Genomic DNA, 59,169 nt, shown 5'->3' on the forward strand with positions numbered 1-59,169 from the left:
CTTTCACCGCAACCTTGGACTCATCCCCAAAAGATACATTGCCTCTCACGTATTCATCAAGCTCCACAAACATGCCTCTTCTTCCGTACATGTGATTGCTTGCACTGTGTCCAAATACCATGTATTATCTTCACTTCTTTCATTATCTTTGTAAGCCAACAGTAAGGTACCATCTTCTTGACTTCTTTCTTCAACATAGTTGGCCTTCTCTTCAATCTTATTGTAGCCAGAAGTTCCACATTCGGAAGCATAATAACCGAATTTTCCACATTTGTAACACTTTACATAGGACTTGTCATACCTAGGTTATGAATTTCCTCTCTCACAGCCTCTTATAGATCCTTTTCCTCATTGAGAGTTGCTGTTGTAATCATCACCAAATTTTCAGCCCTGTCTAGGTCCTTGCCCATGGCCATGTCCTTGCGCATGGCTTCCTCCTTGATGGCTTTGATCATTGTGACTGTTGCTACTTTCTTCTTTAGCTCCATCAATCTGGGTCTTGAATAATTGTGTAACACCCCGTCCTGAAGTACATCGGAATTTCTAAAATTTAACCAAGGTTGACCGGATTTGACCGTCGTCGACAAAAAAGGGATCAAATGTTGACTTTTTGTTCCTGATGGAATTTCACATTGGCCGAGGTACCATTAAAAAGTACACGTTAGCACGAGTTCATAGACTAGCAGCACGTTGAAAACGGAGCTACGATTTGAAAGTTATGAGCGAAACAAGTTGAGGTCCAAACTATCCAAGGGGTGCCAGAGTTGACTTTTTGTTCATGCAAAGTTAAGCTTTGACTTATGCATGGTTGTGAAGTACTCATCGATACGAGTTCACAGACTAGCGGTACGTCCGATTTGGACATGTGGTTTGAAAGTTATGGACCTATAGAATTTTTCAAATACAGTATTATTTTAATATTATTTTTTAAAATGTGAACAGTGTGCCACATGTGACTTAATAAAGGGTGCCATGTGTCACAATGGTGAGATACCACATGTCAACCATGATTAAATACCATAATATTTTATTATTATTCTATACAATAATATTATTTTAATATTATTTAATTATTTCTTTTATTTTCTTTTTAGTTCTTTTTCTTTTTCTTTTTTTTTCTTTCTTTTCTTTTTTTCCCTTCCCCCATGTGGGAAAAACACCCCAGCCCCCCCGAGCCTTTCTTCTTCTTCCTTCTTCTTCTTTCTTTTCCTTTCCTTTTTTCTCCTCTTGGGTCCTTGCCGTTTCTCAAATTTCGGCCACCGGACGGCCACAAGCACCGGCCAGGGAAGGAGCCCATTCCCCAGCGACGCCACCCTCCAAATTTCCCGGCCAAACGCCGCCGGATGCGCCCAGATTGGGCCGGTGAAGTCGACAGCGGTGGGTTAAGTTTTCCGACGATTCTCTCCATTTTCGGCCAACCCAGTCCAATCTTACACCCCTTTCCCCCTATTTGGGTCTTCTGAGTTCAAATATGGTCTCCAATTGTTTAAATCCGAAGTGGTTCGTGAGCACACGTGTGTCGTGGAATTGATCCCATGGAGGATCTTGGGTTAATTGCGTACTCGAGGTGAGTGACCCACCTTCAAAATTATTTTTAAGTGTTAAATTATATTTATTTTGTGATAATTAAATGTTTTGATTTAATAATTATGTGTTAAATATTTAGCAAAATTATATTTGAAATTTTGATGGCACAATTTGAATAAATTGAAATGTATATGTGCATTAAATCATATTTTGATTTTGATAAATTATGAAAATTCATTTTATGAAAATTTGATATTTAAAAAAATTATGATTTTTAGCATTATCGATTTATTGTTGAAATTATTATAAGTTTATTTCAAGCAATAAAAATGCATTTATATGGATTTATGAATTTTGGAAATTTTATGGGATTTTAATGAAATTATACCTATCTTGAATTTTAAGGATTCAAGGATACTATTTTAAAAATTATGCTTACGCATTTGAATATTGTGGATTGGAAAATTGATGCATTTGAATGTTGATGGGTTTGAAATTGATGGAAATTGTGCGATGGATTATGACGATGATTTATAAAGGAATTGTGGAAAATTTACAGGTTTAATTGGATGGAATAAACCCGGTAGTATTTATAAGATTTTGAGATTTGAAAATAAATATATTCATTTTATGGTTTTTAGATGCACCATACATGTACTGGTGTTCTTTATATATGAATATGATTAGCGTGCAGGTGGATGTGATGAGTGCGCAGGTAGGTGTGAGTAGCGCACAGGTGATTATGGGGTTATCCTGTGGTTGCCATCGGATGAGGGTCGGCCGCCCCTCAATGGCCGGGACACCTGTTTACAATGGCACGGTGGGACGCCATGCGACCGTATGTCGGTTTCTCTCTTTAACCTCCTGTTTGGCGGTACCTTGGGACGCTGGGTACCGTTGGCACCACTGGTATATAGTGGGTGCATCAAGTGGTTTTCGGAACATGATTTTCAAAATAAATATTTTGAAATTGTATTTAAATTAAAAATATATTTAATGTTGTTTTTATTATTTATTTCAAATGGAGATCTTAATTTGATTTTAATTTTCCTTTACTTAATTATTCAATAAATTGATTTATTTTAATTATTTAATTATTTCATGAATTGTTTTAATGTGAGTTTTATTAATATTGCAGTATTAATTGTTATGACATACATTAATTATTTAATAATTGTTATAAGTTATTTTATTTCAATTTATTTCATTATAAATTTGGATTATTTAATTATTTATTAAATTAATTATTTCTTGATTTTTTGGGGCATAAAATATTGGGTTTTTCGAAAATGTTTTAAAAGGGGAACGTTTCCAACGGAGTGAATGGTGAGGGTTTTGAGAGAAAATATTATTTCCAATTAATTATTAATTATTTATTTATTTATTCTTAATTAATCAAGTGTACTATAATTATTATTACTATTATAATTGTATATTAGACTGGGTTACTCATTGAGATGATTAGCATCTCATATTTTTAAATTCTGTTCCCTTAGATCCAGGTTAGTCGACTTTAATTATCCGGGGGCGAACTCGACGTCTCAGTTCATTGCTGAAAATCCAAGAAGTATTTCTTCCCTTTTTCCTCTCCATCTTGTATTGCTTCTTTATCTGTCATTGTATTAATTTTATAATTATTTGTATAATGCTCTGTATACTGTATTGGACACATTTTATTAAATACTGCATTAATTCCCTGTTATTATTTTGGAGTGCTGTAAATTTGTGGAATTAAATTGTAGTAATGTAGGAGGAATAAGGGGATGTATCTGGAAGTATATTTTCAGTGCAGAAAAATTTTGGTAAGTCCAACCCTTAGGGGAGGTTCTGTCGGATTTTCCATTGGAGGGTCCGGTAGGGTTTTCCTAGGATTAGGGCTTGTCTAGGGTTCCGGTAAGGAATTTTGGACGGGTCTTGACAATTGTTCCACTGTTCCTTCCTTCTTCCTTTTCTTTTCTTCATAGGCTTGCAACGAACCCAAGAGCTGCTCCAATGTCAAAGCTTCTATGTCTTTTGTTTCTTCGACTGCAACAGTATGATCAAACTTTGAATCTAATGATCTAAGAATTTTCTCCATAATTTTAACATCATCTAACTTTTCACCATTCCTCTTTAATTGATTGGTCACCATCAAAACTCTAGAAAAATAATCAGATATGATTTCTCCTTCCTTCATATGCAGCGGTTCAAACTCGACTCTTAAGGTTTGAAGCCCTACCTTCTTGACTGGATTGGCTCCATTGTAGGAGATTTGAAGCTTATCCCATGCTTCTTTAGCCGACTTGGCTTCTGAGACCTTATCAAATGCATCATCATCTAATCCTTAATAGATTAGGTAGAGAGCTTTCTTGTCTCTCTTTCTTGAGTCTCTCAAACTATCTCTTTGATTTTGAGATAGACTACCTTCATTCTCTGATTCGATGTAACATTTCTCCACTATCTCCAACACGTCTTGGGCGCCAAGGAAAGCCTTGATCTTGATGCTCCAGTTGTCATAGTTATTCTTGTTGAGTGTCAGAACTTGGAAGGGAACCATACCGTTATTGGCCATCTTTTGGACAAATAAACAATTTGATCAGTAGGTACTGTTCACACAGGTGCAGGACTATTCACGTAGCTGTTCACACAGATATTGTTGATGCGGTACTGTTCATACAGATACTGTTTACGCAGATACTATGCTCTGATACTATGTTGAAATACTTAAGCTCATCGAATGTGAGCTTTCATTTGATTTATATTTTTCTCTAACACTCCCCTTTAAATGTAGGCCCACATCTTTTGGGCTGTTTTCTAGGTCCTTAAATATAGGCCTACCTCTTTTAGGCTTTATTCTGTATAACAACCCAATTCACCCGCATGAGATATTGTCCGCTTTGGGCCCAGTCCACATGGTTTTGTCAAAACGCGTATTAAGGGAAAGGTATCCACACCCTCTTATAAAGCATGCTTCGTTCCCCTTTCCAACCGATGTGGGATCTCACAATCCATCCCCCTTGGGGCTTAGCGTCATCTCTGGCACACCAATCTAGGTCTGGCTCTAATACCAATTATAACAATCCAATCCATCCGCATGAGATATTGTCTGCTTTGGGCCCATTCTGCACGGTTTTGTCAAAACGTGTCTCAAGGGAAATGTGTCCACACCCTCTTATAAGGCATGCTTCGTTCCCCTTTCCAATCGATGTGGGATCTCACATTCTGGGTCCTTACATGTATTTATTTATTTTGGATGGAGTTGTTGATTTTTGAACTTAGGATCTCTTGGATTTCTGGATCTGATACCACTATGTTGAAAGAGGAAAAGATCGAAGGAAAAAAACTAAAACATCTCTATTTTATTGAATGCGATATTTCTTACGACTTACAAAACCAGCAAAAAAGACAGCAACTTATTTATACTAGCTGCTAACCCTATTTGCAAAAAGAAAACTTGGACTCTTAAAAAACTTAGACTCTAAGTAACAAAGGCCCACAAAATTAATAACCCAAAAGCAATGAAAATCAAGTTTATATTTCAACAAACATTACTCTCCGTTAATACATCTAGCATATCGCCATTATTCCTGAACCTCTTCCCGAATGCCACACGGCATAGTATATCGTTCGCTAAGCTGAAGAATGCCTTGCTCATGTTGAGCCTTGACCGGGACTGATTCCGGACCTAATCCAACATCCTGTTCACCTCCTCGTCCCTGACGAGTTGGAATGAGTTGATCCGTTTCATACTCAGCAACTTGGTGATGTAGATTTTGCGTGCTTGGCGTCAGTAGGGACCGCTTGGGGAAAAGAAGACATCGAAACAACCAAAGGATAGGTACTGAGCTGAGATCAACTACGGGGGGGTTCCAAAGACATGGTCGTGGGTTATGAGGGCTAGACAAGCCAATCGATAGGACAAGATTATGACGGTTGGGACTTGGTGTAGTTGGAGGTAGATGATGAGCCCGAGTTTTTTGAAGAGTCGACTGAAGGTTATGTGGGGCATGTCTGTGAGGAGATGAAGGTGACTGATAATGGGCAAGGCAGTTGTTGGTGGGGGCATGGTAACCGGCATGACTGTGACAATGACTGAGTTGTCCTACTACTCCATTTTCGAAAGCGAAAGATGCAAAAGAGGAAGGAGGCCAGGAGTAAGAGAGAGAGAGACTGAAAGACTGGGGGCTAAAATGGTCCATTTGTTTAAAACATTTAACTATGTGGTTCTGCTGTTATGACTTGCTAGTTTTCTTCCATGATGGTGGAATACTTATACATAACATAGCAAGCAGCTAGCTGAAGTTAGAAATGGGCAAATTTTCTTTCCATTTATTTATTCTAATAAACAAATAAATTAATTTAGTGTTAAATATAAATGTACTTTTCATATCGATTCATTATTATACAAAGTCTTTTCTCTTTTTTCTTTTTATAAATATTATACAAAGACTTAAACATCATTTTTTTAATGTGAAAAACTTAAAAGTCAATTGTTAACTGCAAACCTTCCATTCTAAAAAAACAAAAGAATGAAAACAAAACAAAACAAAAATAAATAAATAAAAAAAACCTGCAACTTAGGCAAGTATATTTCTTTTTATTAGTATTATCATCATCATCTTGTGTGCCAGTTTAGTTACGATGTCTCTGTCTCTTTTGTTTTATTATTATTATTATTATTTATTTGTTGCTTTTTATGAAGTCCCACATCGATTGGAAAGGGGAACGAAGCACGCCTTATATGGTGGTGTGGATATTGACAAAACCTTGAGGGCTAGGTTGTAAAAGAATTCCCTAGGCCCAAAGAGGACAATATCGCATGCAGGTGGTCTGGGCTGTTACAGTTGGTATCAGAGCCAGTACCCAGATCGGTGTACCAGCGAGGACGCTGGGCCCCAAGGGGGGAGGATTGTGAAGCCCCACATCGGTTGAAAAATGAAACGAAGTACGCCTTATAAGGTGGTGTGGATACCTTTCCCTTGCAACGCATTTTGACAAAACCTTGAGGGCTGGGTTGTAAGAGTATTCCTCAAGCCCAAAGAGGACAATATCGCATATGGATGGTCTGGGCCGTTACACTTTATTTATTTATTTATTTCTCTTTAACACTTATTTCTAGCTGGCATGTTTGTCTGAAATATAGGATCTTATGAAAATTTTTGCCCCAAAAAAGAAAAAAATCTTATCAGAATCTTACCTAGTTTTGAACCAAAAAGAAGTGCTAACGTATAGATTGTTAAAATATTTTGGATTTTGATCAAGGGATGAGAGCGTGGAAGTTAAATGTACCACAACGTCAGGATAAAATCATAACTTTCACTCAATATCAATTGATCACTCTTTTTTTCTTTTTCTTTTTTCACTAAAAGAAAAATAAACTTTTTGATATGATTTATCAGTCCAGAAACTATTTTAAGTTAGTACATTTCCAATCATTTTTTTACAACCCTATGAAAGTCTAAACTAAAAATTTATAACTTTCTCAGCCTCCTTTACCATTGCTGTTCGCAGAATGGATGCACCATAAAACACATATAGAGCTTGCCACATTCGAACTCATAGCCTCGTATGTATTAATTTATTACTCTAATGCACATTTATTTTGTCTCTTTCTATAACATGCCATGCATGAAAAGAAATCAGAAATAATACGAAAATAAGAATAAAAAAAGTCTATATAACAAAAAAATCATTTTAAAAAATTTAAAAGGTTTCTCAAAATCCAAATGCAATTCGCATCCTAAATTTATTAATCACCAATAAATTTATTAAGAAAAAAATACTTATTTTATTTAAAAAGTACATTTAGAAATACTTATTAGGTGTTTTTTTAGTATTCATTGCATGTGAGGTCATAAACTATATATTATGAAATTTTATATAGAAATTTTTTTAGAAATTAGCAAATTCTCCAATAAAAGTGCTGGCTGACTGCAGCCCCGATGACTTTGTCATTCACGGGGACAGCATATATAATATGACAATGGAGACCAAATATGGAAAGAAAAAAATGAATAGACAGGTTAGTATCACCAAAAAGTCTTCATGTAATCAGAATATATGGAATAAAGGTAAAAGAGGGGACAGTGTGCTTGAAAGAGGGCAAGTTGTTGGCATTATTATATGGGCAAACAGGTGGTGAAGTCATGTAGACAAGTGACAAAGCTAAAATAGACAAGTTGAAGGCTGCCATCAACATAGAATAACTACCATGCTTGAGGAAAGAGATATATTATATATATAAAGGAAAAATTAACCAAGGAACGAAGAAAAAGATCATTCTTCAGTGTCAAAACAGTTAATGTGAAAACAGACATTACATATGCCCGTGCCATATATAATGTGCATGTATATAAACACTACAAATGATTTCCATTGACAAAGCATAATTCCCCATTAACTTTGACAAAATTATAACTTTCAAACTTTTTGGATTTTCTCAAATCTCGGGGAGAAAAAAAAAAAAAAACATGGCGTTGAACGTATTCGTCAAACTCATTAGGAACCAAACATTAAAGGCGATGCCGGCATATCAAGATAAGGTGGTCATAACGGCAGTAGACAGAGCTTATGAGGCCCTGATGATGAAAGATGCAGACAACAAGGATGAGAACGCTCAGAAATTTGTTGAGGGATTGAAAATAAAAATAAAAATATGGTGCTCCGCTAATCTCAACACTTTGCTTCATCTACAACACAACTGGAAACAGATTAACATTTCTTGGGTCCCACTATTGGGAAGGGCATATTGGGGATTGTCCATACCCGTTGCTGCTCGAAAATGGTCAACGGGGTGCACTTCTTCACGTCCAGGAGTCTCGATATGCTGGATCCATTGCAGCTATCATATCTCATGGTTAGGATGAGAACGGAGATGCTTTTGACTGGATGTTGTCTTGGTACAATCCATACAATGACAACGACTGCCTTAGTAAATCTAATTTTTAAAAATCCGTATTGATTTGGTAAATATTAAAAGTTTTTTTCCAATATGAGTTTTTAGTTTTAAATCATATTGTATTTTTCTATCTTTTATATATAATTACATACCTTGATCTTTATATAATTTGTAGATTTATATTGAGATTCATGAAGGTTATAGTATCCATGACGATATGTCGAGGAAGTTGAGAAAATTTGATCTCCACTATAGCAGTGCCGAGTTGAATGGATGCTACTCAACTGTAATAACTGGCTACTCAGATGTTATAGACTCTAACAATAGGATTTTTACTATTTTTGAGAGAATAATGATTCTGAAAAATGCATTCATATAATGAACACGAGAAATGAAATATAGGCATACTCAGTTAGGATCTAAATTGATGTAAAGTGGCATCTGTATTTAAGACAATATGAACTCTGGAAAATTATTGAATAAACTATACATTCTAGATATGTATTAAAAATAAATAAATAAATAAATAAAAAACTTTGTGTATTTTAAGGAATAAGATTTTTTAGAAACCATGAATATTTTTATTTTTATTTTTATTTTTTTTGGTCAGGTAAAAAACTAAGCTTTTACTGCTTGGATCCTTTTTTCATTTATTTTCACTTACTGTTTAAATAAATATTATATTATTGGAGACAAAGAGCAGAAGATTTGGACGGTTGATAGCAAACAAGGCTTGTACGTACAGACGTATAAAGCTAAGTCACAAGCATTTGTTTGATAACATCTAAATCTGGATTATAATACTTCAACCAAAAAGGAAAATAGATAAGTTAAATGACGCAGGTGCAAAAGATATACCAACCTTCTCCAGACAAGTGGTGCATCCTTATCCAGAAGAAGTCCTAATATCGACATACACTTAACTCTGTAGCTCTCAATTGGAACCCATTTTCTTACCTACAAGAGAAGAATATTAGAATGTAGAACTCATAATTATATTCAAAACTAGCATAGCATTTTATGTATATTGTAGTGCAGAATGATACCCATGCACTCGAGCTAGTGGGACAAATATCCGAAGTAATATATGAGTTAACAGAAAAGTGAATAACCAAAAAAAATAATAATAATAACCCAATGGATACATGTTTCTTTTATTTGGAATAGAAATACAATCAGAAGTGATAGGGAATACGAAACATCTGTATTCCTGTGGTTTGGGGAGTAGGAGAGCGGAGAAGACCACCATGGCTTATATACTAGCCATTTACATCCAGAACAAACGGCTTTTAACACAGCAGACACAAAACAAAACTAATTAGAATGATGGCACTTTGGACTAAACAAAACGGTTTGTGTGGAATTAAACAACAAACAAACACTTGCTAATGATGAAACCGGAACTTGTTTTCATCATTATTTCCCAACGGATAATTTGATTCAAATGTGGACGACTGGGAAATCCTTGTTGGTTTTCGGGATGAGAACAGGAGTAGACTTCTTTCTGGAGTCAAGCCCAAAAATCTCATCGAGGTGAACATCATGAGGGCCAAATACTTCTGGATGCAATTCCTAATCGAAATGGTACAAGAGGCGAGCAAGTGCAATCTCCATGGTTGCTAATCCAAATGCAAAACCAGGGCAACCTCTTCTTCCTCCTCCAAATGGTACAAACATGAATTCTTGATCCTTGACATGATCAACATCTACAACACTACCAATCTTATTATCCTGATTATCAATAAACCTCTCAGGATTATAAACTAGAGGATCCTCCCATGACTTTGGATCCATTCCGATGGCAAAAGTATTTATCACAACCCAAGTTTTTGCAAGTATTTTGAAGCCATCGAGAATGCATTTGTCCATGGATTCTCGAGGAGCCAGTAGAGGTGCTGGTGGGTGCAATCTCATCATCTCCTTCACCATAGCTTTCATGTAATGAAGGTGTTGACGATGGGTCTCATTAACTTTTCCTATCTCCGATGTGACTTTTGTCAGGACCCATCCAGGATCCTTCTCTGGAACCCTTGATATGCCCTGATCTCAAGGGAAACCCTACCGGACCGTTCTGAGGAAAATCCGACGGCATCTTCCCTAAGGATAAAGCATGCCCAAAAAAATATCTGTACAAAAACACACTCCTATATTGTACCACCTTATCCCTCCCACCTTACTACACTTAAATTTCACAAATGATAGCATTTCGATAACAAATCATATGAAACACACACACATATATACAATAGAAATAATTTACTAAATAACCAAAATATACCTTTTAAATATTCACGTCCGCCCGCACCTGTAACACCCCGTCCCAAAGTTTGACCGTCGTTGAACCAAGAAGGGATCAAATGTTGACTTCTTGTTCCTGATGGAATTTCACATTGACCGAGGTACCGTTAAAAAGTACACATTATCACGAGTTCATAGACTAGTAGCACGTCAAAAATGGAGCTACGATTTGAAAGTTATGAGTAAAACAAATTGAGGTCCAAACTGTCCAAGGGGTGCCCAAGTTGACTTTTTGTTCATGCAAAGTTGAGCTTTGAGTCATGCATGGTTGTGAAATACTCGTCGATACGATTTCATAGACTAGCGACACGCTTAAATTGGACATCTTGTTAAAAAGTTATGGACATGCAAAGTTTTCCGAATATCGTAATATTTTAATATATTTTGACTTGAGTGAACAGTGTGTGCCACGTATCGTATTTTCAGCCAATCCCATGAGTGAACAATGTCACCCACCGGTGGCTTTTATTTTGGCAAAACACGTGAGCCGGGAGGGAGGAGAGAGAAGGAGAAGGAGGAGAGAGAGAGAGAGAGAGAGAGAGAGAGAGAAACCCAACCAGCCAACTACCATTCACCCACTTCTAGCAACCAGAACAATACACGCACCACCCTATCTTGAAGCCCACCTTAAAATCGGCCGGCCAGCCAAAAATCACAGCCAACCGACCACCGACGCACCCGGATCGAGACTTTTTCCAGCGGCGATGCCGATTACTTCAAACCCAGATTTCTCTCTATTCTGACCTCCGTTTGCCTCACCGTCAGTCCCGTTGAGTCACCCATTCCCTTATCTACCTTCCCACCAAAAATCACAACCAGTGGCCACCGGACGCGCAGCCGGCGGTGACGGGTTCCAGTGACTATAGTGGCTCGCCAGGAAATCGACTTTCCGACGAGTTTCCAGCTGCACCGCCCATCCTTTCCCACTAATTTTGACCCTATGAACCCAAATCCGAAGTCTTTTTCCTCCAATTCAAGATGGATTGAGAGAATCGAGGACTTGAATTTCGAGAGTTTTCCGGCGAGATCCCGGCCACCTCGGGTCCGATCTCCGGGAAGTAAGACCAGATTCGTAATCCTCGTTCCATAAACTTCGTTTCGGTAATTACTCACAAATTTTGGTTAACGTTTGTGTTAAACCCCCCGGGTACCGGATATTATTTATCCGAATAAAATATTAATTTATTTCAGTTGTATAATATTGTTGTTTTAGGAGCACATGTGCGTCGTGAAATTGATCCCATGGAGGATCTTGTGTTAATTGCGTGCTCGAGGTGAGTGACCCACCTTTAAAATTATTTTCGGGTGTTAAATTATATTTATTTTGTGATAATTAAATGTTTGGATTTAATATTTATGTGTTAATTATTTAGCAAAATTATATTTGAAATTTTGATGGCACAATTTGAATAAATTGAAATGTGTATGTGCATTAAATAACATATGATTTTTGACAGATTATGGAAATTTAGATTTTATGGAAATTTGATATTTAAAGGAATTGTGATTTTAATATTAATTGATTTATTGTGGAATTTATTTGTGAGTTTATTTTGATTAATAAAAATGCATTTATATGGATTTATGAATTTTGGAAATTTTATGGGATTTTAATGAAATTATGCCTATCTTGAATTTTAAGGATATTATTTTAAAAATTATGCTTACGCATCTGAATATTGTAGATTAGGAAATTGATGCATTTGAAAGTTGATGGATTTATGACGATGATTTATAAAAGAATTGTGGAAAATTTACGGGTTTAATTTGATGGAATAAACCCGGTAGTATTTATGAGATTTTGAGATTTGAAAATAAATATATTGATTTTATGATTTTTAGATGCACCATACACGTACTAGTGTTTTTATGCATGGATATGATTAGCGCGCAGGTGGACGTGGTGAGTGCAGGTAGGTGTAAGTAGCGCATAGGTGATTATGGAATTGTCCTGTGGTTGCCATCAGATGAGGGTAGGCTGCCCCTCCATGGCCGGGACGCCTGTTTACAGCGGCCCGGTGGGACGCCACACAACCGTATGCCAATTTCTCTCTTTAATCTCCTGTCTGGCGGTGCTTGGGACGCTGGGTACCGTTGGCGTCACTGGTATATAGTGGGTGCATCAAGTGGTTTTTGGAACATGATTTTCAAAATAAATTTTTTGAAATTATATTTAAATTAGAATGTATTTAATGTTGTTTTTATTATTTAATTTAATTGGAGATTTTAATACAAATTTTAAGGAATTTTATTATGTTTTAATTACCTATTTATATTAATATTTTAACAATGCATTTTATCTTGATTTTACTATTTACATTAATTTGATGAATTTAAAGAGATCTTACTATGTTCTTACCATTTATTTTAAATAGAGGTTTTAATTTGATTTAATCATTCCTTTATTTAATTGTTCAATTAATTCATTTATTCTAATAATTTTAATTATTTCCTGAATTGTCTTAATGTAAGTTTCATTAATATTCTTGTATTATTTGTTTATGACATTATCAATCATTTGGTAATTGTTACAAAATTATTTTTATTCTATTTCAATTTATTTCATTATAAATTTGGATTCCTGAATTATCGTATTTTATTGGAAAACTATTGACTAATTGTTTTCTTTAGTTTTCGGGGCATACAAATAGCGGGTTTTGTTAAACGTTTTAAAAAGAAAACTTTTCCAACTGAGTGAATCGTGAAGGTTTTGAGGAAAAATATTATTTTTAACTACCTATTATTTATTTACTTATTTCTTATTAATCAATTAACTAAGTTATTTACCCTTTTATTATTAGTATTATTGTATAGTAGATTGGGTTACTCACTGAGATGATTAGCATCTCATATTTTTAAATTTCGTTCCCTTAGGTCCAAGTTAGTTGACGTTGATTGTCCGGGGGCGAACTCGACATCTTAGTTCATTGCCGAAAGTCCAAGAAGCATTTCCTCCATTTTTTTTCTCTCCATCTTGTATTGCTTCATTTGTCATTGTATTAATTTCATATTTATTTGTATAATGCTCTGTATACTGTATTGGACACATTTTATTAAATATTGCATTAATTCCCTATTATTATTTTGGAGTATTGTAAATTTGTGGAAACAAATTGTAGTAAGATAGGAGAAATAAGATGGTGTTTATAGAAGTATGTTTTCAGTGCAGGAAATTTGTGGTAAGTCCAACCCTTAGGGGAGGTTCTGCCGGATTTTCCATTGAAAGGTCCGGTAGGGTTTTCCTGGGATCAAGGTTTGTCTAGGGTTCCGGTGAGGAATTTTAGATGGGTCCTGACAGCATCACCCACTTAGTGCCATACTTTTCCAAATACACTTCAAATATCATTTCAACAACATACCAATTCGTAATATAGAAAGAAAAGGAAAACAACATCACATTAACAATAATAAACAATAACAATCATTTTAATGATGATAGTATTACTGTAACTTGCCCGAGGGCTATCATATTACCATATATGCCCCAAGACTATCATACTCATTCGAAAGCGATCACCTGTCCAAGGGTTATCACATAACCACACCTGCCCAAGCTATCTCACCTGCCCAAAGGCTACCACTCGCCCGAGGACTATTATACTTGTCCGATGGCTATCTTTCTTGCCCGTAGGCTGTGATACTTGTCCAAAGGTACCATACGATAATAATAATAATAAATAAAGGGATCAACAAGTATAAATAATCATAATAAATAATAACAACAATCTCGATAACAATAACAATAATGATTAAATAAATAGTTAAATACAATTAATAGTAATTAGAAAATAATAATATCGATTAAGAATATTAGTAAGAAATTAAATCATAAATAGATAACATAACATAAATACATAAAATAATATCTTAAAATCCATAGCATATAACGAAATATGCACGCTCGTAACGGAGATACATACGATACCCTCTAACACGCTACGTGATCCATGATTCCAGCTGTTGCCGGTACTCTGCTGCCAATACAGACCAGAGTGGTTGCCCATTTGGCCGTCCGATCCCCTGGACTCGTAGGCAATATAGTTATGAGGCTAGCTATACATGGGCCACATTGGTTTGCCACCTCCGTATGGTATGGTATATACAATATAATATCAAATAATATAACATATAAATATATATATGTATATATAAAAAATACTTGATGCATCATACTATATACCAATGGTGTCCGAAGGTACCTAGCGTCCCGAGCACCAACTGATGGGAGATTAAAGAGAGAAACTTGCATACGGTCGCTTCGGCGTCCCGACAGCGCCGCTGCTTATAACTGTCATCCCGGCCATGGAGGGGGGTGGCTTATGGCCACTATATCAAACATGCTTGCCCTCAGGTCCATAGCAACTCACAGGAGACATTACAACTTGTAGGCTCATCACACTCCACCTGCACGCTAATCACATCCACAACTACAGAATACCGGTACGTGTATGGGTGCATCTCAAAACTATAAATTTGTAATATTATAAAATAATTAATTTTGATAAAATATAGTCGAATTAATATGCTTTATCAAATATATAAAATTTCATGCTTAAATAAATAATTAAATACATAAATAAAATTTTGATCACAATAATTTAATATAGTAAATTCCTCAAACATTCAAATCAATTTATACCAAAATTATCATCAAGGCCACATACAATTTCACATATAATTAAAGATATAGAAATACATTTTATTATATGCCATCCATAGATATCTATGCATATTCACATATCTATATGTTCATACATTTAGATATATATATATATATATATACATGTAAAACCTTTAACAAACAATTTAACAAGCGCAATGTCCACATGCGTATGTATACATACATTTTGGTATGCATAAACAAAGACTTCAACAATACATATTTAAACGGATATATATATATATAATGCATGTATTTACCAACATTCCCATACACATGTATATAGAAAAGCACACACACACACATATATATATACAATTTAATTTAAATTTCCATTTTTTTTCACATTTAATTTAATAATTTAATCAAAAATAACTTCTGAAATACATATCCACAATTTACAAATAAGATATCAATGTGAAACTAAAGATATGGAGAATATAATTCTAACCTTCGATTGGCTTGAAACTACCGGCAGTGGCCAGAAATTTCGTTGGAAGCCGCTGCCAACTTGCCCCTCCATTGTACGCCATGAAGGAGCTCGAATTGGAGCAAACGAAGGTCACCATTAGCTTCAAAGGATCCAAATTAAAGGGAAGGGACCGAGAACACAGTCGAAAATGGTGGGAATCTGGTGACCAGACGGGGTGCTGCCGCCGGCTTCCATGGCTGTTTCTCGGTGCATCAATGGCTTCCCCGGCGATCAGAGCACACTTTGATGAAGCTCACATGATGGGCTGCCAGGTGGTGTGGTCAGTGCAGCTTGGGTGCGCCGGAACACGGCGAATTCGGCCGGAGAGAGACACGGCTGCCACTTCCACCGCCCGATCTGGGAGCGTCGCCAACCGACCGACCACCAGATTTGGTAGCCAAGCTCACCGGTGACTGAGCTATGCCGACGGCCGACGCATCTGAGCAGTGGATGATCGGAAATGATGAAAGCCGATGGACCCAAAGGAGAGAAGAAAAGAGGAAGAAGGGAAGGAAAGGAAGAAGAAGGAAGAAGGCCCGTGAGCGTATTTTCCCCACGTGGGGAGAAGAAAAGAAAAAGAAAATAATAGAAAATAAATAAATAAAATAATACTAAAATAATAATATAAATAATAACAAAATAAAATAATATAATATTTAATTAATACAACACATGGCAGTTTTCCATCGTGACATGTGGTTCTCTTTAACTATGATACATGGCAAATTTCAAATGGTGACACATGGCGCAACTTTAAGGACTCCTTCAAGTATTTTGCTACCCAGTAAAACCAGTATTGGAAAATACAATTACAACTTTACAAACCCATAACTTGCAAACCGCAGCTCCGTTTTCAACGTGCTACTAGTCTATGGACTCGGGTTGATGCATACTCCGCAATGGTACCTTGGTCAATGCAAAATTCTCTTTGAATAAAAAAGTCAACATTTTGACCTACTTGGTCAACCCTCAATCAACGTGAAAATTTCTGATGTATTTCAGAACGGGATGTTACAACTTTCCGAACCTCTTCTTGTGCCTTCTTCATCACTCTTGGGTGCCTCACCAACTCTATCATTGTCCACTCTAGAATGGCAGATGTTGTATCTGTTCCTCCTTCAAACATGTCATGTACGTAATAAAATCAAATATTATCAGGAGATCGACGTTAGGAGTTAATTTTTATATTAATTTGGAGATATATATAAAAAGAATCTGTGTAATGGAAATTAGTTTATATGCTAAGTAAAACTATTAAAACGTATTTTAACATATAATTAGGCCTGCAATTGTATGTTGGGTGACAATCATCATGATAGGTTTGCCGGGTGGGAAGCAATCCAATCCTTATTACACGCAGTATACTTTAATTTTTAAAACAGAATAATTAAGGTTTGAAAAATTACATATATTAAATTTGATGAAAAATGGTACTTACCACGAATAGAATCCACATCTTATTTAGCTATATCTTTTTTATTAGGTTTTAATATAAAAAATCTAATTCACTTTGTGTAGTATAGAGATAGGCTGCTTACTCAATTCATATGCCCTACATACCTACACTCAAACAAAATTGTGAATTCAAGAAACACAAACAAAAAAATTATGGTCAATGATAAAAAAAAATAATAATAAAAAAAAAATGTGCACAGAATGTTAAACTGAAAAAATTTTGCCAAAACAAAATAAAAAGGCACAGGTAAGAGATTTTTCTTTTTTCCTTTTTCCAAACAAACAAATATATCACATATATATAAAACAAAGAAATAAAAACAGATATATATATATATATAGACAATTAGCAGAGATCCGTCTAAAGATTGCTATTGTAATGTTTGTGTAATAAATAGATTTGAATGATTTGTTTTTAATGGGTTTTAATATGTATAGATGGGACCTTTGAATGGCAAACATTTGAGTCATTTGAGGCTTCATGGGTTTTGACAAAATAAGCAATTTTGAAAGAAAAAGAACGTACTTTTTACAACCTTCCTTCTTGTGAATTTTTTTTTTTTTTGAAAATAAAGAAAACTATTGTGAGAAAAACATCTCTTTGCATTGTGTGTGGCAAACTTTAGGTATTGAAAGTTCGAAATGAAAGGTTTTGGTGGTGTTTTATCCTCGAATATGAACATTGCAAAATCATCTGCACCAATAGGGTGAAACTCATCTGAAAATTGTTAAAAAAACAAATTTTAAATAAATTAAGAAAATAATTTCTAAACCCATATGTATAGTATTGAATAGATTGTTCGAAGCCTATGTGATACCATAATATTCTTAAGAAGAATTTTACCCCACCGATGCATATGGTTCCGCATGGGTGGGACAAAAATCGTCTTAAATTTGTTAAAAAAATTCAATTAAATTAAGAAAATAATTTCTAAACCTGTAAGTATAATGTTGAATGGATTGTCAGAGATCTGTATAATAACACCATATCCCTAAAACGAATTTCACCTTGCCAATAGAGATGATTTTGTAATATTTGTCTTCCAAAATACATCTGATGCTTCAGATTTTGAACACGCCACCACTAATACCTTTCACTTTGAACTTTCAATATCTAAGTTTTAACACATACAATGCAAGAAACATTTTTCTCACAATATTTTTCTCCGTTTTTCAAAAAAAAATTCATAAGGAAGGTTGTAAAAACTAAGACCTTTTTCTTTCGAAATTGCTTATTGCTTATTTTGTCAAAACCCATAAAGCCTCAAATGACTCAAACCTTTGAAATTCAAAGGTCCCATCAATATATATTAAAACCCATTAAAAACAAGTCATTCAAATATATTTATTACAAAAACGTTACAGAGAAAAAAAAAAAAAAAAGACACAAACCAGCTAGAACCAAAGCTTTGATACTGTCATCTGTAATGGGCACCTCCAAATCGTCTCGTTGTTGCATCGGAAGCAGAACATCCAAAAAATCTTCCCCACTATTGCCCGTTGTTGTTTTTGATTCATTATTTTGTAAACGCTCAATGATTATTACGTCGCATATTTTTTTCAAATCATTCAAGTTCTTTCTCCAACCTCTTCTTCATCCCAGTCACCGAGTTGATCCGCTTCCACTCGGGTAAAAAATCACCTATGTAAAACCCAGCAATCAAAACATTAGTCTCAGTTAATACATCAAGCAGATCACCATTATTCCCGAACGCCATGCGGCATAGTATATCGTTCGCTAACCTGAAGAACACCTTGCTCAAGTTCAGCTTCGACCCGGACTGATTCCGGATCAAATCCAACATCTTGTTCACCTCCTCGTCCCTGATGAGCTGGAATGAGTTGACCCCTTTCGAACTCAGTAACTCGGTGATGCAGATTTTGCATGCTTGGCGCCAGTAGGGACCGTTTGGGGAAAAGGAGACGTCGAAACAACCAAAGGACAGGTACTAAGCTGAGATCAGCTGCGGGCAGGTTGCCAAAACGTGGTCGTGGGTTTTGAGGACCCGACGAGCGAGTCGAGAGGACGAGACTATGACTGTTGGGACTTGGCCGAGTTGGGGGTGGATGATTGGCCCGAGTTTTTGGGCCAGTTGGGCTCAGGTTATGTGGGGCTCGTCTGTGAGGAGATGAAGGTGACCGATAATGGGCAAGGCTGTTGGTGAGGGTGGTAACCGACATGGCTGTGACGGTGAGTGACCTATACTTCTACTCCATTTTTGAAGGTGAAAGATGCAGAAGAGGAAGGAGGCCAAGAGTGAGAGAGAGAGAGAGAGAGAGAGAGACACTGAAAGACTGGGGGCTAAAATTATCCATTTGTTTAAAACTCTAACTGTCTGGTTCTGCTGTTATGGTCTGTTGGTTTTCTCCCATGATGGTGCAATACTTATACATAGGAAGCAGCTAGCTGAAGCTAGAAATGGGCAAATTGTCTTTCATTTTTTTGATTTAATGAACAAATAAATAAATTTAGTGGTAAATATTATCAAGTTAGTAGAAATCTACTCTTTCTCCAAGGCAATGAGGACAATTCGTCTTTTCATTTAAAAATTTTCGTCCAGTTAAACAAGGGGACAACATCCAGACCAATGAAAAATAGTACAAGGAGAACAAGCAACGATCACAAAATAAAAAAAAATAAATAAAAAAGACTTGAACATAATTTTTATCTCGATTGCTTATTATACAAAGATTTTTTTTCTTTTTCTTCTTTTTTTTTTCTTTTTTTATAAATATTATACAAAGACTTAAATATCATTTTTTAAGGTGAAAAGCTTAAACGTCAATTGTTAACTGTAACCCATCCGTCCATTCTAAAAAACATAAAAAACAAAAAAATGAAACCTGCAACTTACGCAAATATTATTATTATATTTTTTAACAAATCACTTGTTTTACAAGTTATTTAAATTTTTTTTAATTTTTATAGTTCAAATTCATACTCTCCTATATATATATATATATATATAAAAGTAAAAATGTTCTATCACTGAAATTATTCTCTTGATCACAAGTATTATTATATTATTATTATATTCTATGCTAATCCAATTAGGATGTCTCTTTCTCGTATGATTTTTTATTATTATTATTATTATTATTATTACTATTTATTTGTTGTTTTGTTCTTTTATTTCTCTTTAATACTTATTTCTAGCTGGCATGTTTGTCTGAAATACAGAATATTATGAAAATCTTTGCCCAAAAAAATAAAAAATAAAAAAAAAATTTAGTGGTGATATATAGATCGGTAATGTATTTTAAATTTTGATCAAGGGATAAGAGCGTGGAAGTTTAAAGCACCACCAACTCTGGATAAAATCATAATTTTCACTCAATATCAATTGATTACTTTTTTTTTTTTCTTTCATTGAAGGAAAAAATTTTTTTTTCTAAATTTATCAATTCAAAACTATTTGACTTAGTATATTTCTAATCATTTTTAACAATCCTATAAAGGTCTAAACGAGAAATATATAATCTTCGTACTCCCTTTTATCATTTGCTACTCGCAAAACCACGTTCAGACTCACAGCCTCATATGTATCAATTTTAATAACATGTCGTTCATGAAAAGACATCAGGAAAATAATAGAAAACTAAGAATTAAAAAAAAAAAAGCTATATTAAAAAAAAGTCATTACATAAAATGTCATTATAAAAAATATAAAAAAAATTTCAAAATCGAAATGTAATGCACATCTTAAATTTATCAATCATCAATTTTTTAAATTAAATACAGGATATTTTATCTCAAAATTTATTTTATTTATCTATAATTAAAAAAAGATTTTTGATTCTTCAAAGTCTATTGCTTAATTACTCCTAATTTATAGGTCTTTAAAAGACTTCTTTGTTTTTGTTCTTAACTACCTTGTCAGCTGTCAAGTCTTTTCTTTTCATTTTTTTTTTTTCCTTAAAAGAAATAATGATTCTTATAGAACATATAAAACACACGCCCAATTGTACCAAACAGGGGGGGGAAAAAAAATCTAATATATACACGTACATATAAACCTTAGAATTTTTCTTTTTTTTAACAAAAATTACAATATATTCTAAATTAAAGTGGGGGATTTCACCAAAATTTAATCGAATTCAGGATCAATGCATATAACACAATTATTCAATCAGTTTGGATTTATTATAATTAAATTCAAATCCAAAATCAATTCATACAACATAATTATTGAACATATCATTTTTTTTAGTTGACTTGTTTAATTCAAAATTAATATTTTTAATCAAACATGTCAACCAATCTAACACAATTACGGCTTATTTCAATTATAATTTTAAATATGATTAACAAATCAAATTTTAATTAATAAAATGCTATTACTAAATACATACTTATTTAAGGTTGTATTTTTAATCTTCATTTTTTATTTAAGAAGAGATAAATAAAATCATCAAAATAATATTTATTTACTTGAACATATATAATATATTTAATGTATGTATGGATTTATTGGGCACCAAATAGATAACAAATATTTATACAAAACCACATTGAAAAATTGAATTGAAAACCAAATGTTTGAAATTTTTTAAGAGAATACAAACTAAAAAAAAAATATAAAAGTGTTTATAATTTTTTCAGTAAATTATAAAAAAATATTTTTGTCTAGTAAAGAAATAAATGAAGTAAAAAGAAACTTTACTAAATCACATTTGATTTTAAGAATAATTTTTTTAAGAAATAATTAATATGTATTTTAAAATGTTTGTCCTTTTAAAAATATTTGAAGGGATAAGTACTTTCCCAACTCTATTTTCATGATTTTATGTGGAAAAAATAATTAACTATTTAAATTTGTTTTAGTATTTATTGCATAAGTGCTTCATAAACTATATATTATAGAATTTTGGATAAAACGTTTGTTAGAAATTAGCAAATTCACCAATAAAGTGCTGGTCATTGAAGGAGGTACTGTTGGGGTGAGAGAGGTTATGACCAAGAGCAAGCTAGCTTGAAGTGTTAGCAACAAGCAAGCTTTTGGTGATGCTCTTGGGAATGGTTGTGTGTGAGTTGTGTTTTTAGGTTTTGGTTATGGTGTTTTCTGGTTTTTAGGGTTCCTAAAGTGTTCTAAGGTGTTGAAGAAGAGATAAGAAGAAGAGGAACACGTTGGCTTTTGAAAATAAGGCTTAGATGTGTAGCCATTTCATTCATTTTACAATATAAGCTTGAAATTACAACTAGTTCACACATGCCAAGCATGTGAGCTTACAAAATGAGTAAAGTATTTGAAATTTAAAAAGTAAAATGGTCAACACCTAACTTTTCATACACAAAAGAGTCAAAAACCAGCTGCAACATGTCTATTCCAAATATAGTAAAAAGTGGCACATGGTTTGAACTAAGTTCCTATTGTTTAACTAGTTTGGGTAAACAACCGAACTAGCTTCACCTACTTAGTTCCCCTTTGTATCTGCTTATAAAACTTGGTTTGAAGCATCCTTGGTCATCAATAAATATTGTTCCAAGAGCTAGGAAAGTTCTGGAACCAGAGCATGGGCCAAACAGCTCCAAAACTGGCCCATACTCTGCATACTGGGCCCATCAGATACAGCAATCTGTTTGGAATAGAAAATGGACTTTCCCATGTCATTTTGACCTGAAATTTAAACCATAGTCTTCTATATATGTCTGTAGACATCCCTCAAAATTTCAGCCCAAAACTCCATTTGCAACCTGAGATATAAGATAAATAGTGAAACTATGTTGCTGGAAATTATGAATCCAGCACCATAGGCATTTCAAGCATAACATTCCTACTCTTTTGTGCATAATCTTGCCTATAATTTTGCATACATAACTTAGGCACAAAACATTATCAAAATATACCTTGCATCAATTAAAAACATACAAAGAAATATAAACTCATAAAAGGAAAGGATTTGATACCAAGGTGTGCATGCTAGCCGGTGACATGCACCATCAAGTGGCAAAATTGCCACACGTCAACACTCCTCCTTGGCAATTTTGTATGAGACATTGAGAAGTCCTCTCAATATCTCAAATCTCTTCTTTACAATGGCTTGGTGAAGATATCCGCCAAGTTCTCCTCGGAAGTCACATACTCCAACTTCACTTCACCACTTGCTTCAAATTCCCTTAAGGAATGATACTTGACCGGTATATGCTTTGTCCTCCCATGTTGGACTGGATTTTGTGCAATTGCTATTGCTGAAGTATTGTCACACAATATTACCATGGCTTCCTCTTGCTTCAAGCTCAAGTCCTCCAATAATTTCCTAAGCCAAACACCTTGATTAGCACAACTTGAGCAAGCAATATAATCGGCTTCCGCGGTGCTTTGTGCAACGGTTTGTTGCTTCTTGGAATTCCATGAGAAAGGACCATTTCCAAGAGTGTAAATGTATCCCGATGTGCTCTTGCTATCATCCAAAGAACCAGCCCAATCACTATCACTATAACCAAGCAAAGCTTCATTCATGCCATCCTTGTACCATATACCAAAATCACTAGTACCTTTCAAATACCTTAGGATTCTTTTTGCACAACTAAGATGATTTTGTGATGGACTATGCATAAATCTTGACAAAACAGCCACACTAAACATGATATCCGGTCTAGTAGAGCATACATATAAAAGGCTACCAATTAAACTTCTATAGATGGAAGGATTTACCTTTGGAGAATCATCATCCTTCACCAACTTGGTGCCTTCATTCATAGGTGTGGCAACGCTATTACAATCTTCCATGTCAAACTTCTTGAGCAACTCCTTCACATAGCTTTCTTGAGATATGAAGATGCCCTTGGATGATTGGACAACTTCAATTCCAAGAAAGTATTTCATCTCTCCAAGGCTAGACATCTCAAAGTTCAATTCTAGCTCACTTTTGAAATTGCTCACTTCTTTCTCATTACCACCGGTCACTAGAAGGTCATCAACATAAAGAGACACCAACACCATGCAACCATGAGTCCTAATATACAATGTAGGCTCATTAGGACTCCTCCTAAATCCATGCTTTGTCAAAAAACCATCTATCTTGGCATACCATGCCCTAGGAGCTTGTTTAAGGCCATACAAGGCCTTGTGTAGCTTGTATACCTTCTCTTCACTTCCTTTCTTCACAAAACCTTCGGGTTGCATAACATAGACCTCCTCCTTCAATATTCCATTCAAGAAGGCTGACTTCACATCAAGGTGATATACTTTCCAAGACTTTTGTGCCGAAATTGCAAGAAGAAGTCTTATGGTTTCCATCCTTGCAACCGGTGCAAAAGTCTCTCCATAATCCACACCGGCTTGTTGTGCATATCCTTTGACAACAAGCCTTGCCTTGTGCTTATTTATGGACCCATCCGGATTGTACTTGGTCCTAAAGATCCACTTCACCCCAATAGCATTCTTTCCCTTCGGTTTTGTTACCAAGCTCCAAGTGTCATTCTTGTTTATCACATCGATTTCATCTTGCATGGCTTGTCTCCACTCTTTTCTTACCATAGCCTCATGGACATTGATTGGATCACTCAATGCCACATTACACCTTTCATAAATCTCATTAAGAGGTCTTGTGCCTCTCACACCATCACCAATCTCCAAATCAGCCCCTATGGAGATTTCTAGCTCATTCTCATCATATTCATCATCATGAGCAGCACCTTCATCATTTCCTTGTTCCTCATCATTATCATGAGCTTCAAGCTGATTGTCTTCATCCATACTAGCCAACTCCTCCTTACTACAAACCCATTTAGCTTCCTCATCAACTTTCACATCTCTACTTATCACAAGTTTCTTGGTTTCCAAGTTATACACTCTATATCCCTTGGTCACATCACTATAGCCAACCAAAACACCAACTTGTGACCTTTCATCAAGCTTTCCTCTCTTCTCTTGTGGTACTAGGATGTAACAAATGCTTCCAAATACCCTTAGATGATCAAGAGAAGGCTTATATCCAAACCAAAGCTCAAATCGGGTTTTACTCCTCAAAGACTTGGAGTAAAGCCTATTTTGGATGTAGATGGATGTATTAACTCCTTCGGCCCAAAACTTCTTTGGCAAGCCACTTTCAAACAACAAACATCTAGCCATCTCCATGATGGTACGGTTTTTCCTTTCACATACACCATTTTGTTGTGGTGTGTATGGTGTAGTGAATTGATGAACTATACCATGATCCTTACAAAGTTGTTTGAAAGCCTCACTTGTGTATTCCCCACCATTGTCCGTCCTTAACACCTTTATAGTGCAACCGGATTGATTTTGCACTAACTTCATAAATTCTACAAACTTCTCCAAAGCTTGTGATTTTCTTTCAAGGAAATACACCCAACACATTCTTGAGTAATCATCAATGAAAGTTATGAAATACTTGCTGCCATTTAAGGATGGAACACTCATAGGACCACAAATATCCGAATGTATAAGTCCTAGCTTCTCCTTTGATCTCCAAGAACAAGATTGAAATGCTAGCCTAGTATGCTTTCCTTTTTGACACACTTCACACACATGTTCTTGCTTCTCCACCAATGGCATGTCTCTAACAAGTTCATGTGTGCCTACCAATGACTTAAAGCTAGCATGGCCTAGTCTTTTATGCCAAAGTTGGGAGGTGTTCTCAACTTTGGTGTTCAATGCAACCGATGCACCATTTTCATCCATATTCAACCTAAAATTCTTGTTCTTCATTCCAACACATATTAATTCATTTCCATGTGGATCAACTATAGTGCATGTCATGTTTGAGAAGTGTAGTGCATATTTGTTTTCAAGCATTTGACCTACACTAAGTAAGTTCTCACATAAAGAAGGTACATAGAGAACAGCATGGATAGTTTTGATACCTTTGGTGGTGTGTATCACCACATCTCCTTTGCCTTTCACTTCCATCAAGGCTCCATTTCCAATTTTGACTTTGTTGTGGCTGCTCCTATCCAAGTTTGTGAACCACTCATGCTTGTGAGACATATGGTGTGTTGCTCCACTATCAATGATCCATCCTTCATCATTCTTGATGCTACTAAAACAAGTAGCAACAAACAACTCTTCGGATTCACTATCACTTGCATTATCTTTAGCAACATTTACTTGTTGCTTATCTTTCTTGTTTGCCTTGCATACTCTCTCCACATGATCCTTTTGTTGGCATTTATGGCAAAATGCATCCGGCCTCCACCAACACCTTCTTGGATGATGACCTTTCTTCTTGCAATGGTGACAAGGTTCATAGGACTTCCTCTCGGGTTTGCTAGTTTCACCTTTCTCCTTTATGACCTTAAGCTTGTTCTTCTTTTGATTATGTATCTTTTGATGTTGATTAGACACAAATGCAGCCTCCATTGATTCTTCATGTCTAATCCTCCTCCTTTGCTCCGTAGCTTGCAAGGCATTCACCAACTCGGTCAAGGAAATTTCATTTAGGTTCCTTGACTCCTCCAATGAAGATATCTTAGCTTCAAACCTCTCGGGCAAGGAGACCAACACCTTCTCCACAATCCTTTGGTCACTTAATCTTTCACCTAGCACCCTAATTTGATTCACCACATTAAGAAGCCTTGTGGTGAACTCCTTAACCGTTTCTTTGTCTTTCATTTTGATAATCTCAAACTCCCTCCTTAGGTTAAGGATTTGCATTTGCCTTGTCCTTGCACTCCCTTGGAACTCATCTTGAAGTTTGTCCCAAGCTTCTTTGGCACTCTCACATGCCATTATCCTTGTGAAAATGGTATCACTAATACAAGAATGAATGGCGGTGAGAGCCTTGAAACCTTTAGCCAATTCCTCCTCATGGTGCTTGATTTGGTTGACCGTTGCCCCTTGTCTCAAAGGCTCGGGTTCTTGGGGATTTATGGTGACCTCCCAAAGACCATAAGCCTTCAAGTAGGCTTGCATCTTGATACTCCAAATGTTGTAGTTCTCCCCATTGAAGATAGAAGGAGAAGGAGTTGAAAAACTTGAAGAAGCCATGTGAATGTTGCTTTCTAGTATGAAAGAATATGAAAATATATTTGTGCTTTCAAGTATCTCTTCACTCTCAAGGAACGAACCAGCCAAAAAACCTCACAAATCTCACAAAAATGTGCCTTGCTCTGATACCACTTTGTTGGGGTGAGAGAGGTTATGACCAAGAGCAAGCTAGCTTGAAGTGTTAGCAACAAGCAAGCTTTTGGTGATGCTCTTGGGAATGGTTGTGTGTGAGTTGTGTTTTTAGGTTTTGGTTATGGTGTTTTCTGGTTTTTAGGGTTCCTAAAGTGTTCTAAGGTGTTGAAGAAGAGATAAGAAGAAGAGGAACACGTTGGCTTTTGAAAATAAGGCTTAGATGTGTAGCCATTTCATTCATTTTACAATATAAGCTTGAAATTACAACTAGTTCACACATGCCAAGCATGTGAGCTTACAAAATGAGTAAAGTATTTGAAATTTAAAAAGTAAAATGGTCAACACCTAACTTTTCATACACAAAAGAGTCAAAAACCAGCTGCAACATGTCTATTCCAAATATAGTAAAAAGTGGCACATGGTTTGAACTAAGTTCCTATTGTTTAACTAGTTTGGGTAAACAACCAAACTAGCTTCACCTACTTAGTTCCCCTTTGTATCTGCTTATGAAACTTGGTTTGAATCATCCTTGGTCATCAATAAATATTGTTCCAAGAGCTAGAAAAGTTCGGGAACCGGATCATGGGCCAAACAGCTCCAAAACTGGCCCATACTCTGCATACTGGGCCCATCAGATACAGCAATCTGTTTGGAATAGAAAATGGACTTTCCCATGTCATTTTGACCTGAAATTTAAACCATAGTCTTCTATATATGTCTGTAGACATCCCTCAAAATTTCAGCCCAAAACTCCATTTGCAACCTGAGATATAAGATAAATAGTGGAACTATGTTGCTGGAAATTATGAATTCAGCACCATAGGCATTTCAAGCATAACATTCCTACTCTTTTGTGCATAATCTTGCCTATAATTTTGCATACATAACTTAGGCACAAAACATTATCAAAATATACCTTGCATCAATTAAAAACATACAAAGAAATATAAACTCATAAAAGGAAAGGATTTGATACCAAGGTGTGCATGCTAGCCGGTGACATGCACCATCAAGTGGCAAAATTGCCACACTTCAACAGGTACGTAGCTCGCTCTATGCCAGTTCGGTTTTTAGCTCAGGTTCAAATCATTGGTCAGGTACAGGTTTTCTTTTCCTCAGCTCGACATGAACAAAGATAGTAGGTAGGCTGAATTAATTATGCTTCTATCTGCTTCTATCCTCCAGGTAAAGCGGATGAAGAGAAAAGAAATGGATTTTATTGTATTTAAGTGAAGAGGTGGTTTATTTATCAATGAACACTGCCTTTTCCTCTCCTTATTAGGAGAAAGCAAGCTACCTTCAAAACCTTGAATTAATACCCGGTCCGAACTGGATAGATAATTCCTTACGGGATAACATCTGATTGAATCCCTTCTGAATGCCTGCCTCTCATGAATCCCCACCTTAATCCCGAGGGAATAAAACTATCCCAAAGAATAGAACTGGGATGGGCATTGACAAATCTATCTTGACTGGCTGTTATCTGGCTGGATGAGAAGAAGACAATGACACTAGTTTTCATTACCTCAATAACGGAGAAAGTTCCACTTGGTCTGAGAAAGCAAGAATTTCAATGAAAATCTGTGGGTGATTCGGCAAAGAAAAGCAATCTCGAAGGGAAGAAATCTATCATCTTTATGTCTTGCTGACTTGCTAGCTAGCCCTAGCTTCCTAGAAAAATTACAGCTTGCCCTGTACTTGATAATGGTACAGCCGGAGAGAACAGCACATTGAATTGAAGAATTTTCTTCCACATTAAAAAACTTCCTAAAGCACTTAGCTTGCTTATTGAGAAAAAGCTTACACTGTTCTGCAGTTGATGTTATGGATCAGCCTCACTCTTCATGCCAGCATCTTCTACCGATTGTTAGCCTGTTTAGGTGACCTCAGAGGATTCCAATCACCCGGCACAGCATGTTTATTCTCGGTGGCGATTACATTATGACCGGGTTATTCAAATAAGTCGTGTTTGCTATGCTTTTCCCATGTTACAACTTTTGTGCCAATTCGGTCGATTCGGAATGGATCGGTTAAACATTCTATTAGGGAGCCTGGTCTTGACTCTTCTGTGTGGTATTCATTCTCGTTCGGCTCTTGGGATCACATCCAGCAGTGGTTGGAACCATTTACCCTCCTCCCTTGTTGGAGTAAGCGTTCCCTAACTGGGGTTTCGTTTTGTTTTTCCTAGTTAATCATTGGTTTTAGCTTTAGTTTACCCCTTCCCTTTTCTTTCCTTTTAGTCAGTTATGAGATATTAATTTAGCAACAGAGTTTCTGCCGCACATTCTATTTGTTCCCTATGTTCAGCTGTGTTTGGCGGTGGATAAGCTACAAGTTGGTATTTAGTTTAGAGCTTGTTATTTCCTTTCACTTTTCCCAACGAGGTGGAGGGCCATCGCAGAAAGCACCTCCTTCATGTTAATTTCAGCGATATAAGATTGCTTGTATGGCTCAGGATGTTGCAAGGCATATATCAAAATGTTTCTTAGCCTTTTTTTTTTTTTACATACATAGGAAATCAAATATGCTGAGGAAGAATGAGTGATCCGTTCCCTTGAGGATCATGGCCTTACCACTCGGTCCCCGATGGCCAGCAGGGGATTCGGTATAGCAGCTCACGTTTGTTTGTGCTGCGCGTTCCCACTGGACTGGACACGTGTTAGCTGTAGGAAGTATGGTTTCGAAAGTGACTTCTTCTCCTCAGTCGCCCCTTACTCTATAAATACTGTTTTCAGCACTGGTTTTCCATGGTTCATAAGCAGGAATCGAGATTGATAGGAAAAAAAAAAAACTTAACGAACACTTTCTTTTATTTTTTTTTAATATATAAGGGATTCCTTCTCTTATCCTCTATATATCTCATCGTTGGTCCTTCGCAAGTGCTCTCCGTGAGCACTTTACATCTTTCTTAAATGAGAACACGTAGACGCAAGCAGTGCCTCTACCTAACAAAGAGATGTCCCTGAAATAGGGGATTGGTTGATCGGAAAGCTCAGGCAAGAGAATCCATTTCTTTTCTTGTATTTATTATTATTCTGATTGATCTGTAGTTCAAGGGCACTCTTCCTAATCCGAGTTTGAGATGGAATAAGACCCAGATGTAGAGTCCCGTCGGCCGGAAAGGGTTCTGTCTATTGATTTTTGACTCCCTTCTGGCCTTACCTTTAAATAATGGGTTCTTCTCTTTCCCCATGAGGGAAAGCCCTTTCCAGATGGAGTAGTGCATCTCTGTATTGAAAGCCCGCCCTACAGATAGAAGTTCCTATCTCTACTACCTATCCAACCCGAAGACTCTTATTCATAGTGGAGTGCTTCGAGTAGGATCCGATCCCATCCCAGCAGTCAAACTCCTTCCTGCCCGGCTCACCTGCCTCTGAAGCTAGAATGCCTTTATGCGAATGTTGCTTAAGTTTATTTTCAGTGTCTTCAGAGATGGAAATTAGGAGTTCCAATTTCCACTCAAAAATCTATGATTTCATAATCCTCAGACAATGAGCGGCCAAAGACCCCCAAAAAGAAAAAAAAAAAAAGTCAATGACCATAAATTTGATATGACGAACTTATATTCATCATGCGCGTTTACTGTATAAAATTTGAAAAACTAAAACATTTTTTTCATAATAAAAGAAAGACTAAATAATTGACTTTTAGTATTGCAATTGTGTAAACAAACGTTAGATCATGCTGCCTTTTTGGTTCTTCGCATATATAAATAAACGATCTTCAATATTGTCTTATAAAGCATTCCAACTTCAAAGCTTTCGTCAAAGTTTTGAGAGTTCCAAAGCCTCAAAAGGCAAAAATGGCGTCCAACGTGTTTGGCATCCCCATTACGATCCAAACATTAGAGGCGATGCCGAAATATCAAGGGAAGGAGATAACGGCAACAGACAGAGCTTAAGAAGCTCTGATAATGAAAAGTGCAGACGACAAAGATGTGAACGCCGGGAAATTTGTTGAGAGCTTGAAACCAAAATATAGTGCTGTAGTAGTCACCACGGCTTGCTTGATTTACAATGCAACAGGAAACAGATTAACACATGTTGGGTCCCATGATTGGCAAGGGCATATTGGGGATTCTCCATAACCATTGGTGCTCGAAACTGGTCAATGGGGTGCATTTCTTCACGTCCACAATATTCCATCGTTTACTGGCTCAATCAGAGCCACCATATATCGTGGCCAGGATGAGAATGGAGATGCTTCTGACTGGATGTTGGCTTGGTACAATCCATGAGATAGAGCGCTCGACCACAACCGTGTAAGTAGCTAATTTTTTTTATTTATTTTTATTTTTTTTAGAAGATGTGACAATTATTAGGAATTTTTATTTTATACAAGATAATTTTTTTGTTTTATATAAATCAAATATTCCGTGGAAAAATTACATACTCAAAGCAGGACTATATAATCATAAACCAAGATCTTATGGATAATTTTGTAGGTGTGTACCGAGATTCGTGTAGTTGATCACTACAAGGGAATTGATTGGAGCAGTATTTATGATTACAAGTTGAGCAAGTTTGACCAATATAGCAACGACACGTGGAATGGATGCTGTTCAAGTGTGATTACCGGCTACTCTGATGGTATAGATGTGAACACGGCCAATAGGAATTGTCCTATATTTGAAGGAATGATGACTCTTAAAAATGCTTGGATACAGTGAAACATAAGGAATGAAAATAATGCTATTTAATTGGGATCGCAGTTTATGTGTGGTAGCACTTGTATTTTAGAAAGTATGAACTCTGAAAAATGAGTGAAGAATGCATTTTCTTTTCTTTCTTTTATTTGAAAAAAAAAAAACTGTATATGTATTTTAAAGAATAAGATTTTATAGAAACCATGAAATATTTAAGATTTTGCATTGATAATGTCTTTGTCACATGTATAAGTTTATGTTACTTGAATAATAATTAAACATTTCAAACTTCGGCTGTGCTAAGAGGTAAATGTTACAAATTTTTTAGTTTTCAGAGAGGCTGGCAACACTAGATCGAGGAATATATCCATAAGGTGAAAAAAAAAAAAAAAAGTGTGAAACAGTTCCTATATATTATGTTACTTTCGTTAGTATTTTTATTTATTTTTTTTTTTTGGCTAAAAGAGAAGTTTTTATAAACCAATAAACCCAAAGAATACAGAAAGGCAAAGGGAGTTGGCTACTCACCACACTCCTCCTGCGTTACAAAGTTAGAAAAACAACTAGGGAGGGAGTTTTGAGACAAAAAAAACCAGTAATGTCATGCTTTATACACCAACTACAGACATAATCAGCTAGTATATTTTCCTCCCTAGGAATCCAGACGAAATGAACTTCCTGGAACTCTTTCATTAAACACAAAAAGTCAAAATAAATCCTGCGGCCGCCCAATGGTGAAGATGACGTTCCGGATTGTTTAGGCTTTGAATTAGGAGTCTAGCACCTGATTCACACCATAAGTTATTCTAGCCTTCTTCTTTAGCTAAAATCAGTCCCTGGAGCACTCCATAAGTTTCAGCCACTTCTGGCACGTCGGATTGACATTTGACTGCCTTGATTTTTATTGTCTAGTATTGTTTGAATAAAATAATATCATACTCTAATTATCTTATTCGAAAGCATCTTCAATGGTATAGTGTGTTTGCCATTAAAATGCCAAAAAGTAACATAATTGTGGTGTATATTTTCTCCAACGGCACATTACAAAAAATGTCAATTGCATTTCAATTGTATTTGGCATCAAAAGATGCAGTTGCAGTTGGCATGCATTTTTTGATAGTGTACCTTACTATAATAAAATCTATAGGATCCATATTATTAAACAATATAATTTTTAATTTTTTAATTATTAAAACTAAAAAAATGAGATCCAGTCAAAAAATAATATGATTAAATAAAATATATATTTATCAATGTCATTTTTTACCATATTAGCATTGGTAATGACATTTACTATTGAAAACGAAATATCAATTCTAAACTTTTTGAAAATGTCAATGCTAAAAATGCAATTTATTATTAAAAATATTCTTAATTTATACGTTTAATTAAGTATTATAATGTTGTGAGATCCCACATCGGTTGGAAAGGGGAACAAAGTATATCTTAAAAAAGGGTGTGAATACCTTTCCCTTGTAACGCGTTTTGACAAAACCATGCGGGCTGGGCCCAAAACGGATAATATCGCATGTGGATGGTCTGAGCTTGTTACAATGTAGTTATATTTTATTTATTTATCTAATTATGTATAATTTATTTAACTTTGAGGGTACATTTAGTATGCAGTATTGGACTATATTGGATTGTATTGTTATAAGTTGTATTGTATTGGAATATATTATATTATACATATACTATGTTTTGATGCTGAATTGTATAAAATAATACATCGTTTGGTACAATGGTGTATTGTATTGTATTATTTTTAATTATTTATTATTTCATAAATTATTACTATTAGAAAAATAAATATTATAAAAATATCATGTATTTTTCTTTCCATTCTATATATTATTATAATTCATGATAATAATAAAATTTAATATTAAAAAAATTAAAAAAATAAATGGTATCATAGTTTAGAAAAAATAAAAAAATATATACAAAAAGCTTAAAATTTACTAAATTACAAAAAATAAAAAACAGTTTTTACAATATATATATATATATATATATATAGAAAAAACAAAATATTACAATATAATAAATTTAATATACATATATTCTAATTTCGTTTACTCTCGCTCACAGCATCTCTCTCTCTCTCTCTCTCTCTCTCTCTCTCTCTCTCTCTCTCTCTCTCTCTCTCTCTCTCTCTTTCTTTGCCTTCTTCACCCAAATTTCTCTGCACCATTCTTCCTTCTCTTTCTCTCATTACCAGATTGTAAAGAGGGAAAAAATAAAATAAAATCGACGGCCATTAATTTGCAGCAAAATGGGTTGGAATTTCTCTTCAATTTTTTTTTTTTCGTTAGATTGCAAGAAGAGAGAAGATGAAGGGGATGCGTTTAATCTCTCTCCAAGGTATTCTTAATTTCTGTGGTCGAATTGGAAATTTTTTTTTTTTTTTACTTTTGGGAGGTGTTTGTTTCTGGGCAAATTTCCAAAGGATGAAGCAATGGGGTTGGCTCTGTGTGCATCCATGAGAGAGGGTGGACAACAGGGTCTGGCATGGAAGGTCCGTCGATCCTAGCCGAGACCAAGGACAGATCAGTCAAAGAGAGGATCTCAACCTTCTCGAGGCCCCTCTTCAAAAAATCATTACATCAACTGTATAGTTTTTGGGAGGAGAGGCGGCATAGTTGTAGATGAGGGAGAGTTGTATTAGATAATACAAAGGAAATCGGGTGTATTAGTAATACACCGTGAGTTGCATTGAAAAACACGAAGAGGTATTATATAATCCAATACCTTCACAATCCAAATGTATCCAAACATTGTATTACATAATACAATACAATCCAATACCCATCATTATCGCATGCCAAACACACCCTGATAGTATTAATTAATTAATTAATTAGTTTGTTCAACATTTCAAATAGCCATATCTAAATTTGAAGGAGAAAAAATAATAAAAAACCAATATAATTTCTAAGCGTGTTCACTTTTGATGTTCATATTTCTTTTTTTCCCTTTTTAACTTTATAGTTTTATTAAGACATATCTAATAAACTATAGTTATATCTAATTAACAAGCATTTGAGGCAAAGTGTGTTATGCACGATTAAATAAAAAAAAAATTAAGCCTTTTTATTTTTATTATTATTATTATTATTTTAAGTTAGTGGAAGTGGCAATAGAGACACGTGAATAGCTGGTTTTATTTATTTATTTATTTTGATAAAGCGTGCACTGGCCAGTTTGGTAAAGGGATTATCCGGAATTTGTTACAAAGAGCGAGAAATAAGTTTTATGCTATACTAGCAACCAAACAGTACCCATAACAGGAGTGAAAAACCCAAAAGAAGAAACAGTAGAGGGAGAGAGCAGAGCACAGCAGAGAGATCGTAGAGAGAGAGAGAGAGAGAGAGAGAGAGTAAAAGGCAAAAATGGGGGGAGGAATGGAGGTGAACAAGAACAGGTTCATAGAAGAGTGGGGATCAGCAAGAGAGAACCTTGAACACAACTTTCGCTGGACTCGCCGAAACTTTTTTCTCGTGGGCCTCTTCGGCATCGCCATTCCCGTCTTGGTCTACAAGGGCATCGTCAGCGAATTCGTATCTTCTTTGTTTTCCCTCCCTCCCTCCTTTTCATTTATCTATCTACCATCCAATTTGTTTTTTTCTTTTTCTGAATGCTCGTAATTTCAGACAAATTGCAATCCTCGTTTACGATTTGGGGCTTTTTTTTTTTTTTTTTTAAATAAATTTTGTTTTTGGGTATTTAAAATTAGGAGCTTTGCTTATGAAATTGGCTGATTCTCATTTGGGATTTGTCTGTGAGACTTTTAGAGGTTGTTTATAGTAACATTAGGATGAGACCGATGCCTGCTGAGAAGTATTATGCCCAATTTTTTTCTCTAAAGGATCCTATTCTTCTAAAAATCTATAACTTTTATTATTATTTTTTTCTCAATTTCTTTTTAGTATTATCTGATTTTGTCCTTTCAAAATCTCCTTGAGAAGATTTGTTTGCATTAGCCAACTTATAGAGTTTTGGGAAGTGATACATTAAAGGACCATCATTTCACCATGAATTCTTCCCCAAATCTTGGTTCTCTCCCCGTTCCCAAGAGCCAAAAGCTAATCTAGTGTGAGAGAAATTAGATTAAGATTATCGCTGAGAAATTGCTCCACAAAATCGTACATTTTGAAGTTTATGGGTTCAACTCCTATTTCTTTAGTTTTTTTCTCCTTATCTAATTTAAATATTTTAGTGGTTCCGAGCTGTTTTTTCTCTTACATTGCCTCTTCGCCATCTGTTTCGTCAAAACTCTGGCCAGCATCTAAATTTAACACTAGCCTTGTGACCATGCTCTTTTAGCACCTGAATCCATCCTGAATTTGTTGAACTTTAGTCGACATTTTTGTGATTTTTTGCTCAAAAACGAAGTAAAATTGATAGGAATGATGAGTATTCTAAATTTGTTGGTGACATTCAATATAAGAAATGACTTCTCTGTGTGTGTGTGTGTGTGTGTGCGCGCGCGCGCGTTCGACGTATATATATATTCGTTCATACATGTATGCTTGTTTTGCTGTCTTACAGACACTTTATCTCAAGAATTTATCACAACCCACCCTTAAATAGCCTTTGAAAGTTACTTGTTTTGTCCAAAATTTTCCAACAAGCATCGCTCATTTTCTTATTCACAACTTGGATAGTGAAAATTTAATCCTTACATCTCGGTAAATTGTTTAAGAAATCTTTACTTTTATCCTCTGCAAGCCTTCAAGACACAGGATTTCTGACTGTAAATCCCACAATAGTAGTTGATGTTGAATCCTGTCCTAGCTTGTCCTCTTGTCAGCGCTGAGATTGCAGAATTACAATGTTTTTAAACCATACTGTTTCGCACTTGGAATTTCTTGTTAATTTTGGTTGGAGCTACTGAAAGTTTCATTGTTGATGATGATATCGTGATGAGTGTAGCTTTATTTAGTTTGCAATTGGAAACCAGTTTTCATTGAATTCTAAAAATATGATGGGGTTTTGACTGTAAGGAGTTGTTGTTTGTTTTAAGCATAGTCGATCTTCTAGCTTCTTAATACTTCTGTTTTCTATGCTTGACAGCATAAACATGACGAGGATGCAGGCAGACCATACAAGAAGTTTATTTGACTTGGCAGAGAATGCTTTGCATTTTATGCGGTAGTAAAATAAGGGTTTCAATGGGATCCTACAATATCATATCAGGATATGGAAAATTTATTCGCTTTTCTCTTTGTTACTCTGTGGCTTCTGATGTTAGGGCAGTTTGCTACTTTGAATTACATTTTGCATTTTGTCATTAAGTAATACTACATATTTTGTGGTCTTTTGTATTTTCCCTTGTTCAGTTTGATTTGGCTGGACACCAGATTGCTTTTTAATTGGATGCTCTCTGTCTCTTTCTGTGGATATAATCTTTTTATTATTGTTAATTAAGTTGCTAATCCATCATTAAATAAAAATAGGACAAGAATATTTATATCATTTTTATATCATTTTTATTTTATATAAATATGGCAATCAATAAGTAATTGTTAGGAGAACTAGCCGCTATCCAATTTTGATTCAAACACAGGACAAGAACCAGATACGCTATTATTCATAGCAAACAACTTCAAAGAGCATTTAGTAATACTGGGAATGTGAGGTTTCTTTGAAAGAAATAGAAATTTATTACTTTGAGTGAAAAAGAATACATTACTTCCTGGATAGAAGGAATTAACGAAGCAGGTCCTTCCTCTTCATAAAAGTCCAATGCTAAAAGTATAAGAGCAAGCCTGATTCGCTTGTCAATTGGAAAGAAAACACTAAGAACAGGGATCTAATTTCAGTGCCAGTGACTAAGGAAGCAGGTGAGCTCTCAGGGCTGGGGGTTAAGAGCAGAAAAAGTATTACTGCCATTTTTGAATCACTGACAGTCTCGCCACCATAGAAACCGATATGGCAAAAAAAAAAAAAAAGAAAAAAAAGATGCTTCTTTACTAGCTTAAAAATCTGTAGATAGGGGAGAGTATAGGTGATTAAAAGGTTTTGCCAAAGCAACCATCAATTTCCACTTTAGCATCTCGAATTGCTATTCCCACTCCAACAGTCCCCTGTGCCGCCGAAACATCTCTATGCACGTTGATTTCGTATGCCGCTGGCTTTGGAGGTCTCCATAAACACACATCAGGTCATGTTCTATCAATATGAGGCTTTTTCTTTGCTTCTTGAAACTCTCAAGTGTAAACCTGCAACACTCTCCAATAGAACCCCATCATTCTTCACCACCTCACCATACAAGATTGCATTCCTTCTATTCTATAAACCCCAACTTAAGCAACTACACCGTTCCTTTTTGGAAATTGCTAATTTCTCTAAAGCCCACGCAACTAACTCTCTAAAAGAACTAATATTTATTTTCTTCCACTATCTATACCAATCCAATTCTTCCAAACCCGCTTTGCATGTGGAAATAGCCATAATGCATGCAGAACTGTTTCATCCCCTACTTTGGCATAATTCACACCTTCTATTTTCTATAATTTTTCTTTTATTCAAAGCATATGCACAACACCTCATGATACCCTCTCCACATAAGTCAAATCTCCTTCCACCAAATATCTCTCAGCCAAATCTGATATTTCTCTCAACTGGACCTCCCACTATTGCACCATTACCACAAAATACGAGCCATCCATCCAATATCCCGACTTCAACGTGAACTTCCCAGATATGTCTTCAACAAATCTGATCTTTCCTCTCAACTGGACCTCATAGGCTTGCAATCATTATCCAAAATACAACCACCCATAACTCGACTTTGTGGTGTACTTTCCAAAAACTTTGTAAAACCATGCCAATTTGTCCTCTGTTTCTAACCCTCCACCGCGTAATGTGGTATGTGGGTTTGGGAGGGGATTTTTAACAACTATCATTAATTTAGGACAAAAAAATAAAAAGACAAGAGCCTTGTTTGGTTTATGTTTACAAACTGTTTTCAGGTTTTAAAAACAAGCAATTGCTTTTTCAAAATAAATAATTGAGTTTTTTTTTTTTTTTTTTTTTCCTCCTATCATTATAGAAAGTATACTTATGTAAGGTTATAGAAGTTCACCTAATAACTTCACCAAAGTAACTAGCAATAGACACGCTAATTGGCACTTATTGATTGCCATATTTATATAAAATAAAAATAGTTTTTTTATTTTTATTTATTTTTTAAAAAAAACATAAATATTAAACAACAACCATAACAACAACAATAGTAATAATAAACCAATTAAATATTACTTTATTATTTTTCACATTATTTGTTAAATAAATTTAACAAATATTTTAATAATTCAAAAATTATTATTGTTTTTTTCTTTTTTCCTTTTATCCGATACAGAACAAAGTGCTTGACCATAAAGAAAATATTTCCACCTTTGTGCTACTCTTATTATCATATTCCATCCTGAATCAAGTCATATTAAATTAATGCTCAATGCACTTTATTAAAATTTTTTATTTTTATTTTTATTTTTTTGGGGATAAAATTGATGTGGAAGCACATTGCCAGCACCTTAATTGTGAGAGAAGGAATTTTATCACCTTGACATATAAATTTCACAAGTCATTGCACGAAGTATATATGAATGTATTAAATACAGAAATACGTTACAGCATAAATTTTATTTTTATTTTTATTTCTAATTTGCTATGTAAGCTAACATATATAATTAGTACATAACTCGGTAATTACTAATACGAACAATTCATTTCAGAAAATATATATCATCATGTTACTATTGAGTAGTTATTGCATTAATACTAATGTTGAAAAATTATATTCTTGATAATTGCATGCTTTCTTTCTTCTATTTTTTAATTGTATTATTTTATAATCACATTTATATTACCTATTTTTAATTATTGCATGTTTTCTTTCTTTTTATTTTTTTACTTTTTATTTTTTTTACTTTTACTCTGCTATATAAACTAACATAATTAGGACATAACTCGATAACCACAAATATAAACAATTCATTCAAAACATATATTTGATCATATACTAATATCGAAAGTCTGTACCTAATTAATGTATTACTTGAAAGCTTATAATTACTATTATTTTTCTTTATTTTGCAAATCTCTTCATACTGCTTCTTCACCTATATAATATATTATATGTATACATATAAATGTATAAAATACAAATACACTTCCGCATTAATTTTATTAAATTAGCCATGATTTTGAGCTTTGCCGACTTAATTAATACACTTCATATCCCTATAAATGAATGGCGCTTTCGTCCCACAAGTTCTTCTCAACCCACATAATTATCACTTCACCAAAAATAAAATCTTTAACAGCCAAAAAGAAGAAAAAAAAAAAAATTGAAGTTTTTGTACAAATGGGAACAAGTTGTTGTTTCACAAGGTTGATCGTTTCACTGTTTCTCTTGGTTTGTTTTGCTGCAAATGCAACCATGGTGCATGGCCAAGGCCTGCATGTTGGGTTCTATAAAGCTACATGCCCAAAAGCTGAAGTAATTGTTAGGTCAACAGTTGGGTCTCACTTCAACTCCAATCCTTCCATAGCTCCTGCCTTGCTAAATTTGCACTTCCATGATTGCTTTGTCAGAGGCTGCGATGCTTCCATCCTTATTGACGGCCGGACTGCGGAGAAGATGGCCGAACCAAATCTCGGATTGAGAGGTTACAATGTGATTGAGGATGCCAAGTCCCAGCTTGAAGCTGAATGCCCTGGTGTTGTTTCCTGCGCAGACATTCTCGCTCTTGCTGCACGTGATTCTGTGGTTCTGGTGATTAATTTATATAAACAAGTTTTTAGTCCCCATTATAATTATATATCGGACAACTTATGTTGGACAATATTATAACTTATTTATTACTTGGTAATATTAATAGATGTTAAGCATCCCACATAAGCTGATGGATACAGCCATGTATGCGCATCACATTTATGTGACTCATAATATTACCAAGTACTGGGATGATATTCTGGATAAAAATTTTGTCCAAAAATGTACACACACATATATATATATATATATTTTTTTTTTTTTAATATGTACATTTTGCAGACGGGTGGACCTTCTTGGTCTGTGCCAACCGGGCGAAGAGATGGTCGGGTTTCAATAGCGAGTAATGTCAATTTTCCCAGCTTTAGATACTCCACCGAAACGTTGACGAAAAAGTTTGCAGAAAAAGGTCTCAACGTTCTAGATCTCGTCACCTTGGTTGGTAAGAAATAAAACAGCTGCTACTTTTCTTCTTTATAATTATTTTGATAAAAAGGTTGTATACTTAATTAAAGTCCCATTTTTGCACGAATTGAAATTTATGCAACATATATACAAACATTTGAAAAGCTTAAATAAGTGATGCAACTAGAGGACAAAAAATGTTAACCAAAAGAACCCAAATTAAATATCTTTATTTCCCCCAAGGAAAATGAATTTTGGCTAAGACATTTGCATTTTCATGGGGCAGGTGCACACACAATTGGTACTTCAGCATGCCAGTTCTTCAGCTACAGGCTCTACAACTTCTCAGCAGCCAATAGTGTTGATCCCTCCATGGACCCTGTTTACGCTACTCAACTGCAAAAACTATGCCCACAGAATGGCGATGCCACAGCCCGTGTAGCACTTGACACGGTAAGCCCGCATCATTTCGACGTGTCCTTCTATAGAAACTTGAGGAATGGTAGAGGAACACTAGAGGTTGATCAGAAGTTGTGGTCTGATATCCCCACGAGAAATGCTGTCCAACACTTTCTGGTTGGGGGAGGGTCGAATTTCCATGGGAAATTTGGCAGTTCCATGGTGAAAATGGGCAACATTGATGTGAAAACAGGTACTGAGGGCGAAATTCGCAGGATTTGCTCTGCCATTAATTGATTAATTGAACAAGCTTATAATTATTGTGAAAGACTGCCAAGAAAGGTTGTCTATGTGTTAAATAAGTAAATTACTATTTCATATAAAATAAAGAAATATTAACTAGTGTGCTCATTTGCTTTTGCTTGAACTGTGTAATCAATACCTTTGAATTTCTTGTATAATAAAAGTGAAAAATTTTACAAACAATACGCTTTGAAATGTCAAAAAATAATTCCAAATACAATCCAAGTATTAATCAGATGTGAAGATTAACATGGCTTTGGCTCATTCTTTCATTTCGTTGGTGTTATACCCATAGACTGTTAAGGGTGTACGATCATGGTGAACTCAAAAAACAGGGGAGAGGGAAAAAAAAAAAAAAAAATTTGTTTGCTCACTCTCCTCCCACTGCTTGCCACCCTGTGTTGGAACGAAAATAATTGAAAAGAATCCTTTCATGCATCATCATCACTGCTCTCAATAAGAACTACAGGCTTCTTTGTTTTTAGCCTTTTTTTGGGTCTAACATCACTTCCGTGCTCATCTTTCAACTCATTGGAATCAGCGTACTTGATTATTTGTTCAAGAATTCGGTTTCCATACTTCTCTGTTTTCAGTCTTCCAATTATCTTCTCCAACTGCATAAGATTTGGATGCATCTATTTAGTATAGAAGTTCGTTATATTTGGTTGTTAATTTTTACAATCATACTCAACAAAAAAAACCTGAAGGGGTGAGGACCAATTTGACTTTATCTTGCAGTTTAAGGCATGACTTCTTAAAAAAACAGAAATGAAACTGAAAAAAAAAATTAACCAAACTTACCTGTTCCAGAGTATTGGGCTTCTGGGCACTGATCATGCATATTTGTTGGGTTGACAAAATGGAATGTGGGAATATTCCGCCATGAGTTGAAGAGAGTTCCTTCCGCAGCTCATCAAGCTTCATTTCCAAACCAGAGAATGCAACATTGTGTTTGACAGAGTTTATACCTGCAACTTTTTTCTGTGCATTGCAGACCTCAAGCTTAACATCCCTTTTTCCTATTAAGTCCGGAAAGAATAAATAATGTCAGTTATAGAATAACTAAAACACCCAAGAATTTCAAAATGTAGGCATCAGAAAGATCAAAAACCTTCTCTAATAGACATTATGAGGTGGGAAGACCAGTATTATAAACCACAATATTCCAATATAGGTACACATATCCAAAATATTCTCCTTACTAAAAGTCATAAAAGAGGCTCATACAATACAGACTTAAAGATCTCTGGCATCTTCTTAGAAATGGAAGCATTCTTACCCTGCAATACCTGCTTGGCAAATGGTCCTATTGTGAGATAAGCATTTGTAGCATAAGCTGTATGCTGAAACTCTTCAATCTACAACAACAATAGAATAATTCTGTATCACAAACTTGATAAAACGACACCCTAGAATGGCGCTAACAGAGTTTATGAGTTGAGTGAGGAAATAAACAAATAATTCTAATCCGGTTTGAATCAGTTAAGAAAACAAAGTACCAACTACGGCAGTCATACAGTCCATAACAATGAGAGTCCATAACAATGAGAATACAACGGTCAGATGTAAATGTTTCCTATAAGCAAATACTAGCAAGTTGATTGATGATAAATGTATTAATAAGAACAGTTTTTAAGCGTCAAAAAACAGCTCAGTAAATTTATCCACTACGCAAAGTCAAAAGTCTTATAGCGATAGAATATTTACCAGAACCCGATCTAATATAAGCTTTATGACAAGCTCTTCTTTTTGATCTCTTTTTAGGTTAGAACCTGAGGAATTTGTGCAACCAAAGATAAATTACCAAATCTTTACATATAAGCCCTACGTGAAGTGAAGTTTTCTGTAGGAATAAATAAATAAATAAATAAATTAAAACAAGCAACAGACCAACCTAGTTCCTTGTGCTTAGTTTTCAATTTATCAATCAACTGCAACATTGTCAATCTCTGGTCATTTTCTCGAATATCTTGGAGTAAAGAAACAATAACTTTTGCATGGCCTAAAAACGTGCCAACATAATGCACAACAAATTGTAAATATTAAATATTAAATAAATTTACTACACTTTCCTTCTCATTAAATATTAACCAAGGAAAGCAATAATGTTAACAGGAATAAAAATAAATTTGTATGGTCACTTTGCTCTATCACTTGATTAATTGATTCTACAGTGGGTGCATTAGTCATAAATCTGATACTTCCAAAATCTACTAATAACTTTAATGGGATATGGAAAACTATAAAATATTTAAAAATAAAACAGAATTGTAAAATTAACTTTTCATGTTCAGCATCATATAGTAATATGGCAAAATTTATAGGGGGGTAATAAACCACATACATCCGGATAAACAGGAAAAATATAAGAAACAACAGCCATCTCTGACATGATAAGAACGAAAACTGAAAATGGGTAAATATTTTGAAGAAATGAGAAAGAACCATACTAGAGACATCCATTTCCTCAATCTCACTTGAGAATGCACAGTTGTCACACATCCCTGAGACAATATTAATTACATTAAATTTCACAAAAGCAGTGCATGCAAGTGATATGTTTCGTATATTTGTCTGTATGTATATACAAATATTACCATTGCAGTCTTGGAATGGCTCAGCAAAATGTCTGAAAATGGAACTTCGACGACATTGTCTTTTAGACTGCAGTAAGGAAGATCAATAAATATCTGACATAAGAACCCACTATCATATTTATCTTAGACAAGAGATGATATTACCAGGCAATATCGCACTATGTCATAAAGATTTTGCAATCCGGAATTTTCATAGAAGACCATTGTACTCTGCTAAAAGAAAAGTCATGTTGAATATTACAATATGCTCTGTGATGCTATGTACAAAGGATTCAGATATTCAATTCTCGTATGGCATGAAATTATAAAAGCAATTTCTTGTTTTCTTTTCTTAAAAAAGTAGGCAGTTTGAAAACAAGTAAACCAAACAACATTTCATGATTTCAAACTTAATTTTACAAACACTCAGAAAGGTAGTGAACCCGTAATCTGTTTACATATCTCTTTTCTTTGTCACCAGCTTGTCTACATAATCTTTCCTTCTATTGTTTTCTTGATATATATATATATATATATAAGACAAATATTTTTATATATTAAGTTCAAAAAATCTTCAAGTTCTGTGGAAAGCATGTTTTCTAATTTGATATTAACCAAATTACAAATTTGTTTTTGAATCCAACTACACTTCGAAACTATTTTCAGGTCATAATAAATGTTTCCTTAAAGAAAATCTTGCCTGCCTAGGAACATCACCAGGCCTAAAATACAGTAGGCATTGAGAAGGCAGTCCATCTCGTCCAGCTCGACCACTTTCCTGCAGCAGAAGGTGGTTACATGATAAAAATGTATGCAATAATTTTGTTTAGCTGAGAAGGGGAAGAACCTGGTAGTATGTTTCCATTGATTTGCTCAAGCTGTGATGAATTACAAACCTGACTACAAGCAGCCAGAGTATTAAATGTCAGAACATAAAACATTGTTGCATACATATCCATATTTCAATTGGAAAAAAGGACTTTAGATGAGAAAGAAAGATGAAACATAGAACAAGAATTGCATAAGCATATTCATTGTGTGCTTAAAACTAAACACATAAACCAGCATTAGACCTATCCACCCCCATTGAGGTTAGGAACAGGGGCACATGACTTGCAAAAGCACCTGATAAAAGTTTATAGGTGCTGCAGTGACAACAAGAACTGAATAATTTCACAACTTGAAAGCAAGAGAGGCTTGCAAGCAAACTATAGAGCTAAGTAGAACCTAATGGTATTAAGCCATATCCAATGTCACCTTGTCCACAAGTCCACAACATTTGCAAACTTAAAAGTAGTTAATCAAGAGATGTTCCTATAGAACCTAGGTAACAATGGGCAAATAGATTCCTCAGACACAGGAAGCTTCCCACACTTTATACTCGCGTTTTGAGGGAAACTTACCATCTTGTCCTCAATATTTGCAAACTAAAACTAGTTAAACAAGAGATGTTCCTATAGAAAAATATTCATACAAGTAGGAAACTCTAGAAAATATTTTATCAGAAAGACAACATATCAGGAATGCAGAATTGATAGGTCTAAAATACTAACCATCTGGTTTATTGATTCCCATACCAAATGCTACCTGTAACGTTAAATGCAGGGCATTAAAAGAAATAGAAAACATAAAATTCTTAAGAAGTACCAATACACTTGCACATACCGTGCCAACAATGACCTGCAATTTGTTATTGCTCCACCTGCATCATCAAACATACATGAGAGCGTCCATGATTTAATATCATTTATTTACAACCAACACAATTTCAAATTGTATTTCATTTAATGTTCATGTTTATTCTTTTCCTCAAACATAGGAAAACTATTTATTTACACAGTGTATCATTTATTATCCAACATCAAATAAATGATCAATTGGACTCTCTTGTCTCTTTTGTCCTACCTTCCAGTTTGTACAGCTTTTGACAACAGAATAACCCTAAGCAATAAATTTCCATGGCTTCTAAAAAATTCTCAAAAACCAAGTTCAAAGGAAAAGGAGGAGAAATAATAGTAATAATAATAATAGTGTATCTCTGCATTGCATTATCATGTTATCTCAAGCATTGAGATTAACGAGATGTTCACCAATGACCATATCTGAAAAAGGCCATTTTAGGAAAAGCATCAGTATAATGAATTTACCGCAAATGAACTTTCTCACGAGCATTTACATCCATATCGGCATGATAATAATCAGCTGAAATTCCACTTTCACGCAACTCTTTTGCAACCTACAATTTTTATGGTATAACAAATTTAAAGTTGTCTAACGAAGCAAAAAAAAACTAGGCTTACATCTAACTTGCTCTTGCGTGCCTCACAATGGTACAAATGTACTATGAAATACAAAGATGTCAACAACTGAAAATAAATATAAAAAAGCAACCCAAACCTGTTCACATTCCCTTCTAGAGAAGCAATAAACAATCCCAGATTCATTATTTGGATAAAATTCTTGAATAAACCCAGCAATTTCCTCAATGACCACCTTGCCAACTGAAGACTTTTCTCGTACCTGGAGTTTAAGGAATTAAATGCCCAGCTCTTAATATTCTAAGCCAAAAACCATAAACAATCTCTACCATGTAAAAGAGATTTGGTCTATTGACGGTGCTGAAGAATTTGACACATTTTGGAATGTGGAGCATCTGTGTGAGATCAATTTGCACCTTATGAGTAGCAGTTGCCTGTAAAATATTTAAAATAAATAAATAAAATAAAATACCTACATCAACATAACCCAAACCAAAACAGTTCAGATTAAAACACAGCAAATACATACTTCTTTATCAGAAAAAGAATAATGTAGATAGAGGAAATACCGTGAGAGCAATAAGAGGAACACTGGGAAACTGAATCTTGAGGATGCCAAGATTTTTGTAATCAGGTCGAAAATCATGACCCCACTGGCTGCAGCAATGTGCCTCCTGCCAATAAGCCCGTTAATTTCAATGTTCTTAATGCAAGGCTGTTCTTGCTGCTTCATCTTCTTCTAAATTTACATTAATAAAAATAATAATTAAGGGAAAAGGTATATCTTTAATCTCTTTAGAAGGCAAAGCCTAGAGATAAGACAAGTATTGCACTCTGCCCCACATAGAAACATCCTTTAGAAATCTAACCTTCAAATCTCAGCCTAAACCTCTCCAGCCAAATAAACCAGAAAATTGACAAAACTACAAATCCCTAACACCACTGCCCTTTCACTACAACTAAAACCAACCAGTTCCTCAAAGAACAAAGATAAGCAATATCAAGGTATCACACACTGAAAATCAATCATACTTACATCAACAGCAATAAGACTGAGACGCCCAGCATTATGGCACTTTTCAAGTTTTGACATAAACCTCTTGCTCTTTGATATTTTCTCTGGTGTCACATACAATATTTTCAGATCTCCTTCCCCCTTTTCAAGAGCCTTGTATATAAACTTCTCGTCCTCCTTGCTAGTAGTTGATGTCAACATATATGCTGGAATGCCTAAAGCAGTCAAACCCATCACCTGAAGCAAATGTTGTTGTCAAAGAATCTGCTTAAAATGTTATAATTATGTTTGCAAAAGGATATTTTTGGATAATTAGAACTTTTTAGTGAATCGCACCTGATCCTGAATTAAGGAAAGCAAAGGACTGATGACAAGAGCAACTCCATCTCGAAGAATTGCTGGAAGCTGATAACAAAGGCTCTTACCACCACCTGCAGCCATAATTACCAAAACATCTCTTCGACTCATGACAGCATTAATGATCTGACATTAACGATAACAATATCAGAAAATCTTCATATGCAGACGAGATAAAGGCTCTAGAACACTAATCAGCATGAAACAAACTTAAATACTGAATTTATATGCCGTAATATTTCATTCTCTAGACATTCTGTAATTATACTTTTAAGTTATAAATGTTATGATTTTTTTAAACAAAAAAATTTATTTACTGGAAAAGGGATAGAATCAAAGGATAAAAGTTAACAATATGAAGACATCTGCTAAAAATGTTACCTGTGTCTGTGTGGGTTATTCAAATTAATTCAGATATTTATATAACATACACTTCAAACTATATAAAGGTAAAATTTAAAAGTTGTATAAGATCAACCTATTAATTTATTAAACTAAATACATTACAGCTTTAACAGCAGAAGGACTTTCAAAACATTAAAATGCCAAAGTGGGGTACTAACCTCTCTCTGATTTGCACGGTATGTTGATATGCCAAAAACATTGAACCTAACATCATCAGCTTCAGAATCCCATTCACATGAGCCAGACCAGTTCTCAACAGTAGTCGAAGCAGTGTCCTTGGCAGGGTATTCGCTTCCTTCTGATGCTTCCAGCAGAGCCTTTAGTTGAGATTGTCTCTCATACAAGGTATCTTGTCTCTGAAGCAATATCTTCATTTGCTCTGGAAAATGAGACATAAAGTACAAATACAACACAAAAGAATACAAACGTGTCATAAATGTTTAAAATTAGCAAAGCAAATAATGAAAGAAACCAAAAATATATTTGTAAGGGATCCAGATGATAATAAATTCAAATTTCTCAACTCCGAAATAGCAGAATGATCAACGAGAAATTCCCCAGGTATATCTAATCCAACAGATAAGCATTAAATTCAAATCAAAATCAAAAGATATGAAACAAATATTTGCAGACATTCGTGTCCTCATTTTGAGCAACTTGATGTGTATTCAGAAAGCATTATTTATTCTAACTACGAAAATATTTATCTATATAAACAAAAAGTTAAATGATCAGTGTGATACAATAATAAAGCTTTTAGAATCCTAAAATATACGCAGCAACAACCTCAAATGTAGAAGAGTTCCCTGCCATGAGTATACTCCATATCTTTTTCTTTTTTTTTTTTTTTTTTTTTTTTATAATATCATTATTTTATAGGAAACATAATATTCTATTAAGGGCTTAAAGAATTCCATATTTTATACTTCCTCCTCATATGATCTGATTTGCAGCTTCATATCCCACAGTCATTTGAGCAAATATATTTCAGCAGGCGCTTCTAAACTCAAAACTAAAAATATTCAATTTAATACAGACAACAGAAGAAATTATAATTCTCCTCGATAGCATTCCAAACAGAAAAAAATAATAATAATAATAAAAATAAAAAAAATAAAAAAAAATGAATTTTTGAATTTTCCCAGAAGAGGTTTATGCCAATGTAGCAGAATTTAAACAACCAAACCAAAAAGCAACGATTTTGCTTTCATCTACCAAAAACTCATATAACACATAGACTTGAAACAACAAAAACAAAAAAAAAAAAAAAAAAAAAAAAAAGAAACTGAAAGAAAAATTGTTTGAAAGAGGAAGTTGAGGACAAAGAAAAAGCAAAAAACACCTTCAACATCTTGAATCTCAACTTCAACGTTTAGCAGCTCCTCTAATAAAGTCTCTTGGGCTTCCATTTTCGGACCTCTTTGATTCTCTCCGACTTCAACAATTCGTCGGACTGTAAAAGAGGGAAACTTGGGAACTCCGCGAGGGCAGAGAAAGGGAGCGAAGTCAGGAGGGAATAAAAAGTTAGCTCATTTTGTTTAATGGGGCTCTGGTGAATACCCGCAAGATTTTCTTGTACCCGGGATGAAAGATTTTTTTTTTTTTAATCCCTCCTAGCTTTGTTTTTTATTAAACTGATAAATTTTTCCAATTATGTTTATCATATTTTTTAACTTTGTTATGGTTAAAAATCAACCTCAGGAAACAAAATTATTTGTTTAATCCTTATAATCTTTCACTTTTTCATCTTATAAACTTATTTCAGACACGGTTAAATGAAGAATAATAATCTATCATATATTTCGTTGAATATTATGACACGGGTACAATATTCTTTTAATCTTTTTCTTTTTGGTAATTCACTATTTGTATTTTATTCATGCTTTTCATAGAATTTTTTTTTTTTTTGATAAATGAATGTTAATTTTCAACCACGTTAATATTTGGAGAAATTTTTCCATATTACTTGTAGGCAACGACAAAAAATTGTTGTTGTCTTTCTTTTCCTTTCTTAAAATTATTATTATTATTTTTTTAAAACGGTTTAATTAACCTTTGGATATATAATGGAAAGGAAAAGATTACAATATAAAAAAAAAAAAAAAAGAAAAAAAAAAGGAAGATTATATATATATGTTCATTTTCCATCCAAACATTTTCATATTTATATATTTGTGCCAATTTATAACATTGACAGCAGCTTTACATGCATTACCATTCAAATTTTGTCTATTATACATTCATATCTACATTGCACACTTATTATTTTACAATTCAAAGTGGCCATGACCAGAGGCTGTAAATATATTCATGTGTTTTTCCTACTAGGGTTGACTGCTAGGGAGGATTTTCTGAAGCTAGCTCCTTTAATCTCCAATTTAACCTTAGCGGAGGAAACTCCATTATTGACCCTAGCAGTACTAGTCTTTGGTGATGCTTGCCATTGCCCACAAGTGACTGCCATGTCCTTGAAATTTTGCAAGCCTTCTAGAGTTTCAACAATGGCTGGCATTCTTGGCCTATCTTTGGGGTTCACACTTATGCAATGCAGAGCCAGTAGGGCTATTTCTTTTGCTCCCTTCACAGAATATTGACCTCCAAGTCTTGGATCCATAATGTACCTCAATCTTCTATTGCTAGTGAGGTAGGGTTTTGCCCAATCAACAAGGTTTTGCTCACTTTTAGGTCTTGATTTGTCTGTGGCTCTTCTTCCTGTTAGCATTTCTAGTAGTACCACCCCAAAGCTGTATACATCACTTTTTGTTGTCAAGTGCCCTACAAATTCATCCACATATTAAAAGTTCTTCAGAGTAACAGTCAATTATGTTTTTGGTTTGTTTTTGTATTTAGATTATATCTTAAATGACAAGTACAATGAAACCACCACCTAACTTTAACATATATAAACCCGGAATAAAAATATAAAAACTTTGACAGAAACAGAGGAATTTTTCCTTGTTAATTAAAGGCTAGCAAACCAAACACTAATTTGCTTTTCAAATGAAATGGCTACCTGTTGAGACGTATTCTGGTGCAGCATATCCATAGGTACCCATAACCCTTGTTGTAACATGTGTGTCTGATCCTTCAGGTCCCATCTTTGCAAGTCCAAAATCTGATAGCTTTGCATTGAAATCCTATCAAAACACAAACAAACATAGCAGCTTGAGAATTATGGTTCTTTTGGGTCAAATTATTTATACTTAAATATTATCTGAGAATAGGGAATTAAATTAATCAAGTTGATTTTTATTTACAGAATCTAGTAAGACATTTGAAGTCTTGAAGTCCCTGTAAATCACAGGCTTCTCAGCTCCATGCAAGAAAGCAAGTCCTTTTGCAGCTCCAATTGCTATTCTTAGTCTTGTGTTCCATGGCAATGATACTGAAAGCCCTGCACCAAATCATCATATATAATAATAAAACTTCAAAAATTTCTAATGGTATTAGTACATGCTGAAAATCTGTTTTCAAATCTTTATAAGAGACTTGCAAAATATGGAACTGATTTTTCTCACTTTTGAACAAGTGGTTCTCTAAGCTGCCCCGGGGCATAAACTCATAGACTAGGAGTCTTTCTTCATCCTCACAACAATATCCTATTAATTTAACCAAATGGGGGTGCCTAAGTTGTCCCAGAAATATCACTTCTGCCTGGAAAACACATACACAGGATTTCTGTAACTTCAGCTTAGATTATGATAAAGACAAAATGATATGTATATATATATATATATATAAAGAATGTAAATTTTGTTGAATTATGTTGACGCTCTTGGTCAAGCAGGTTTGGGCCAATACATTCTTTTGGACCCATTTTTGGGCCGACGATGCAGGCCACTTTTAAACTCTGGCCCATAAAGTATATATTCTTGATTTTAATTGTTTTAATATTTCCATCAAAGAATTGGTTAAATAAATATCAATAAGTTTGCAATAAAAAACTAAAACGATAAACTTGTTACAAGTAACATACATACAATAGAACAGTAAAAAATAAAAACATAAGAAATATAAAAAATTAAACATACCAGCCATTCACGGTGTCCCTGTAAACCTTCAATATCAAGAAGCTTAACAGCAACAGCCTGAGCCTTCAAACCCTGTCTCAAATTCTCATCTATATAACCCTTATGCACCTTCCCAAACCCACCTTCTCCCAACAAGAAATTGCTGGAGAAATTCTGAGTTATACCACGCAGCTCACTCAGCTGAAAATCATACAGCTCCGACCCGAAAGACTGCGCGAGATCTTCGTTGATTCTCATCGAAGAAGACCGGCTGAGATCGGAGAAAGACAGCCTCCGAAAAGACGGCATCGGAGCGATGTTCTTGGAGAAGTCCGACCGTGACGGCCTGCATGGTCTGCTGAGCTTGCCAAGAACTGTTTGGTCCTCAACTGAACAGCAATTTGCTGTGAAAGGTCTCCATGGCTTCGAGTTGTTGTTGTTGTTTCTCATGGTTGATGAAGAAGAAGAAGAAGAATTGATTGTCATTGTTGTTCAATGAAAGAATAAGGGAAAGAGAAAAAAGAGGGTTTGGGATTTAGTAGGTGAAGGTTTATGCATTTGGTAGAAAAGAAATGAAAAAAAGAATAAACAGAAAGAGAAAGAGAGAGAAAATCCTTTCTTCAACTGCTCTAACCACTCTACTAAATCGAGTATTTCTTTTTCTACGTAATACTACTACTACTACTACTATCCTAGCTAATTTTAACATTATCTGCGTTTTCTTTGTTATTTATTTATTTATTATTATTATTTTATTTGTCTCCAATCTAGTTGTCTTCATTCATAGTACTGTGTGTGAGTACTACTCGTGAATTATATAACAAATAGAGCTGTCACCAATTGCATGCTGCCATGTCGTAGTGTTGGTCCACTTGGCTGCCACATGGCACTGCTTTAGCTTTGCTCTCTTATTTGGCCGCCATTGATTTGATGGTTGTCTTTGGACCTAGTCAACCCGATTTGCCACGTGTCAAGACGTGTTTTGCGAACGATAATACTGTAGGTGAGATGCAGAAAGATTATGAAAAAGTGAAAATAGGTGATGAAACTGGATGAAGAAGATTATAAGTTTGTGCATTTGGTTTGCGTTTAATTAATATTAAATATTTACTTTTTGTTTTCTTGTATTATTTTATTGGGAAAAAAAATTTGCTTGTTTTTTTTTTTTTTTTTTTGGCTTAAATAAGTCGAGCAAGTATCATAAATATCTAATATAGATTGAGAAAGTTAAAGGAGAGAGATTTGGATGAATAAAATCAAAGCAAAGAAAAGGACAAATTAGTTTTTGCTGCCCCCCCCCCCCCGGCCGGCTTGCACACACACACATATAGACATGATAAAATTCTAATGGTATATAGGTTTGCTGTAACGTAAATAGAATAGTTAAAGAGAGAGTGTGTGTGAGGGAGAGAGAGAGAGAGAGAGAGAGAGAGAGAGAGAGAGAGAGAGAGAGAGAGAGAGAAGGTTAGTTTGTTATTAAATGAGAGGGGTCTATTGGGGTACGTTAGATATAGATTGGACAGAACGAAACTAGAATAGATAGGCTGGGTATCCTCCATTAATTTAAAGGCCTAAACGATGGTATTTGAGTGTAAAAAGCCAAATTTAGTAGCCAAATTCGTTCAATTGGTGTATGAATTTGGCTTATTATTGTTAGGATTAATGGTCCATATACTCTGTAGCCGATGCATGTTAACCAAAATGATCTGTACAAATTTACTAATGGGAAGAATCCTCATGATTCAATGTATTTCTTTAATTACTTTGCAACCAACTTATATTAGCCAACTTAAAGATACATATATATATATATATATATATATGTTGGTTTTAACCCATTGTATGACAAAGTCAAACAAATACCATTTACAGTAGCTAAATATAGGCTTGTATCTGTGTATATATACATAAAAAATCACCGATTCCACATTCGAGTTATAGCTCTTTATTTGTCTTTTTTTAAGACAAATAAAGAGCACATGGTATTTGCAACTTTATACATCAATTTCATAATCTTGCTTCCCGCGTTCTGGCATTGACTTTTTGATCTGTCTCTCAAAGTTTGTATATTGGAAGCAATTTATATATCTTTCTGAGTGCTACCTCCCTAATCGTAAGTAATTTTAGCTTCTAATTAATCTTAAAAGCTCCATTAATATTAATTTATCACCGTTTATTTATATGTAAAATTAGTTCCTTTCTTTTGACAGATAAATTATATCTGAATCAGTAACTGGATCTTCTTCAATAATTCTACTTGATCAATATTAAGTAAATCCATTATTTATAATAAAGTGTGCCATTTTTTATCTATGTTAAGCTTAAATAGATACATATTATATATAGGATTGATATATGTGCTTTGGAGAGGAAGCAAAAATAGAAAAAAAAAGAAGATATATGTGCTTTGGAGTCTTTTTGGGTGGCTTAAGATGTGATCTGTGTTAGATGCTAATTTTTTTTTTTTTTAAACAGAACAGAAAATAAAAATTAATATTAATTGATCGAGTAGCTAGTTGGAGCCATTCGTTATGATGACCAAGTTGGTCAAAGAAATACATGGGATCTGCATAGCCATGGGACTGGCATGATATGTAAACTGTCCAATTCTCGAATGAATTTTTAATTTCAATAATATAGAAACTATATATGTGTGTGTGTGTGTATAGTTTTAAGACTACCATATTTGGACCCACATCATTTTAAAGAATGCGTTGATTTCCTCAATAATTTTTTTCTCCCTTAATCTTCCAAATAGTAAATTTGTGTTTCTGTGTACATGCAGCATGGCCTATACAAGATTAAGCAAATGGCTTGGTCTTGTATTGTTTCTACTGAATTTTCTTACAACAGAGGGGTCTTCAGTGGACATTACTTATCTGCACAGTGCAGTGGATAAAGGAGCTGGTCATTTTTTTTTTTTTTTCGTTTTCTGTTTATATCATATATTAGAAGCTCCATTAATTTATACTAAACATAAAAAAAAAAAAAAGAAAATATATAAACAAACAAAAAAAGAAGCAAAATGTTCTATTAAATTAAAGACATGTCATTTATGTTTTGGAAATTGACAACCACTAATTAATTGTTGTGCAGTTTGTTTGGATGGTAGCCCACCTGCTTATCACTTTCAAAAGGGATCTGGCTCAGGGATTAATAGCTGGATGGTTTACCATGCGGTAAGTATAGAGAAGTAGCTGTGAATTTGTAAAATTTAAATGCTTATTATTTAATCAAAATCTTTTTTTTTTTTTTTTTTCTCTTCTGGGCATTGTCAAAAATAGGGTGGGGGATGGTGTGATAATGTGGCAGATTGTTTGAATCGGACAACGAGAGACTTGGGTTCATCCAAACATATGACGAAGCAACTTAATTTCACAGGAATCATGAGCAACCAACAAGAGCTTAATCCATGTCAGGGCTAATTAACAATTAATCATCATAAAATACTTAATAAGTTGTTAATGCGCAATTACTTTCCTGATCTAAAACTTAATTAATTTGCCTATAATAATTTGTTTGCAGACTTTTACAACTGGAACATAATCTTGATTAGGTATTGTGATGGCTCATCATTCACCGGAGATGTGGAAGCCGTAGATCCTGTATATCAAATTCTCAATGCTGTTTTTAATATTTATTAATTGCATACTATAATTTCGTATATCTTCATTTTATTCTTTAATTAATTTGGTTTCTTCAAATTGATTTGATATATAGGCTACTAATCTTCACTTCAGAGGAGCAAGGATTTGGAATGCTGTAATGGAGGACTTATTAGCAAAGGGAATGAAAAATGCTGAAAATGTATATATATATATATATATGATCCAAAGCCAGTTCAATTTATTTTATTTTATTTCTTTACCTTTTTAACTTTAATCGGCCTCTAATTAATTATTTGTTAATTGATATATAATTTAAAACTTGAATTAATTAAGAGGTTGATCAACAGGCTATACTGACTGGTTGTTCAGCTGGAGGATTGGCAACAATTCTTCATTGTGATAACTTCCAAGCTCTCTTCCCTAACACTACCAAAGTAAAATGCGTTGCAGATGGTGGTTTCATCATCAACGCGTAACCTCCTATCTCCATATATATATATATATATATATATATCTATATATATATATATATATATATCTGTGTGTGTGTGTATATGTTGGTTTTGGCTGAATTATAAGTATATATTATATTTCTGACTTTTTCTTTTTTCTTTGGGCTTTGTATATATAACAGGGAAGATATTAGTGGTGAACGAAAAATTGAAACTAAATTTAATCAAATAGTTGAACTTCATGTACTCTCTCTCTCTCTCTCTCTCTCTCTCTCTCTCTCTCTCTATAAATCTTTTATATATTATAGTTATTACAGAGAAGAATATCTTATCTTTAGGAATTCTAATTTGATTTTCAATTTAATTTCAAGTAGAAAACCGAAATTGATACTTAAAAAAATGTTGATTTTTAATTTTTGTTTGATTTTTTATTTGTAATAGAGCTCTGGGAAGAATTTGCCTAAATCCTGCACTTCACAAATGAAACCAGAGTTGGTAAGTGTGTACAAATGCCTAAGTATTTAAATGTATATATACATAAATGATATGATAAGTGGAAAAAGGATTATAAATGATAACATTTGCAACCATAGAATCTACAATTTTTATTGAGAGAGATTATGAAATGCTATATATATATATATATCTAATCAGGATCCCATCATACATTGATTGGATACTTTTAATATATTTAAAAATTAATTAATGATCTAATAAAATTTAAATGGCATATTAAAATCCTATTTATTAAAAAAAAACTTTATATTAAAACCATAAATTGGATTTAATGTAAGTTGGGTTGTGTGTGTGTATATATATACATATAAATTTTATTATCAATATCAAGAACTTTGTATCAGGAATGGATGTTTTCCAAACAATCCTGGAGAAAAAATGTTTTGAATAAAAGAATAATTATATGAATAATATTATATATATATATATATATAGTATTTCACAGTTAATATTTCATTTTTCCGTCGGCTTACCAAATATATACTTTGATAAATCTTGCAGTGTTTCTTTCCACAGCATGTGATTGAACATGTTCAAACACCCATCTATATCGTAAATTCACCCTATGATCTATGGCAGGTTATTACTAATTCCTTTTTAACTTTGAATAACAAAGAATATATATATAATTTTGGTTTTGACGGTATAATCAATTGCTCATTTAATGCTTCGTATTAAAAAGTAACATATACTTTTCTTTGACATACACATTGTTAAATATATTATTATATATTTGTTCGAATTCAGAGTAAAATACTTTGTGTGATATATTAAGGTGACAAACATTCTTGTTCCTAAAACCGCTGACCCTCATGGCACTTGGAAATCTTGCAATCATGACATAAGAAATTGCTCGAGTGATCAAATCGGAACCATGCAGCGTAAGTATATATATGTGTGTATAAATATATATACAATTAATATATTAATTTTGAGCAAACAAGCTAGTTTCTTTCTTTTTCTTGAAGCTTTATAAATTTATCAACTATTAATTCTGAAAATGGGAAATAGATGAATTTATAAATCTATTAATTTTCCAGACTTCAGGACAAAATTTTTGCATGCATTAAGTGGATTGAAGAAGAATTCTGAATCTAATGGAATGTTTATAGACTCTTGCTATGTACACTGCCAAATCGATAGGCAAGAAACGTGGTTCAGAAACGATTCTACCGTTGTACGGAACAAGGTAATTTTTTGCTTTTCCCCTTTGATTTAGCTGCTAATTATTACCAATTCATTTATCAAATTTATATACATATATATATATATATATATATATATTTCCAATTTGAGATTATTTTCTTTTCTTATTCTTTTATTTTTTTCTTTAATTGATAATGACAAACAAATAAAGTACTAATTATTTCAATTTTTTTTAAATGTACAGAAATTGGCAAATGAAGTTGGAGATTGGTTTTATGATGATAAATATCGTCCATTGCAGGAGCCAGATTGTCCTTACCCTTGTAACCCTACTTGTTATAACATTGTAACCAATAGTACTCAGTGATTGTAACTAAGCACTGATTTTATGGAAGATCATTGAGCAATTTGATTTGTGGAATTTTGTTTTTTTCCATAAAAAAATGAATTCGATCGGTTTCAATCATATATTGACTTGTAACATTTCAAAGAAAAGAATGCACAACAAATTTGTTCCCAAAAAAAAAAAAAAAGAAAAAGATGCTTAATAAACCAGAGAATAAGGAATTGTTACTCTTATTTTCTTTTTTCTTTTTTCTTTTTTGTTTCTTTTTTGTGTTGCTTAGAAAACCTCAAAATTGTTCACTTTTTTTTTTTTTTTTAATAATTAGAATGGAGTGTATAGTAAAACGAAAAAACTAAAAAGGCTTTCTTCAACTGTTCTAACTACTCTACATAATGGAGTATTTCGTCTCTGCGTAATATTACTACTCCTAGCTAATTTTAATTAACATTATCTGCTTTTTTTTTTCTTTTTTTTTTTTTTTTTGGTTTTGTCTCCAAGCTAATTGTCTTCATGCAAAGTCTTGACTACTCGTGAATTTTAACTCATTGGGCTATCATCAATTACATGCTGCC

The 59,169-nt window shown here is 34.2% G+C and overlaps 5 protein-coding genes and 2 pseudogenes across 7 annotated transcripts; 3 read left to right on the top strand and 4 right to left on the bottom strand.

The window, feature by feature from the left end:
- LOC107426100 (tryptamine 5-hydroxylase-like) overlaps window positions 1-5,584 on the bottom strand; it is an 11,061-nt pseudogene extending 5,477 nt beyond the window's left edge.
- A 4,260-nt stretch (window positions 5,585-9,844) lies between these two features.
- LOC107426101 (tryptamine 5-hydroxylase-like) lies at window positions 9,845-19,470 on the bottom strand (annotated as a pseudogene).
- A 15,804-nt stretch (window positions 19,471-35,274) lies between these two features.
- Window positions 35,275-37,442, top strand: LOC107426081 (uncharacterized). The gene is made up of 2 exons (XM_048463398.2): window positions 35,275-35,576; window positions 37,093-37,442. Exons 1-2 carry the CDS (start codon window positions 35,409-35,411, stop codon window positions 37,138-37,140), a joined length of 216 nt encoding a protein of 71 aa, XP_048319355.1. The 5' UTR covers window positions 35,275-35,408; the 3' UTR covers window positions 37,141-37,442.
- A 2,866-nt stretch (window positions 37,443-40,308) lies between these two features.
- LOC107426124 (cationic peroxidase 2) lies at window positions 40,309-41,931 on the top strand. The gene is made up of 3 exons (XM_016036222.3): window positions 40,309-40,801; window positions 41,084-41,243; window positions 41,493-41,931. The coding sequence occupies exons 1-3, from the start codon at window positions 40,391-40,393 to the stop codon at window positions 41,900-41,902; spliced, it is 981 nt and encodes a 326-aa protein (XP_015891708.3). The 5' UTR covers window positions 40,309-40,390; the 3' UTR covers window positions 41,903-41,931.
- Window positions 41,932-42,037: 106 nt separating this feature from the next.
- On the bottom strand, window positions 42,038-50,114 carry LOC107426115 (ATP-dependent DNA helicase Q-like 2). 3 transcript variants are annotated; one of them, XM_016036215.4, is made up of 20 exons: window positions 49,862-50,113; window positions 48,678-48,898; window positions 48,094-48,240; window positions 47,779-47,994; window positions 47,312-47,416; window positions 47,072-47,176; window positions 46,882-47,004; window positions 46,632-46,720; window positions 46,150-46,186; window positions 46,038-46,071; window positions 45,332-45,384; window positions 45,185-45,262; window positions 44,650-44,715; window positions 44,506-44,572; window positions 44,359-44,412; window positions 43,803-43,910; window positions 43,616-43,680; window positions 43,188-43,266; window positions 42,710-42,927; window positions 42,038-42,522 (listed from the first exon to the last, which is right to left on the bottom strand). In XM_016036215.4, exons 1-20 carry the CDS (start codon window positions 49,926-49,928, stop codon window positions 42,340-42,342), a joined length of 2,115 nt encoding a protein of 704 aa, XP_015891701.3. In that variant the 5' UTR covers window positions 49,929-50,113; the 3' UTR covers window positions 42,038-42,339. The 3 variants fall into 3 exon arrangements, with proteins under 3 accessions (XP_015891701.3, XP_060674373.1, XP_048320030.2); XM_060818390.1 differs by lacking the exon at window positions 44,650-44,715 and having other exon boundaries at window positions 49,862-50,114; XM_048464073.2 differs by lacking the exon at window positions 43,803-43,910.
- A 568-nt stretch (window positions 50,115-50,682) lies between these two features.
- Window positions 50,683-53,190, bottom strand: LOC107426102 (probable serine/threonine-protein kinase PBL15). The gene is made up of 5 exons (XM_016036201.4): window positions 52,551-53,190; window positions 52,038-52,173; window positions 51,777-51,913; window positions 51,533-51,656; window positions 50,683-51,294 (listed from the first exon to the last, which is right to left on the bottom strand). Exons 1-5 carry the CDS (start codon window positions 53,013-53,015, stop codon window positions 50,828-50,830), a joined length of 1,329 nt encoding a protein of 442 aa, XP_015891687.3. The 5' UTR covers window positions 53,016-53,190; the 3' UTR covers window positions 50,683-50,827.
- A 2,125-nt stretch (window positions 53,191-55,315) lies between these two features.
- On the top strand, window positions 55,316-58,618 carry LOC107426103 (pectin acetylesterase 8). Its single transcript, XM_016036202.3, has 12 exons — window positions 55,316-55,436; window positions 55,626-55,708; window positions 55,814-55,943; window positions 56,055-56,134; window positions 56,250-56,336; window positions 56,485-56,609; window positions 56,772-56,832; window positions 57,031-57,084; window positions 57,607-57,684; window positions 57,881-57,986; window positions 58,146-58,294; window positions 58,496-58,618. The coding sequence occupies exons 1-12, from the start codon at window positions 55,316-55,318 to the stop codon at window positions 58,616-58,618; spliced, it is 1,197 nt and encodes a 398-aa protein (XP_015891688.3).
- Window positions 58,619-59,169: the final 551 nt, after the last annotated feature.

Source organism: Ziziphus jujuba, chromosome 6 (assembly GCF_031755915.1).
Source record: "Ziziphus jujuba cultivar Dongzao chromosome 6, ASM3175591v1".
NCBI classification, from domain to species: domain Eukaryota; kingdom Viridiplantae; phylum Streptophyta; class Magnoliopsida; order Rosales; family Rhamnaceae; genus Ziziphus; species Ziziphus jujuba.

Coding starts and splice junctions, on each gene's coding strand:
- LOC107426081 (XM_048463398.2), top strand. CDS start 35,409: ATGGGGGGAGGAATGGAGGTGAACAAGAACAGGTTCATAGAAGAGTGG. Junction 35,577..37,092: donor AGGGCATCGTCAGCGAATTC/GTATCTTCTTTG, acceptor TATGCTTGACAG/CATAAACATGACGAGGATGC.
- LOC107426102 (XM_016036201.4), bottom strand. CDS start 53,015: ATGACAATCAATTCTTCTTCTTCTTCTTCATCAACCATGAGAAACAAC. Junction 52,174..52,550: donor AGGGACACCGTGAATGGCTG/GTATGTTTAATT, acceptor TGTGTTTTCCAG/GCAGAAGTGATATTTCTGGG. Junction 51,914..52,037: donor AGAGAACCACTTGTTCAAAA/GTGAGAAAAATC, acceptor GATTTGGTGCAG/GGCTTTCAGTATCATTGCCA.
- LOC107426115 (XM_016036215.4), bottom strand. CDS start 49,928: ATGGAAGCCCAAGAGACTTTATTAGAGGAGCTGCTAAACGTTGAAGTT. Junction 48,241..48,677: donor ACCGTGCAAATCAGAGAGAG/GTTAGTACCCCA, acceptor CGTTAATGTCAG/ATCATTAATGCTGTCATGAG. Junction 47,417..47,778: donor TCAGTCTTATTGCTGTTGAT/GTAAGTATGATT, acceptor GCTTATTGGCAG/GAGGCACATTGCTGCAGCCA.
- LOC107426124 (XM_016036222.3), top strand. CDS start 40,391: ATGGGAACAAGTTGTTGTTTCACAAGGTTGATCGTTTCACTGTTTCTC. Junction 40,802..41,083: donor CACGTGATTCTGTGGTTCTG/GTGATTAATTTA, acceptor TACATTTTGCAG/ACGGGTGGACCTTCTTGGTC. Junction 41,244..41,492: donor AGATCTCGTCACCTTGGTTG/GTAAGAAATAAA, acceptor TTCATGGGGCAG/GTGCACACACAATTGGTACT.
- LOC107426103 (XM_016036202.3), top strand. CDS start 55,316: ATGGCCTATACAAGATTAAGCAAATGGCTTGGTCTTGTATTGTTTCTA. Junction 56,610..56,771: donor GGTGGTTTCATCATCAACGC/GTAACCTCCTAT, acceptor TATATATAACAG/GGAAGATATTAGTGGTGAAC. Junction 57,085..57,606: donor CACAAATGAAACCAGAGTTG/GTAAGTGTGTAC, acceptor TAAATCTTGCAG/TGTTTCTTTCCACAGCATGT.